We start from the raw sequence: 72,089 nt of genomic DNA, 5'->3' as shown, positions 1-72,089 counted from the left end.
GATGATTTGGGAACAGTTGTAGCAACTGGATGTATCGTGGAGTTCAAAAGAAACAGAAATGCCAACATAATGGATAATTGTAGCAACATCCAACTGTCCAGGGAAATACTTTCTGACAGGAGGCAGATGATGCTTGGAATGATATTATTCCATAGGAAAACAGAAATTCTTATTTCGAAAGGGATAAGAAGTAAGATTGTGTGGAAAATATGTGTTTTCACTACAGCATGGTTCAAAAGGCTCTGGAATAAGAATGAAGGAATTTATATATTATTTGGCAAATAGGACCATGCCTGTGCCATTTTGGTCAACTTTTAAATGTTTTAAAGAGTTAAATGTTGGGGTTTTTAAAAAGTAAATATTTTGTTTTTATCAAGCCTATGGAAATATTTTTGGATTCTGTTTAAATTAATCCAGATTTTAAAAATTCCCATTTCTACTTGATTTTCCCACTATTTTTTTTGTTGTTGTTGTTCAGACACTGGTATTTTCACAGCTGTAGTTAATTTATTTTGCTTTCATAACGAAGCTGTTTGCAATTATAGCTCTATATGTAGTGAATCTTAGGGAAAAAAAAGAGAAATCAAAAAAATAATAGAAGAAGTCTTCATCTCTCTGTAATGAGCACTGCAATACCACTCTACTTTTGGCTTATTTAGGTATTATAGTTGTAATACTTATTACAAAAAGTGTAATTTCAATTTTAGGGTGATTTTTTGCTTCAGTGTCAAATAGGTTGGTTGTCAATTTTCCGTTCTGCTCTTCAACACCTCCTATCACAGGTCTTTTTCATTATGTGTATGAATATGCAAATATTTACCCTAAAAAAAAAAAAAAAGAAAAAAGATTAAAAAGATGGAAAGTAATGCTTGTGCTTTGGCCTTTAATTTTTACTAATTTTTCATTACCTAATATTTTCCCTAATGCTTCTGACTAAAGTACAATAGAAAATTCTAACAGAAAAAAAGAATCCAAGCATTTCTGATCTGAAAGCTTTTCAAATTTCTTTCTGTTTTCAATATATATTTTTGCTGTTGGTAAGAAATAGCTGGTTTTTGACTAAATCTCAGTTAGAAACAAGTGTCACCAAGCAATCACTCTGCACGTGGTGCAAGAGTACTTGGATTTTGCTTTCTTCCAGCACAAAAACTATCCATACACTTTCAGTTTAAAATTGCATTTATTTTAGAATAAATAAACTCTGTCACTCCTGGAACTTTTTTTTTTTCTATTAAAATGTGCATCAGCTTTACTGAAATCTCCAGTTCTACACTTAATAATTTGTATGTACAGAGTAAATGAGAAGGATGCAGCTTCACAATTTAAATATGAACAAAAGTGAAATCTTATAAAAGTTTAATGAACAGGTGGGTTTGCACCATCTGTATTTGAAACACTGAAAACCAAACCTAACCAAACCAAACCTCTAAATATCTTTGCAATGAGAATGATATTGCAAATTAGAATTAATGCTTCTAATGCTTTAAGGGTTATCTCCACCTGATGTATGTTGATGTCACTCAACAGGTGATTTTTAATCGTAAAGGAAACATGTTGGATGATTGTTGTTGCTATTTAAAAGCTACACTAAAAAAAACCTCAAAACATTAAATAAATGCTATGGAATTCCATTTAAGCTCCTGCCAGATTTTATGAGTTCTGCAAGTTAAACATTGGCTTTCCAGGCAGGTTTTCCAAGTTCTCATGATTCTAATTCGTATTTGCTTTAATGTTTTGGTTTGTGGTTTACCAGACTCATTGCTGCCAACTCCTTACAACTGTTTTCCAAACTCTTGGTTTCTTGTGGGGACAGGAAATGTTTCAATTCTCCAATTTCTAGGAAAATATACTAAAAATGAAACAAGAGTGATAAACGCAGTTACCCCTACAAAATATGTATAACATCAAAATGATTCTGAGGAAAGATACAGAAAGATAAATCTCAGAGAAGATATCAAGAAATACAGAAAACATGACTGAATTTAAAAATATTCCTCATGATCTCCTCTGTAACTGATCTCTTCAACTGGGACTGTATATCAGAAAATTACAGCGATTCTACTGAGTAAAATCACTTTTTTAAAGATGCTGTGGGCTAAGTTCATAATTTCACACAACCTCTGTGTATTTACTGAAGTCAAGATACTTTTATTCCAAATTAAATGAAAAAAAAAGTTTTATTTGCCCAATTTTAGGCTCAATTAGGCTTTCTGGTATTCCGTGGGATGTCTGGGAAAGGAGAAACTCATTTAGCAGAAATGGAAGGGATAACCTAGAAGAGGATATTTTAAAAAATGTATTCTGGAATGACTATAAAGCTGCTCTTATCCTAAATCTTGTCCTAAGGCATGCTGGCTACAACAATATAAAAGTTAATGCAGAGATGATTTTGCTTCCTGTCTCTGTCCTTTAAGAGTTCCTGTAAAACATTTCCATACATTCTGGTATTTTGGTGCCAATGTCCAGAAGTTAATTTGTTCAGATATCTGTCATGTTTGGATCTGGGTTTTCTTCTCTGACTCAATGCCTGGTTGTACTTCTCAAAGATATTCTGCTCTATTTGAAATCACTCTTTGAGGTCAGTGAGAAATCTAAGTAAGAATAGAATAAAGGGGTAATTTTCCTTTTCCCAGCTGATGACTGACCCTTAGTGATGCCATAGAATTTGGCTTCATTCTGACATTAGTTTTGCACATGAAGATCAGATTTGCTTTGAAAAGAAATATTATCAGCCCCAGAAAAAAAAGTTTAGAAGTCAGTATTCTGAACAAATTAATATAATCATAGAAAAACAAATATTTCAAATGGAGCTTGTGAAAAATGTCATATTTTGTGAGGAAAACAGTTTACGTGGGAGATTCTTTCTCATGATCTTAGTTTTACAATCTAATAAAAAATGAGTTGGAAGAATATAGTTAATATAATTCCTGATGTGAACAACATTTTTATTCTTTTAGAAAGGGGGCAAAGGCAGACACTTCCAATATATTTACAGGTTTTTTTCTCACAGCTATCTTTGTGAGTCAAGCCTAATACTTTCACACTGCTCAAGAAAGTGCTGGTCAGCATACTCTGTATTGTAAATAACTTAAAATGAGAAGTGAATCAAATGGGATTATTTTTCACTTACTTCTATAAGCATTCAATTGGTCGTGAATACCAGAAATCAGAGAGACCAAATATATGTTTTCTGGTTCAGTGATTTCCCTTTGCAGAATTACTTTCATATCAAAAGGGGAAATGGTCAAGTTGACTCCGAAAATATTGTGGGAAATAAAGTTGAAAAGAAGCAACCCTGGGCTTCTGAACAGTAGAAAAGACAGTTCATCTTTATTTTATGTTTGTGTGCTAATCTTTATAAGACCTTGACCATTCTTCCTGCAGAAGAAGGAGCAGCTCAGAGGCAGCAGTGACTTCTTCACTGTCAGATTTTCAATCACTTAGTGGTGGCTCAGGGCTGGACTGAGCCTTTCATCCCAACCCCAAAGCACAGGGACAGCACCACAGGAGACACAGTTCCAGGGAAAGTTCTGGGCATGAATTGTGTGGATCTGCTTCCCAATTCTGGTAAGCAGTGATCTGTACCTGGGTTATACTGCCAATAAATTCCTGGGTTTTTTCACTTTTCCTTCTCTAGGTTGGGTGGTGTGGTCAGCAAGCAGGAAGAGTGGAACCATACATCTGTTCCCTCACCCTCATCTTCCTTCCTCTCCCAACCAATGTTTAATGACTGTACTCCAAGAAGTTGTCACAGAAACAGAAAGGAAATTCTTCCATCTTATGATACCCTTTAAAGTAGATGCTTAATTAAATTCCCAGCCTGGCCTCTGTGAGGCCTCTTTCAACTGCAACATTGGCAAGGAGGTGAAATGATATCTTTGTTCCACGTGTTTTAACCTTCTGTTCCTTCCCAGTGCCAAAATGCAAAGTTTAAACTGGTGTGCAGTGGCATGCAGCTGTGAAAACAGAATGATTTTTGAACATGATTACATTGAAAACCAAATTTGCTATCTACTCTCAAAGGCAAATATTCAGTGCATTTTTTTTTTCCCTTACCCACTTAACCTCTGAAATGTAATACATTTTGCAGAAAAAAATTCCAATCTTGGCATCCACTGCCTGTATTCCTTTGTGGGCTTTTCAACATCCCCAGTGATCAGTGCTAAAGTATTTTATCAGATTCAAGAACTGTAATAAACAGTGGAAATAGAGTGGGTTCATCTTATCTTGTCCCAGTCTCATTTAGGTTGAGCAGGATAAATTAATCTGTGCCTGATGCAATGAAACTGCCCTCATCAAAATATTTAGACTTTAATTTTTGGGTCATTACAGGGGCATTCTCTGCAGTTCTGAAACAAAAATAATTTGTCAGGAGGTTTTTTCATCATGATTTTGTTTCATGGTGTCTCTAGGTGGGAAATACAATATTCACCTGAACAATTTGGTACAGCCTTATTCTGTAATTTTGTTTACTGTGTTTGTAGATATATTTTCATCAAAACACCCTGAAGAAGGATGTTCATTTTTGTCTTTTTTTTTTTTTGTGGTTTAGCAGAACCAGAAAAAATGCCAGCCACATACCTGAGAAAGATCTTCAAACATCCATGAAATAAACAAGTCCAATTTTCAAATTGCAATTCACCGTTCAAACCAGATGATGACTAAACACTTTTACTAATTGCATAACTATGTATCATTTAAATAATCATATAAATAGAGTTGATTAAGAATGACTGATCTTTGAGAAAGCAATCAAAGCCACACAACCAAAACAACACGGGAAGAAAGGTGGCAAAATGTTACATTGCCACGAGGAGTTTCCAAATGTGCTTCCATGGGTGGATTTAAGCCCCACAAATCTAAAGGTGATAATCAGCACATCACTAATTCCTGCTGATGGCAGCAGAAATGCCCAGCTGGGGAAGGCAAATGGATTTTGCCTCGTGTCAGCTTTGCTTATGCCAGGTCCACTAATAAACCAACTTTACACCGAGTTCAGCCCCCAGGAATTCCCTCCCAACCACACAGTGGAAAATTCTGTGTCTCCTTCGTGTCCAAGCAAGTCCCCTGATGTCTTACAGAGGGAAAAATTCAAATGTGCCCAAATAATTGGATTTATTTTGAATGGAAAGTCAAGGCAGCACAAGGAAGACAGGCCTGCTCAGTGCTTCCCTCAGTCTGCTGTGGTCTCCCTTTTATTGAGATAGTCAGAGGGTGACAGATGTACAGACACAAGACCTGAGTCTACAAGAAATAATATTTCATGAAGGTATTTCAGGTGCCAGAAATTTGAAACTTTTCTACATGATTTTTTAAGGTTTTTCCAGTTGCATTATTATATTATTATATATTATAATAATATATAATATATACAATATATTATATAATATATATTATATAATATGAAATAATAATATATAATAATAGAATAATAGAATAATAGAATAATAGAATAATAGAATATTGCAGCTGGAAAAACCTTAAAAGTCATATATATAAATATTATATTATACAATTATGCAATATATAATAATATAGTATTTATTTTATTTTATATTGTATTATATTGCATTGTATTATATAATATATTATATGTTAATATAATATAATAATTATATATTATAAATATCATTGTATATTATATGTAATATAATATATTATATTTATAAATTTAATTATATAATAATTAATTATATTTTATAATATATTATATTTATGTAATTAATCATATATTAATTAGTTATATAATTATAGACTATATAATTATATGTATTCTATATTATATTATATGTAATACAATAAAAAACATTATAGATGTTCTACCAGAGGCATGTATGCATACCCTTCTTAAACAATGGCTTTTTAAAATATCTTTTGCTGTTTGCACTTCACATGAAAGGATGATAAGTATCTAAGTAGACAAAGTGAATATTAAACAGAAACTGCATTAGTTTTTATTTTACCTTGAACGTTGCTTCAACACTAATGACAAAGGAATAGGGGAGAGAAGGGAATAAATATTTTCCATCTTCCAGAAGTTGCTTAATTTCTTGGATTGCAAACTGGGGACTCATATTTTTATAACATACAAAATAAATATATAATAAATAGAGAACTTGAGCATCTTCTCAAACTTGAGTCAAATTCTAGCACCATTAAAAAATCCATCCGTTTTCTTTCCCTGCCTTAAGAGGTCCAGGGTTTAGCCCAAGTGTTTTAGGTTTAAAGCACCTGAAGATATTGATTTTTTTTTTAAAACCCGATGTTGTAAAAATAGCAATGTGTCATAAAATCTGACTAATTGCAGATGACTTTGCTTTTCCTAAGGACCTATGAGTGAATTTTCAAAAACATGTGTATGAGGAAGGACCTTGGGAAGTTGTTTAAGAAATTGTGCCAATGTTCAGCAGCAAACTCCTGCTGCTAAAATTAGGAATCCTGTGTGTGTGTCAATGCTTTTCAGAGCCTCTTTTGGGTTCTCCATATACCTGCTGCCATGAACACTGTGCTGGAACCTTCTCTCAGCTGCTTTTTCAGGAGCTGAATTTTGGGACTGTGATTTTTCCCTAGAGTGAAACTATATATTTATTGTGAAAACTTGAATTTGATATTTTTAGAAGCCTTCTTTCTTAATGATATGTTATCATTTCAAAAGGAAATGGTGCCATTACTCTACAGAAGAGAATTAAAAAATAATCCTGGCAAAAGTGAGATAGTACATGAGTAAATACAGTAAATAAAACAAATACTTTCTTTTTGTATGGAATATACTCAGAGAAACTACTGATTTGGTTCTCAGAAACACATCTCTTCCAAATAATTTCTTTATCTAAATTCTTCATAATTACATTTAATGACTCCATTCTTTTATCCTAGTGCAAGATTTAAATAATAAAAGAACCCTAATAGACCGTAATTATTGTAATCTATCTGTAGACATTAAAAATATTTTCGAGAGGAAAGCATGTTTTAGTTCCTGGCAATGCAGTGTTGCTGCTGAGCTGCATTCATATTCCTCCTCCCTAATTAGGATTATGGTGTTCCAGAGGCTCTGCCTGATCCTGGGCTCTGTTTAGTTAACTTGGAGCTTTCGAGGGACAGAACTAAAGAACAAAAGATTTAAAACACTCCAGAAAGCAAATCCTTTACTTGGCTCGTCAAACCACACCTCCTTGTTTTACAATTTGTCACAGCTGGGATTCCTGACCTGACTTCAGGCAGCAGAAATCAGGAGCAAAAATATCCCAAAATAATAAGAAGCATCAATGTGCCCTGTTTTTTTTTTTTTTTCCTTAACATTTTAAATACTGAATGGTTTTATTTTTTTTCCATCTCAGGTAATTCGCTTTTCTGTCCAAACTAATTCCGTCCCCTGAACTCCAGTGTTTTTAAATAAAATAAATGAGCATAAATACAAATTGTATGTTGCTGTCTATGCTATTTTTCAATTTATATCAACGTTGACCTACACAAAACGTGTGACAGCATGTTTCAAATCAAATTTTTATAAGACAAAGCCTCAATAACTTTTGAAAGATTTTAAGCCTCTTGAATAGTTCCTTCTGTTGGTTGAGGGTTGAAAAGCCCCCAAGTGATAACTTGAACTGTGTCAGGGGTGAGATGATTACTTTTATTTTACTTAAGTGTGTCTGTGGGAAAATTAACTGCCAGAGTAGCAAAAGGAGCTGGGAGCAATGAATGGTGCTAAAATTTTAAAAAAAGCAATTTTTCGCTGTATCTCCTTTTTTAAGGGACAGAAATCAAAACATATACGTTGCACTCAGTAATCAAAAGAAAATAATTTAGCCTACTTGTTCATTTGTTTTTCCTGAGTTGATAGCAGCACAATTTTTCCTGCCTTTTTTTTTTTTTGGTTTTGGTTTTTTTGGTTTTTTTTTTTTTTTGTTGTTGTTGTTGTTTGTTTGTTTGTTTTTGGTTTTCCCCTTGTCACCTGGTATGAGTATTACCTGTTGGGTCAAGCAGAGCATTTCTTAAACCTCTGCTCCATCTCAGATGACTGTGGATTACAGCATCCTTTTGCTTTTTCAAGCATTTCAAGCATTTCAAAGAACCCCAAAGATCTGAGTTAGTGTTGAAAGGTATTCACAAAAAATATGTATATTCTCACTGCCTTTTCTACCTGCTTGTAGGTGATAATTGTGCTCTGCTCTTTTCCCACTTTCTCGAGGCTGATGTATTGAATCTGGAAGGCAGATGACAGGCTCTTGAGCTGCAGCAATCTGACAGAACGACAGAAAAAAAAAAAAGAGATCAAAAAATTATTGGTTTCCTTATTTCACTGTGCATCGTGAACACAGAGCCTGCACCTTCGCCCCGTTTTGTGCAGACAGGGATTTTTAAGTGATCTTTTCAAAAATGGTATCCTCTTGGCAAAGGCATTAAGATTTTGGGCAAAGTTTTATGCTAATATTGCACTCATGGAGGTGGTAAAGCAGATAATCACCAAACAAGGTCTCTGTTCCAAGCATGAGAAAGACAAAAACCCCAATAAATAGATGAAAGATATAGGATGCAAACAGCACAATCTACTCATGTTTCAATCTGTCTGGTTCTTTTTTCTCGTTATATGTATGAATATGATCAAATCTTGATTACTTTCTCACCTGCAGTTCCATATAGAAACTCCAGATAATTTAATAAGATCTTACGTTGGTGCATCTTCTGACCTGGAAGAAACACTTTCCCAGCCAGAACCATAAGGACTGTTGACAGTTCCTTACAAACCCTACCAAAAAGTGGGTTTGGCAAAAGCACAATGATAAAATCTGCTTGTAAGCACTAAAATTTGGGGTAGAAATATCACAAAAAAAAATGTATCATAACAGAAATCAGAAATGACAACGGCAAATGCTGTTACCAAAATTCATTGATAAACTATTGACTTCAGGATCAACCTATATTGGTTATTTTCCTGTTCTAGTTTACTCTTCATAATGCCCTGATTACTGTCAATTATAACAGCCTTCCATTGGAACATGAGATGATCTGACCACCAATTAGAAATCAACTAAGATATCCAGTAAAGAGAAACACTGAATTGTGTATTTTTACAAACTTCTTCATGGTAACAATTAATTTCTTTGGGGTCACAGGTGAAGACTGGAGATACCCCAAAAATACTGACACTTTCTCTCCCCAAACAAACTTCACCATGAGGCCTGAATCTATAATTTAAACATTCTGATATAATCACTAAAAACATATTGTATATGTATTTAAATACATATATATATGATGTATATAAAATTATATATATGACGTATATAAAATTATATATAAATGATGTATAAAATATGGAGAGAAGATATAGAATATATCATAATGTCATTATAAATATAATATAAGTATTTTTGACTCTAAATTTGTTAGACATACACTATTCATAACTGTTTAAACCAACAAGCAAGATTTGGAGTCTTCTTCACCGGGGTAGATCTTTGCTGTTATTCAGTGACACAAATCAATGGGGCTTAAATTTAGATTTGCATGTAGAATTGTGATCTGGAATGTTAATTTTCAAGGAGTTTACTGCATATGGGCTAACCAAAAAAATAAAGGGGCCGTAGTATTCTTACTAGTTAGAAGTTCTTGGGAATAACAAAACGTGGGGTTTTATCATTTCTGCACTTGATCACTTTTATGAAAATTATGAGGTGGAAAGGCCTGATCTGAAGTTTATGAAGTTTACCAAAAGTCTGAGTCAATGCAAAATGGATTTTGGATCTGATTCTTGTACTTTAATACAAGATTTACTGGTTTACAAACTGGCTATGAAATTCTAACTACTATTACCCTTTGAAAACTTTCTCATAAAACTTCTGATTGAAATGATATTGGTAACACAGAGGTCCTGCTGATTTTAAAGTTCTAAGAGCCCCTGAAAATTAGGGATTTAAGTATATGCTAAATAAATCCTTGTGGATATTAGTGATGCCATTAAAATGCTATGTTCATTATCTAAATGTCATGTTGGACATGGAGGCTGTTCTGATAATTCAGTAAAAGATAATTAAGGGATTTTTAATATAATTAATAAGTAGGAGGTTCTGACCCAGCTGTGGATAAATAAGAATTGTTTAAAGATAGCTGAAGATGTACTTTTAGCTCAGAGTATTGCAACAATTCTAAAATTACACTGTTCTTCTTTGTCATTGTCTCACCGTTTTACCATTTATCCTTTTCAGACAACATAAGTATCCATTTTCTAATATTCATTATTCATATAAGCAAGAAACTTTTGAAATCATTCACTGTGAATTTTGTTAGACATTTACTTCTCCTCAGTAAGTGAGGCACGTGAAGTTTAACATTCACCAACCATCTACTGTGGTCCCTTCCTTGAGTGCCATAGAAATGAACTCCTTAATTGCACTCAGAATATTAATGCTTAAGGGAAAAACATTATTTTATGTCATTATAGCAGGCAAGTCCATATTTGAGATTACTTAAATTATTTACAGATTATTTTGGGACTATTATTTTTTTAATAGAATGGCCACCATCTTGGTGAAAGGATTTAATCAATATATCCACAGCTGAATATTTACAAATACACAGAGCTACTGGTGCTTTCTGACTCAAGAGTTACACCCAGCTCCAGTTCAGCTGTGCAGCTCTTGTTAGTGAATTTTAAAGGATTTTAAGCAACTGAAGATCCAAATAGAAAAAAACAAAACCCCAAATCAGCAGGTTCTGTCCATATGTTCATTACTCTTATTGTCAGTTATCAGTAGTGGACCCACATCTACCCATGCACCCTGATCACCATCTGTTCTTGAAGATGTTCTCAGCAGCCAGAAAATGTTTGAAAATGGCAAGGAAAAATGTTAGCAATGGCTTTTGTAATAAATAAGATTTTTTTTTTTCATTTTCCTATGTTGAGGCTGTTATCAAAGCAAATATATTAAACATAAACCCACGGATATTAAAAATGTAAAGCATCAAAAAAACAATTTCATACATAAGGGTTCTACCTATTGGCTGACATTACACTGACCTCTCCTTTTAAAGCAGTAAAATAGCTTTTTTTTGTACCTAAAGTAATTTAAAGTCAGCTAACTGTAAAGTGTATGAAGATCAGCTCTGGCAGGCTTCATATGCAGCTGCTTGGCTCAAACACAGACTCATTACTGAGTAAGAAAAACAACTTTTATAACTGGAAATTTGAAGAACACTCCAATTGAAATGTTGAATTTATGCCACATTTGGTACGGTGCAGTTAAATTAAAAAGAAACACAGTTAGGCATTTTGGTTTGAAAATGGCAGGTTAAAAATATTTAGATTAAAACTACATTTAAATGTTATCATAGCAGGGGGAGGTGATCGTGAAATTTGTGGAATTTAGAATAATGTTTCATCTGAATGAAAAATATTATTTGGGTACAGACCATTCATATTTAATTGATTCTTTCAATGGCAACCAACACCCTCAGTTCTTTGGCTTTTGATGTGTTTTGATGGACTGTATATATTTTTATATCATTTTGTTGTTTTGGAAGTTGCCATAGGTTCTATTATTTGCGTGTGTTTTTCTCCAATCTTTGTGATTTTAACAACAAATATATCAAGCACATATTTTTTATGCTCCTTGATACACTGCTGGTCACTCTCAGATACTGCTCTGAAAATATTCTGTACAAACCAAAATAGAACAACAAAGAATTGAAGCAATCAGTAAGGTTCAAAAGAAAATAATTCAGTGAGACAGGAATTCATTGTGAGGATCAAGCTCATAAATTAAGGATTATCAATAAAGGGTTTATGGATACACAAACAGCATTGATAGAAATACAGAGAAAACAGAATATCAGCTGATGAAGTATGTCACTGCCTAAAATAAAAAAAAAATCTATATATAAATAATACATTTTACAGTATTCTATACATTTTTGTGCTGCACAACCCCTCTATTTTGTTAAGAAAGATATGATTTAAATAGGCTCAGTTTCCAGATTATTGAGCACACATTGCTGTAAATTCTTTTCAATGTACCTTTATTAAGCATGAAAAAATTAGGGTACAGAATCTTGATGATGTATCATAATTTCAAGAATATTAATTCCCTTTTAAAGGAGTTAATTGCTAGGGAAATTTGAAGTTAATACTCAAAATATAGAATCCTGAATGTTACAAATTTTTTAGATTCTATCTTAACTAACCTACCCCTGTAGGGATGCTACTTCTAAATTATATACCAATGTCATGATACATCAGTTCAGGAGGAAAGCAAGCAATAAATATTCTCCTACTAGAAGTTCCTACAGGGTTTGGGAGGGTTTTTTTTGTTTGCTTGTTTTGCTTTGGGTTTGGTATTTTTAGTTGTGTTGGTTTTTTTCTTTTCTTTCCTAATGGAAACATATGCATTTTCCTTTGAATTGAGAAAACTTTGGGAGATGTACACTCTAGTAGGCAAATCTGAATCAGTTTTTATGTTATATGCACAAAATCATATTTTTACTTGAGATTCTCAAAGGGTCTTCCTGGTAAGAATTCAGAATTTTAGGAGTTAACAGCGAAGAGCTTTATTCTGAGCACCAGTTGTTGATTATAAAATTCATCCTCTGTCATTTTTGGAAGAAAACACTTGATTGCCTTCTGTTGACATTAAAGCCAAAAGATAAAGTGGCACCTTTTAAAAGAACAAAAAATTAATTTACTCTGTGTGTGTGTGTGTCTGTGTGTATATTGTGGTAATGTCAGAAATGCTATTTTAAAAGAACAAAAAGTAATTTAATTTGTGTATGTATGTGTCTGTGTGTATACTGTGGTAATGTCAGAAATGCTATTTTGCCTGATGTAGTTTTCCTGATGTCAGATGTTCTTTAGGTGATTAGCAGTGAGGACTCAGCAGTTTTTGACAGCCAGAATGTGTCTTATCCTGCTAAAACTTGTTGTAAACCCTCAAACCTGGTTTCTATTATTGTTTCAAAAGAGCTCTTGCTGCCTGTGGTAGTTCTGGGGTTGGTGGTGACACATTTTAGGTGACAAATGGGGTAAGGAGGAGTTCAGAAGGCCAGGAAGATTTTACTGTCACAATAACAGAAGGACAATTTTGTGTCTGGAATCATGAATGCCCTCTGTGAGGGGAAACTTATTTTGTGGCACACACACAGCACTAAACTATCCTGTAATTGGCACCATTTACTCTATATTTATGGCATTACGAGTTTACTGTATTTGGGTTCGCTCAAATAATTTTACATATCTTGGAGAAATTGTATTTTATATGAAGATTTAATCTAACCACAGCTGCAGCAATATAAATTACACTTAAGACTATGCTGATTGATTATAATCAGTTGTAATCATGTCTTATAATTACATTGCATTCTGGAAGTAAAGGACTTTTAAGCCTACTCAGCACCCTGCTACATAAAGAAGATTAGCTGTTACTTCTGACAATCTCAGCCAACACTGAAATATGCATATAAACACCAAGTTTTATAGATTTATTGTTCAAGAACCAAATGAATTTCTTTTTGTGTCGATAAAAGGCAAAATAGAAATAAAAAAATCTAAAATTTATTGAAAGGCACACTTGTATAAAATATCCTCATTAAATTATTTATAGTCTATTTAGTTTCAGCATACTAATAAATATAAGGAAAAATCCATTTTCTTGATACCCATCTGATAATTATTTATTGGTATCCCACTGCTCAATCATCAACAGAGTAGTACAGGATGCTTTGAAGGTGTAACATGTAAAAGTGGCATCCAAGTGCTGGGGATAAATCAGTATTTCAATACGACAGTAAATTCAAAAGGCTTTATAGGTGTATGTAATATTCCAGTTTCATTCTGGCAGCTTCACAGATCTGCTTTTCAAAGAAGTCAGCTATCTTATTTCACCCAAGCAAAGGCAGTTTAAGCACTTGGCAAGTGCAGAGAGCAGCCAGGAGCCTGAGATCCAGTTGTTAGTTCCTCTAGGTCTGCCTGGGAAAACAGAATTCTTCTGTGTCTGCTTTAGAAGCTCAGGATGGAAAATGGACCTAATGGTTCTGGTTTTCTCTAAGTTTCCTGGTCCAATCCCATCATTTGTGTTGTTCCATTATCACCAGTCCTTCTGGTAGAGATAGCAAGGTTATTCCAGCCTTCTTCAGGGCCTGCCTTCTCCTGCCTTCCCAGAAATCCTGGGAACTGTTCCACTTTGTAACTGCAGGATGTCAGTGGCCAGGCCAGGAGAAAAAACATAAACACCTGAGTAGTATTTCACTCGTGTTCCAGAATAGTTTCATTGGGCACTATTTCATTTCCACTTTGCCTCCACTCATTGCACCTTTTCATAAATTGTGCTGTAGTTATCCAGTCCACAGGATTACAGTCAGTCACCTAATCTCTGCTCCTCTTACCCTTACAGTAATCTCAGTTCCAAGAAGGAAAAAAGTCAGGGCATATGATAAGAATATAGATTATTTTACCATTCTTTCAATTTTGTTTCTTTCAGGAAATACAAGAACGCTTATAGTCACCCACGGTAAAAGTTAAAAATTCTTTATTGCAAAGTCCCAAACTATTGCCACTGGTACAAAAATGATGTTTTAGCACAAATGCAGAAAGCTACTGTAAAGTCTGCATGATCCCATATGATATGTTCTGTCCTTTATATATAACTTTAATAAAATGCATTCTTTTAAAGTGATCACCACTATTTTCCCTGATCCACGTTGTGTGCAATCTAAGTTAAACAATTCAGGCAAAATCTGAATTATATCAGAACCTGTAAGTGATCTGTGCTCACACCTATGCAGGAGTTAAGAAGTTTCTTCCCTTTGTCTGGACACCTGTCATTTATGTCACATACAGGTTTACTTGAGGCATATTTTTACAGATTTAGTGTAAGTTGCTTCTTAGTAATGTAATAAATAATAGTAAATGTCTCTGCAAAGTTTGCTGCTGTACCTCTGTCCCTGATGTGAAACTCTCCTTGACATTTTAAAAAATGCCTTCATCTTTAATTTTTTGACAAGAAAAAATTCAGTCCACATTTCATATTTAATCAAATATCATTGTTATTCAAATTACTCATGCAAATGAGCTGTTTGACAGACTCTGTGATCTAAGTTGCTTAAATTGTAGGGCATGTGTGTGGTGGGTTAACAGTTTCAGGGGCTGCCAGTACACGCCTGGAAGTGCTGAGAACACCAGTAGTTACAGTCCCTGGTGCTTTGTTTTCTTAAATCACAGTTGTGCAGAATGCTCTTCAGTCAGGTCTGATGGGGGACAAGTCGTGATGATTGGAACAAGAGTCAAGAATTAGAAAACACTACTTACAGGACACAGCCTAGAAAAGAGAAAGCCCTGGAGGAAGAGAGAAAATGTGCATGAATGAGAAATAATTGGGAATCAGATGACAGACCTGGGAACAACTAGGTTTTCAGAGCCAAGAAAGAGAATTAAGCACAGAGGGATAAATTTTCCATCAAGTCATACCTTCATGTAGAGTTTATATCTGTGTAGCTAAGAGAGAGAGATTTTTCAAAATTTATTTTATTTTTTTTTATTGATAAGGATCTGGTAGAAAGAAGGAGCCAAGGAGGATTCTGGTAGAAGAATTTCAGATTAAGCACCAATAAAGGCAAGGACAGTTTTACAGAGATCATCCTTTGCCCAGGTTTATGCAGCTGAATAAACTTTCAAAATACTGCAAAGCCCACTAGTCAAAATATGAATACTAAATGTGTGAATGTGCGTATGGGTAAATATACATTAGTGGTGTTTTGGGTTGCTGTATTTTTAAGAGGATGAATGATGGCACATTTAGAAGCCACTTCAGCATGTTAAATACCATGAATTATCATGTCTAAAGAAGAGGGGGCATTTTTAACAGCACAACCCATAAACTGCTATAAAACTAGTTGAGCAATGTGATGCCAGAATGGGCAAAAATCCAGCTGGATGAGACACAGCATTATGAAAACAAACTGACTGAGCAGTAAGAAGTAAGTTCCAAAGGAAATGAAATGAGACTATGTTCCTCATTAAGCTAATAACAACAACAACAAAAAAGTCTGTCTGCCTGGAAGAAATGTGGATTCCAGTCGGAGCAATCCATAAATTATGTTCTGTAATTCTTTTTGTGGCTTCAATCCTCATTGTTCTCCCTAATACAGAAATAAATAGCATCTAATAAGGCCATCTTGCAAACATCAGTACTATCTGGCTCCAAGTTAGAATGATTCACTCGCAGAAGATGATTTAAATTAATGTCTTTGTTATAGAGATTTTGTGTCACCAGTAGTCTGAGTGACTGAGCTCTGTACACACCGTGGTGCTGTGTGCTGAGAGTGCTGGAGCCTGTGCAGGGGCAGGAAGGTGACCCTCCACAATGTGTCCTGGTCCCTGGCTGTCCCAGCAATGACCACACACCCCAGCATCCTTCCAAGAATTAAGGGGGAAGGTGCAGACAAACAGGATCCCAGTGTGGGCACCCCGTGCACAGCAGATGTGCTGAGCTGGAAGTTCCACTTGAAAGCCACCACACCAGCACACATATCAAGCACCTCTGCTCTTTTCCTGTGTTTACCATCCCCTGAGTGTCTCCCTTGGCTTGAAAACATGGCTAGCTGACAGCCAGGTTTCTATTAAGTCTAGTTAAGATTTGCATTTTATCTGGTGCTTGAAGTTTAAACTAATTTTTCTGCAAACTTCAGATCTCAGCACTGTGAGAAACCTCCACCTGCCACATTCTGACTGAGCACATCACCTGTGTGTGCTTGATTCTCCACAGACCCAAAGTATCCAAACTAGTCTTGCTGCACAAGCCCTGTTTCACTTTTAGACCGAATGCCTTTTCACCTCATGCTGCTTCATTATTCAGCTGTTTAGCCCAATATCACAAAATGAAGTCATTTGTCCTCCTCACAGCAAAGGGAGAGGAAAGGTCAGCAGCAGCAGTCCTGGTGTAGTGAGCAGGAGTCTCCTCTGCAAGGCATGGCCTGTGGCAGATAATTACATTAACATACTATATACTTAGCACTCTGTGATTATTGCAATCATTACTGCAATATTTCTTATAACATCCCTAACACTAGAGACAGAGAAGTTTAGAAAACTCAGGGGAGGCCTTATCAAAGGCTTCCTTGGTTATAAGTTTTCAGTAAATAACGACATAAAAAGAATAAAATGAATGAAAGTTATGCATCAGTATTGCAAATATTTCCAGTGAATTATATCTAAGTACAAATGATTTCATGTGAAAAGGAATAAAGGTACTTGTTTGTAAACAGATGGTATCTGGTCTGATCAGAGGGGGATTATAATGTTCCTTCACCAAGAAATCTCACCTGGAAACTTGGACTGATGATCACAGAGTAAGTAGTCACATGAGAATAGATGCAATACAGACTTTAACAGCTGGGAGAGTGAACTAATGCATATATGGGAGAAAGGGAAAAAGGTAACAACAAGAATAACTAAATGGTTGAGTAAATAAAGTACCAGTGTTCTGGTTGCTGCTGAATGATCATGGTTGCATTCATCAGCACTGGAAATAAAGATATTGCAGCAGTAAAACATTAAACAGTGACAGGCTGGGTGGGGGTTTTTTGTGTGATAGTTTGTTTGTTTTTTAAGGGTAGGGAACACCACATTTTAACAATGCAGTGCATTATCCACCGGGTTATGAACCTCCTATGAACTCACATTATGAAGTGGTTGAGAAATGGATTGTAGCAGGGAAGTGTATCAAAGAAAACAAGAGAGGAGACTCAGAAGCACAGAAAAAGAAAAGAGAAATAACCCACTCTCCCTCTGCACCCCCTCTCCCATATATTCTTTCAAGTGAGATGCTCAAGTCATGAATATTGTTACGAACCACTGAGCAAATAATATACAGTGTTTTACTAATATGTAATGACTGCTTTCTGCTCAATGTTCATTTATTCTCCTGCTGATGCATTTGCCATTTCACTACATATTATGAGAGGTAAATTTACATCCTGCTCCTTGTACTGTGTTCAAGGCTTGAATTTTGAATGAGATTGATACCCTTGCTTTTGCTTCTGAACTTGATATATGATGGTGCTTCCACTGAAAGTGATAAATAAGTTATTGAAATTATAATGATGCACTAAAAATATCTATACATTTCCAACTCTGTCTAACTCCTTCTGTATATACATTACAATGTCTCCAAAACTGGATAAAATGCTGTTTGAGAAAGTGAAGGTCTCAATAAAAATTTCATGGCTTTAATTTAATTATTCTTATATGGACCTATCATCCTGCTAACCACATATATTATCTGAGAAGCAGAGCCACATTATTACATTTTGAAACTAAAAAAATAAAAAAAAATGAAAAGGAGGTTCTTCTGCAAAAATTGTGCAAGTGTATCTATTTAAAAATGCTCTTGGGAAACACATTCTTGGAGTGCAAATACCTTAGAGAGACAGGCAACATGAAATATCATAATAAAGTAATATGGCAATTTAGGCCAAGATAAGAAGGAAATAATGTTGTTTTTTTTTTTTTTAAAGTATCTTCATGCAATTCTCCTCCTCTCTTTTCTTTACGCTTGTAAATAAAATTGTGGTCTTCCCTTTTAGAGAAAGGAGAAGAAAATTGCACAATAAATACCACAGCACAACAATGACACTGTCCCTGGTCTCACACAGTTGTCCTGATGTGCTAGAAAGTGAGTCCTCTGTTACACATCTAGAGTATTATCTGATATAATATTTAATTATTTGAATTAATACTTAATCCCTTTTTAAATCATAGTGAACCATCAACCTCAAAACAGCACCTCCCTCACAAGCAATTCCAAGGCACTTAAAAAATGTCTTTTATATAAATTCTTATATACATCTCTAGATTAAAAATCATGTCAGGAAAGTTGCTGGTCAGTGCAACTTAAAAAACTACAGGAATGAGAAAGGTGTTTGATTATTAAAATAAGTGCTTTATTTTAACTGATCAAACTTGAAGACATCAGCCTTCACTAATACCTCACTTTCCTCTTCTGTGAAATAAATTAATTCCTTACTGTCTAGGAAGTGGGATACTTCAAATGGTTTATGTTGCCAAGAGTTTGAGATGTTCATAAAGATGGTGCTGGATGAGTAAAGTATCCAAATTTTTTATTGCACACATAGGACGAAAGATATCTTTTTCAAATATGTTTGTATTGTAATTGTTGAATAAATCCTTTGAGTAAAAAGCCAGATCATATTATTTTGCTTTACAGTGGCTACTGTGCTTTTATGCCTTTACTAGGACAACATAATGGCACCATTAATATTGTTGTATGCTACAAAATAAACCTGTTCATCACCTTAAAATTCTCTTGGAACAACTGTTCAGTCCTATTTCCTGTTCTTACCTCCATACCTTTGATTTGTTCTGACCCTGTAACAGGTCGAAGTGTTTGCTACTGGAGATAAATCCACTGAGAATTGCTGTAATATCTCAGCTGAATTCTCTATATTACTTAAGCAGTTTTCAAAATGTGTGTATGTATATATATATTTGCATATATATATATATTTGTATATATATATATGTGTGTATATATACAGGCATACACTGGCAGTGGTGAATTTCAATCCTTGTTCTCATGCACGAGACATAAATGTGTATAAGATAATACAGCAAATAGTATAATTAGGGGAAGTTCTCTATATCCTACAACTCATAAAACGTTTCCTTTGTAAGAACACCACGATGTTAAGCATCATGTTCACAGCTGAACGTTTGTACTATTACATTTAAAGGCCAGACTGGTGGCAGAACAGGATGCTGTTATTCAGGTTTTCAGTTCTTGGCTAGTGAATCACCTCCTACCAATTTGTGCATGAACAAGTAGAAATGGTGCTTTCAGCTGGGGTCTGGTTAGAGGAATTTTAATTCCATAACTTCTTTCAGAAAACTTATTGTCTTTCCAGTTGAAAACTAATACTGTTACTCACCAAGATTCAAAATCAGGAAACTATTGGCATGAGTTTTCCAGCTAACATAACATTGAATGGTGTCCATCATCTGGTGAGGCTGGAATGGAGTAAGAGCTTCTAGTTTTGGCTTTTGAGAAGAGTTTTCCCCTTCAGGCACCACATACTGTGGTACAAGTGAAAAGCTGAAGTGTCTATCTTCATCCCAGGGCACTACAGTGTTGCAGGTGGAACTGCTCCTGTTAGAACATGAATATTAAACTGATATATTGTGGCTCAAGGAGCAGGTCTATACTCCAGGCAGCAGGAGAAGAAAGGTTGTGTAACCAGGGCTACACAATTAGGGAAAGTTCTGGTAGCTGCATACTCAGCTCACAAAGGTCATGTTGTCATTGCTTTAAGGGGAGGAAAATTTCTCATATCTTAGTACATAAAATTAAAAACTGTCCACAGCCCCAAAGATTCTGTTTCCAGCTTTTTCTTAAAACATTTCCTGTGAACTCCTCCTTTAAAATGATGCATTGCTTCTGGGACAAGGCTTTTGAAGGGATATCCTAGTGTATATGCTCTGAGGTCAGTTTTCCTATTCAGATTCATTTCAGATTAAATGTATAGCACGGAAGGGTTCTAAGCTTTACAGCTAAAACAAAGAATACAATATTTCAGTAGTTAAGTCCTTGACTAGGATTAATTTCCTTCCAGCCATAACTATGGGCAGAAGAGGAATATTGTTGCTGTGTTGGGTCTGTGAGGTTGATGCAGGGTCTGCTCATCAGCTGATCACACACACAGAGCACAACTTGTTGGGTGGCTCCAAAGTCAGCTCTGTGTCACCTTCACACTTCCAGTCCTGCTCCAGAAACACAGGCCCAGATCCCTGGCATCAGCTGGAGAAGTCTGAATGCTTCTCTAAATTACTCTGGCTACCAATTGTGCCAAACAGTCATTCTGGTATCCAGTAGTCTCAAGGCAGAGTGCAGATTTGGCCACATTTCCTATGCAAGTCCCAGGCAAGCAGATGGTTGGAGAATTATGCTGGCATTTGCCCCTTTTGTAAGTCTATATGCTCTGGGTGATGCTTCCACGGGTAAATGCAGGCATTAGTGACATTTGGCACTGAGAGCAGAAGACAAAGCAGCCTGGAAAAGAGACTCATTCTGCACCTAATAGACAAAATGAGTGAGAGTTATGTTACATGTACCAGGTACAGCCTGAAAGGTTTTTACTATTTTGGACTACTACTAAACTACATTTTCCATTTCAATCAACTTATTTAAAACTATAGCTAAGATTAAATGACACGTTTTCATGTTTATAATTGTATTTCTTTCACCAAGTTCCCCAGTGAGGTGACAGCAGCTGTGACCTTGCAGTGGATACCTGACGACTTCCACTGGCTACAGAAGACAAGTTTTTATTTCCTGCAAGGGTCCTGTAACTTAAACTTTATTTTAGGTATGCTCTTGAACTGCATTGACCAGTTGCCATTGCTCTGGCATGATAAAATAAACATCCCCAAGAGGAACTCTTACAGGTGCATGAACTTTTTGTGCTGGAAGATAAGGCAGGCTGATATTAGTGAATGTCACAGAATGCCTTGATTTTGCAAAGACAAAACTGCAATTTTCATGTTAATGAACAAACCCCCGTTGTCATTAAATCCTTTCAGAGGTTATAAAAGGATGTATTCAGTTAGCAGGCAGATCAAATGTATCAAACCAGGCTCAGGTAACCCCAGCCTGCAATTAAATGTCATTTCCTCTTGGGAACAATTCTTCAACAAGAGAGCAGCAATAGTGCCAAGAACGTGTCAGCAGCTGCAACTGCAACTGGGAAACAGCAGGTTGTGTTTCAGTGACTTAATTTGTTGTCTTAAACACAACCCTGAGAAGTTCAGGTCTAAAAAGGTGACAACATGAGGTTGGATATGTTGGTGATCTGAGGCCAACATCAGAGAACTGGAAGCTGTTCTCTGTCAGTGCAGCCACAAAATCTGCTCCTTAACTCACTGCCTCACCTTTGACAGAAAATAAACCTATTTAAAGTCCAATATCTGTCAAATAGAAATCAAATGTCAGTCTTCCACTCTCAGATGCAAAATTCGGAAGGCAGAAGAAATTGCTCTCTTACAATCTGATTTTAAGAGAAGTCGAGATCAATGTTATCGATTTAACAAGAAACTTAATTATTCATTTTATATCTAGTTTATTACAAAAGTTTGCCACATGTTGACTAATTATTTTGCTAGGAAATTGTAACTGTCTGAATTAATAATGGAAGAGCACAGAGTTTACCCTGAGGCTGCAAAGATTGGGAACAAACAGGAAGAAAATCTGGTTTAAGGAAGCTGGAAATGTACATGTGATTACAAGCTCCAGCCTTGCACCAAGGTAAAGCACAAGGAAAGCTGCAGTTATTATTTCCCACAGGAGGATAATTAAATACAAATAATAAAGGCTGCATGATCTGTGAGGTTATAATCTCTCTTTGTCAGGAGATGTATCTCTGACTGACAGCTGTCACAGGCCCTGGCTACGGGTGACAAAGACTGTTTGAAGCTCTAATTGTGCAGAGAAAAGTACAATTCTCAGAAGACATGTCAGTGCAGACTGTGAGAGGAGTCCTCTGGCTCTGGCTGGAAGATCATGTGAACACAGCACAGCTCACTGCAAAGGGGAGGGTGGGAAAAGAGAGTTAAACAAATATGTCCTTAACACGAAGGTCAAAATCAGAACAAACCCACTTTTCATAAAGGGGAAATCTAAGAAAGCGACTTTCAGCACCACTGGGGCAAACTCAGCCAAAGACCAAAACACATCCTTTGAAAATTAGCTGAGGGGTGGCATGTCACATAATGAGAATCAGTCAGAAAATTCTGTGACAGGAACCTTCATCAGTTAAATATTTTATAATATGTCACCGACACTTAAGAAAGTAAAAGAAAACCTTCCTTCAGAGCTATTAGGCAAGGCCTCTTCCTCTCCATTTGGAGTCAAAAAGTTGGAGATAATTTAGAACACGTGCAAAAGCAACAGAAAAGTGATTATTTCTGAAGTACAACCAACATTAAAATTGCACACCTTAGGTTTTCTTTTGAAAAACCAGCAGCACTTTGAGAGCACTTTTGCCCGAGAGAAAACTAAATCACATCTTTTTCTTACAAGGAGACTAAGCTGAGTCATTTTAGCTTGAAAATTAGAAATGGGAGGATAAGCCACACTAAATCTGAAGCACAGGTAAAACTTTTAGAGCCTTCACATGACCTTACACACACACATTAAGTGAAAGACACTGGGAAATTTGTACAGCCCCAAATTCCTGTAAATCATGGAGTGTGTTTATTTGAGTGAAGAGAATGGATCTTAAAAGCCTTTGTAAAAATTAACTTGGAAACTGGGCTATATTTTGTTTCATTTTAATTGAGTATATAACAATTAATCTTATGGGACAGATGTTCTTGTGGTAGCTTTTTTGTTTGGTTGTTTAACAAGGAATACTGTAAATACCATCAAGATGACACTGAGAATGGTGAAGACACATAGACCAGAAAAAAAAAATCTTCTGAGAAGTGCTAGTAACCTCTTTTTTTTCCATTCCTGTATCATTTCAGGGTGTTTAGAATGTAGTTAATATAGTGTTCACACTCAGGAATGCTATAGGCATTTTTTACTGATGCATATAAATGAGTTTATATTAATGCTTGTAAAACCTTTGCCCAAGAAAATGTTGGGTCAAACAAGGAAACCTCTGTAATTCCAGAACTTCTTTCAAATCCAAGGAATATAACTAAAGATTTTTTTTTCCCCTATGTTCATCTGTGTGCATTTAAAACATTTTTGCCTGTTGGTCTAATGTAAATGCTTTGATTTAAGGGCTTCAAGAAAAGATACTAAAGCTTTTTTTGTAAGAAATCCAACTTTTCCCAAGACTATGTTCCCATTATTCATTTATTTTTGTTTTACTAGGTTTTTGTTCATAAGAATAGAAACTTCACAGCTTGATAAATTACGTGTCAGAACCTGTTCCTGTTTATTGTTTGGGGGCTTAAGGGATTATCCAAAAGGTTTTGGCTTTCTGTTCTCAGGTTTTTTACAGCCACTTGAGTTGTAGGGGTAGACACACAAATGTACACAGAGTACTTTAGACAGCTGATGGCTGTATTTTTTATTATTATTGCTATTTGTAATACAGTCAGCCATTTCTCCATGATTTTCTAAGGATGCTTTAGGCACATCTGTTTATCTTACCTTTTTCAAAAAGCACAGTTTTACCTGCAGAAATAATTGTTCCTTTGTATTATAAATCACAGAGATGCAGGCCCCTAAAGCTCTATTGTGTGTGATTCAAAAACTGAAATAAGCTAAAAGGCTCAACAGAGGATGAATACAAAACCTGAAATCGCTTTGACAGTAAGGATGCAATAATTTATTCCTACTCACTATTAGAAACTCATGGAATATTTCTGTAAATGCACGAAATATTCCAATATGCTTATGTACTAATTGAACCATCTTTTCAAAATATGTTTTGAAAGTATATTTGTATTGGACATTTTCCAGAAATTTTAAAAAAATTAAAGTTTTTGTTGGGGAGGGGGATGGTTTTGATTTCTGAACCATTATACAAGTTACATCTTTGTGACAGATGCAATCATCTAGAAGGGTCACTATGTTAATGACTGTAAGTGAAGAAAATCACTGCATTATTAAGAAGATCATCCTTGCTAAGCTGGTGAACATTTAATGGCATTTTGATAGCTTGATATGGAATCATATTTCAGCAATAAAAATATGAGTGTGCTTGTTGATGTTATTGATAAACACACCAGAGCTCTGACCAAACAAAAACTTCTCCCACCGTTTTAAACACTGCCCTGGTGGATCTTGGGGCTGTTCCTGTTCTCTTCATGCCTGTTAGCAGAGTCTCCTGCAAAGAGATGACATGGAGCAGCTCGTAGGTTCTAGATCACTGATGATGCTCGTAGGTTCTAGACCATTGATGGTGCTCATAGGTTCTGGATCACTGATGGTGCTCATGGGTTCTAGGCCATTGATGGTGTGTTGCTCACTTTCTGCTTTGAGGGTTCCATGGGGTTTGTTGACCCCTCAGTGTCCCACAGGAGTAAGGCAGAGATCTCCTCAGGCAGTTGCTCCACACAGAGGTTCAGTCAGCAGCCAGTGCAGTTTTACACATTGCAGCTCAGACCTCAGCCCAAAGTCCTACCCAATGTTCAATCTGCAATTCCAAATGTTTCAGGACCTTCCCATTCCGATTTCCATCCCACCAATTGTCAGATAGGACTTTAACACTTGTTTTAATTATCCTGCAGTTGAACTATGCTGCTGTGCAGTGAAATTATTATCCTTTGGCTCTCAGAGAGCTGCCTTCAGGCCTGTTCCACAAGTCCTGTGACAAAGAAAACTCTCAGTGGCTCTGTTTAAACAGACTAATTGCTGTGAAATCTTTGCCAGGGGTAAGACTGGAGGCCCTTCAAGACAACGGCCTTGATTGAGGCTGCTGAAATGCAATATCTCTGTTGTACAATGAGCTTCACAGAGTTTAGCAGAAAAAATATTTTCCCTGTCATGAAATCTTGTTTTTCTTGCAAGAAATGTTATCTCTGCTTTGGCTACCGGTTCATACCTATGAGACAGAATTAGGTGCCAGCAGCCTGCTTTTGCAGCATCCCTCTCTCTAAGATCTGTGTAACTAAGATATTGTGTTATTTTCATCCCAGACATATCTCTCTATATCCATATTTCCAAATACCATTTTCTTACAGTAACATTATAATAAATCAGCTCTACTGACCCAGGACTTGGAGCAGCTAAACAGGAACAAAACAGCACCTGTGCCTGAGGGACAAGTGGGGAACAGGTAGGAGGACAAAAACAACATTGAAGAACGTTCCAATGGGTAAGATAATGTCTTGTTGAGCAGGTGCTTATTAAATTACTCTGGAAACCTAACGTTATCACGCACAAAAGATAAAATCAAAACCTGGAAATTTAACTGGTAAAAAGTGAAAGAAAACAAAGGACTCGAGGCTGTGCCGGTCGATATTCTACTATTAAAAGCAAAAATTGACTGAACTCTGCAAAAAATTGCATCTGAAATTTTTGAGTTAAGGAAAGGTTTTGCAAACCCAAGTTGATTTCAAAACCTTTCAGCTATGAAAGGAGTTTAAAATGCAAGAAGTACCAAAGTGTTTTTTATAGTTTCTACTTGAGATATTTCATTTTTCAATTCCGTTATTGAAAAAGTACTTTAATTGTGTCTATTTTAATGTTTATTTTCAAATTAAATATTCATACAGTTTTTTAAACTCGCTTCACTGAAAATGAAAAGGAAGAGATATTTTGGTTTAAAAGAAGCAACATATATATTAATGTAAATAATATATTATATTATAATATAATATATAAAAATATATATAACATATTATTAATATAATATATTATTGTAAATAATATATTGTTATATATAATATAAAATATATATTATATATTATTAATATAATCAATTAATGTAAATAATATATTATATTATATATAACATATAAAATATATATTATTAATATAATATATTAATAACTTTATTGTTTCTGTAGCATAATAGCGAATATCTGTGAAAGTAAAGTCTGATATTTATTATAGGCCTAAAGGGTCTATAATGCAATAATTTCACTGATTGAATGGGTAAATAAAACAGGCATTCCTGTTCCTCAGCTCTTTTTTTTTTTGTTTGTTTGACTCTATGGGTACAGTTGAAATTTCAATCTGGAGTTTTGAGCAAATTAATAGGAAAAAAAAAATCATCACCTTTCCAAAACGCAAGACTCCTGAAATCTTCTCTCTTTTTTTTCAAGCTAGCGAGGGTGAGACCTAAAAATACAGAGGCATTTAAACCCAGGCAGGAGAAGCCAAGCCTGCAGCCCTCTGTGCAGGTTTGGAGATCTGCATTAAAGTTGCTGCAGCTGTTGGAGCCGCAGGCACAGCCGTGCAACCCATGTGGGGCATCCTGCCCGTGCCTGGCCCTCGCCTCCAGATTATCCTGCTGCAATATTAATAAGGGAGAAAACATGGAAGTGGCCAGGGCTGGTAAATCACCTAAAATTTGTGCAGCTCCCAAAGCCCAGCAGCTGTTCCTGTGAGGACACACCGTGCCAGGGAGCCGGGATGCCCCGGGATGCCCCGGGATGCCCCGGGATGCCCCGGGATGCTGCTGTGCCTGCGGGAGCTGCATCCCTACAGGACTCCAGCAGCAAAGCCCCAGAGCTGGGGGAGCAGCAGCAGGTCTGGTGCAGCTGCAGAAAATGTCTGACACTGCAGATCAGCTGGAAACTGTGCAAAAAAAAATGATTCTGTCAGATTTGCCAGGCCGTGGTTCCAGACCTTCCCCACTCTGCTCCCGCCCTAGGCAGTGGGAAGGGCCCACGCTCATAATATACCAACAGTGCACTGTTCCATTTCTACCTGAAAAGATTATGCTCATTTCAAATTATTGCATGCAGTGCCAGTCAATCAACATTTTTTCATTCTTCAGATCACACTGTGCTGGTTTCAAAGGGGGCTCAGGTCGTCTTTTATTGCGGTGGGAAGAAAGAGATAAAAGAGCTTAGCTGATTTCAGTTAATGAAAGCAAAACCTTGCCTTTGTTTTTGATTTTGAAACTAGTTTCACCGGCACGCATTTTTTATTTTTGGCTTTTTAAATATTAAAATATAGGGGTTTGATGATTAAATAGTGCAATTAACCATGACAACGTTCTCTAAATTTAAAATATAATTATAAGGTAATGATCAAGGCAAGTGGGCATTTTTGCCTGACAAAAGTGGCAGCACTGCTGCCCTGATACATGCCAACCTCCATTAGCTTTGTTGGTATCCAACCCCCAGGTATTGCATTAATCTGAAGCTATTATTACAATTGCTATATATATTTCAGTGCAGACGTCATTGTTATAGATGGTATTATAAATTCTTTATCTTTGTGAGAAATACGAAGTTTTTGAAGACACTCATAATCCAGTCATTTGGGGAAGTATCCACAGTAAATGGCACCAATTTAAGTTTGCTTTAATCAATCTATTGTCGATTCTTAATGAAGAACTGTGCTAATATAGCAGGTTTTGGTGTTTAGATTTAGGTTTGTAGAACCTTATATTATTTTCAGGATCATACACTGATTTCTAGTATCTCTATAATTGCATTCATGTGTAATAATTTGGTGTTTACCAGAACATGTAAAAACCCCAACTGATCACTTCTAAAGCTTTGCTGTCTTTGAGTAGTGTATTACTATGGGTTGAATTATATTTTAAATATTTCATTCTGTATTCATTGACATGAGAACAAATCACTGGCCTTCAAAGGCAGGCAAAGCAACAATTAAAAACAATATTAATTAAAATGAATTAGCCTTTCCCTCACCATTATTATCCCAAAAGAACCTATTCAAACACTTTGTTACTTTTTAAATTTTAGTGAGGCAAATACTGAGAAAGCTGTTTGACTGTTTAATGCCAACTCGTTTTGTTCAATGGAATCCATTCTGGTGAGTTGCAAATCTGAAAATGGATTTTACATATCAAAACCAGTGTCAAAAATACCTTTCAAAATCCTTGAAATGGCCCTTGTAGCTTTTGGAGGACTGGTTTTGGCCAGTTCTGGATGAAGTTGTGAAAGCACCATCCTGAATTCACATGGGCCATTCAGCCCATGGCCATTGTCCAGCACATTGTTCCTGGCTGCTGGGCAGGTGGTTTGCTGCTGGTCTTTCACCTCGTGGTTTGAATAACAAAGTCCTCCAGGCTGCTTAGATGTCAGTCCCACATCTTCTGGTCACCAGCCTGAGTGACAACTGAGGAAGGGAAACACAAGGAGTCCTCACAAAAGGTCCCTTAATGGCTTTGTCAGGTCTGAAAGAATCCCTTTGTTCTTCCCTCATCCTGACCTGCCCCTGCTATTTAGTTACGTGCAACTTGAGCATCCACAGAGCACTTAACCTTGTGTTTGGCAGCCAAGAAAAATCAGAAAGTAAGCAAAAAGAGTCGGGAATTACACAAAACAACACAGAACATGGGTATGTAATGGACTGGGTGCACTTCTAAGTGGGCTGAACACTGGGAGCAGTAAGAAGACAAGGAAAAGCAATAGTGTAGGGAATAATTCTGGATGCATGACAGGATGGAGATTGAAAATGATCCATAAATTTCAGGCAACAGGAGAATTGAGAAAAACAAATTTTAAGGATTATAACACTAATAGTGTTATAACTTTCAGACAATGTCATAATTTCAGACGATGGCATCACTGAATTCATATCAGGCTGAAGGGGCAAAGCCTCAGATGTTATCTCTTGTCGTTGTAGTGTTGATATCAGAAGAGCTGTGGCAATTTATGGGAGCTGAAGATCCATCCTCAGCAGCTCAAACATAGCTTCTGTGCTCTGCTGAGCCAGGACACCAGCAAGCTGTTCCTGACTCTCATTGCCACAGTATCTGTGCTCATCACCTCCTTTACCAAGTAAGCAAACAAACAGTGCTTTCCAAAAGAGGTTCTGCAATTAAAGAGCTTTAAAAAAACAAAACAAAAAAAACCAAACAAACAAAAAAACCCCAAAACAAACAAAAAAACCCCAAACAAACCAAAAAAAAACCCTCACCACCACATGAAAATCAATGAAATTAATAAAAAGAGTCTGCTTACAGCACAAAACACACCAAAATTGTAGGGTTTATATATCTTTTTTTTTTAAAAAGACCAAAGATAATATCCACAGAACACGGTGGATATGTTATCACCATCATGAAAAAATATTGATTTGTGTGTCTCAAAACTGAACTATGGGCAAGACATGCTCTGCATCTTCTTGCCTGTTGTATTATAACATCTGAGCAACCTGGTCTGGTGGAAGGTGTCCCTGTCCACAGCAGAGGGTTGGAACCAGATGATCTTTAAGATCCCTTTGAAGCCCAGCCATCCTGTGATTTTTGACAGACTCAAGAGCTTTCTTTCACGTTTGTAAATTGAAGAATGTTTCAAAGAGTTGGTCCCTTCAGCATTCTGAGCCACAGTGGACCACAAGTTGTTTGCTTGCTTCATACTTTAGTATCTTTTGACAACAGTGTATGCAAGTTATAAACTAACATTACCTATTTTAAAAGGAGGCTCAACAGGACCAAGACAGTGAAGTAAGTGAATTACTATGATTAGCAGTATTGAATTACCACATCTGATTTTGAATGATCTTTTATTTCCCTCATTAGCTCTAAACAGCCTTCAGAAACTACCAACAAATACATATATTCTTACATCAGCTCTTCAGAACAGAAATGTGTCTGCACCTGGGCCTTTCTTCTATTGAATATTTATTAATGAGAAACAAAAGTTGGGGACATAGCTATCAGCTGCAGCTGGCTGAGAAAAATCACCAGAAATCAGTGTTTAGAACTTTGTTTTTTGTTCTTGCAAGTAGTCAAGCATCACCAGTGTGCTTCTCCATTTCTTAGTGCTCAGCCTATGGGTAAATATACTCCATTTTCTCTTTTAAAGCAAACTTTACTTTAAAGGAGTTAGAGCTTTACAGATTTCTTTTATTTTTTTCCAATTGATTAGAGAAGAATATGTCCCTTCAGGAACACAAGGGTGCATTTTAATTTTACTTCACACCTTTAGGCACCAGTGAAAATCTCAGATTTATAAAGAAACAGAAAATAGTTGCAGGTGAGCTGTAGGTTTCAAAGTGTAATTCCAATAGAGTCTGTCCTTTGGGCAGGCAGCTATATGTTGGATATTGCCTCTAAATCCTGACCAGACAGAGAACTTAAATCATTACACTTATTTAATCCTTTCCCTATTTAGCAAAGCTTTCAAGCACATGCTTTGCTCAAGAAAGGCTCAGGCTTTGATAGAAATCCAGCAGAAAACATATCATAAATGAAAATACATTAAAATATAATAACTTGAAAGAATTAGAGCGTTACATTTGAAAGACATCCATTCAGATAGGATTAATGCAAGAAATACAAACTCAAAAAAGAAGTTTGCAAAGGTTTTTCAAAGATACAATCTCTGGAATTTTAAAAAAAAGTTCCATAATTCTGGGCCTATGTTCTCTTATCCCCAGCTGTAAATAAACTTTAATAAAAAAAGTAAGTGTCAATAATCTGAAAGGCATTTTTTAACCTGTCTCCTGCACAACCCTGACGTGTTCAGGACTGATCTGCCTCAGATGGAACTCAGCTGATCAGGGTCATTCACAGATAAACATATTGCAGAGGATTTTTTTCCCCCCTCTATCTCAGTTTGAAATTCTTATCCTATAATGGTGTGTCCTTGCAGAAAATGCTTTTGAGTCCCAATTTTTTATTTCTGGTAGTACAGTTTCACTGGAAACTTTCCATTCGAAACATATATGACTATCTTCTTTCACTTACATGCACAGGTATTGGTGTACAAATTAGGATTTATTTAGGACGAAGAAGACTTTAAAGATCACTTCATAAATAATTTTAAAGGGGTTTGAAACTTAATTTGCCTCAAAGTTGCTTTTATCCCGTTTCATTTTAGTGATAGAAATTATGTTCTACAAGTATTGCCATCTTTCCCAAAAGAAATGAGCCATCTATGATCATGATATGCCTTCTTCTCATTTGTTCCAGGAGGGAATTTTGTGTTTGACTGGTCATTTCTTCAGGTAAGTCTTTATAAAGATGAAAAGAAATTGAAAGCTGCCATTGCCTCTCCGAGTTGATTTTGCAGACTAACGACCTGCACCAAAGGAACAGGAGAATGCTGTCGCCCTGTGAAAATTCCCAGAACAATCTGGATGATCTCAGAAGCTGCTCAGTTGAGAAATTATGAAAGTTTCTGATTTCTAAAGACTTCAAGTGTTTTAATGACTACCCAGGAATCCCAAGAACTTGCAAATCCAACGTTCACAGGGTTCCTTTTCCTTTAGTTATTCACAAATAATGTTTAAGACAGAAAGAGCGAATAAAAATTCAAAAATCTGGCAACATTCATCTAGTTCTCTCCAGAAAGCAGACACAGGTGTAAGATCTGAAAGGTTTTGTCTGCACCTCTGCCCACTTCTGCCATTGTGGGGTCCCTGTCAGCTCTTCACCCAGCTCTGGGCACAGACATTGCTCAGTCAGTGCCATGGTAAGAATATCTCAAGCTGGAACACAGAGTTCTTCCTTTTTCCACTTGTTTTCTATGTTCAGCTTTACTACAATTTTATTATTTTTTTTTTCCTTTCTCTTAAAAAACTTCAGTGATCTGGTTGGAATAAACTTCTCCCAAACAAAATAGACTTTTTTATTTTTTATTTTGTCACGGTAAGGACTTTGACTTTTCAAAGTTCCAGCGATCCTCTAGAAAGCCATGGCCAACCTTTCCCAAAGTGTTGTGATGTAGCAAGAGAAGCTCTGAATGTTGCAGTTTCCCATAAGACTGCCAGGAAGACAGGAGTTGTCACAGACCACATCTTGGATTCCCTGCAACCACATTTTAAAGCTTTTAAAGTTTCATTTTCTCTTTAAAATGCTTCTCTGAACATTACTTATGCCCAGAGGAACAGTTTAAAAATGAAAAACAGGTTTTTAGAGCTTCAATTGCAGTCACAGGGGACTGTATATTCTTCCATTGTTGCTTTGCTCTGGTATTATGCCTCTATTAGCTCAAAATATAAAGACCTGATAATGCAGCCCCCTTTGGAATGCCTGAGATTAACAATGAGAGTTGCAGCTTGGAGGACTTGCAGTATTATTTATTTGACATCAGCTACATCAGTTGTACAGAATTTCTCTTTTCCTGCAGGGGGAAAAAAAAATCCCCATCAAAACTATTAATATTGTTTTTATTGTATTTAGGCAATTAGAAAAAGTCAGATAAAGTTCTTAAGCATTTACTTGTAATTGGGGATGCAGGTTATTGTTATCACCCATCTCTGTCTTAGTTGAATCTCATCCTGTTTTCACTTCTGCCTCTTTTGAGCTTTACAACAGATGAGAGGCCCTCAGCAACTATTTCCAGATCAGTCCCTCGTCAAATAATTCAGGTTACATAGACTTTATCACTACCTGTGCAATCTCCAAAAGGAAATCCTGGACATTTAGTAGCTCTTCTCTATATGTCGAAAATACTGAGATAACTTATTACAATACTATTCATGTTAGTATGGAGTGCTGGATAATATTCTACCATTACAGGTTAATGACTTAGTGCTTAAAGTACACTACCATGTCTGTGCAATGTCTCTCAAAAGCAAGTCAACTTTCAAAAGGTGTATAGGTGATAATTCACACTCCTTATTACAGGCAGATAATGGTCAGCAAAAAGACAGTTAGTACATCAAAAAGAATTCCAGCATACCAATCCATATATTGAATTCTATATTCTCTAAGAAAATTCATAAACTTAGTTCAAGAGCTGGGGAATGCCTGTTAAGCACTGAAAATATTCTGGTCCTTCAGCCCAAATATCAGTGCTCAAATACTCAACAGACTTTGGTGCAGAATTGTATTTAGATTTTCAAAAGAGGTCTGTCACTCTCTGTTTTCCAACAGAAATATGTTCACTGCTTCTGCTACATTTTTTTGGGCTGGATGTTTCATTCATCATCCAAAGTATTCTCAAGGTCTCAAGGGGAAAGAAAAAAAAAGCTAATTTAGGATACCCCTAAAGCTTGAGTACTTTTTGGTAGAAATACAGGCTTGTCATTGTGGATGCATAATAACCTTGCTGGTAATTATAGCTGACTATGCCAGTGGCTCAGAGTTAGGGAGAATATCCTAATGGCAGCTCCCAGAAAGTCTCTGACCTCAGATTTACCCATTTGATAAGTTATTTTCCTTTAGATTAAAAGATAAAGTAGACAGCTCCCATTCAGACATGTTCAAAAGCTTTCTTTGTCTTTATCTTTGTCCTGAGATAATCCAGAGGGGACCCCTTTGAAAAAGTGAGTGCTCAGTTGGAACATGTGTGTCATGTACATTATGATGTTCAAGAAGGACTTGGGGATCACAGATTCATTTTCTCTAAAGCCAGAAGGAACCCCTGTGATCACCTAATCTGACCTCTTGTTTAAAGGAAAACATAGAATTTCGCTGAATTAATTCCCATTTGAACAACAGGTTATCTTTAGGAAAAAAATCTAATATTTATTTAAAGATTTATATTAATGAATTTCTTCACCGTAACTTTTTTTCTAGATGTTAATTATCTGTGCTATTAAAAAGGTGTCTGTTGTATCTAGACCAAATATCTACCTCAAGCTTCCAGAATCTGGCACTGTCTTCAGATCCAGTGTCTTCAATTGTCAATGTTTGGTTTCTTCCACAAATATTTATAAATTGTGACAAATGTGAGACAAGGAGCTTATTAGAGTCAGTTTTTAAAAAACTATAACGTCTGTTTCCCAGTCCTGGAATAGTTTCACAGCATAACCTAAGATGCAAATGATCCCTGGGAATCATTTGGTCTGATCTCAGAGTGAAGGAAATCTGGATCCAATCATCGCAGGTGAGATATGGAGATCTCGGGGGGTGGAGATTCCACACCCACCCAGAACTCCCCTTTCAGGTTTTGACAGCCTCCTTCCAAATATTTTTCCTGACATCCTCTCAGCATTTCTCCTGCTGTGATTTGTGTCCATGTGCACTCCTGAGAAGAATCTGGCTTCATCTTCTCCATGGCCTTCCACGGAGCTGAAGACAGTGATAAAATCCTCCTTTAACCCTCTCTACACTATTCCTGGTGCAGGACTTTGCATTTACCTTTCCAAGGCTCTTCTCAGCCTGTTTCTTCAGCCTGTTGAGGTCCCTCTTCACAGCAGCCTTGCCCTCCAAGCATCTCAGTCACAGTCTCTGCTCGCTGAGGGTGCATTTTGTGTCATCTTTATCAAAGACACTAAATAGTATCTACCTCATCTATTTACCACAGTAAACCAGCATTTACATGTGTTTTCTCTGCACTGTTTGTGAACTACATGATTCTTCTATAATGGAGGATGCTGACAATAAAAAGAGGTAAGATTAGTGCAAAATAACTGTCTATGCTGAATGCTGATCAAGAATATCACTTATATATGTACTATATTTGCCTTTTGTTGTGTGAAATATACTTATTTCTCATAATGCCAATCCTTTTTCATGGTTAATAGTTCTTGGATAGTTACTCTTTCTGTAAAATATACTTTTTTGTTATATATGCCATTATTAAAATGTGCATTATCTTTTTTACACTCGGTTTCAAAAGCTGAGAGAATCACATAGTATCAGCAACCTCTTTTTTTCATCATTTAAAATGTCTCTTGGCCTCTGGATCGTTCGTATGAGGTTTTTATATATTTTTTTCCATTTCATTGATCAAATGTTTCAATGGCAGTGCTATGGATCTTACTAGAAGTATTTGATGATGCTCGTGGTCTCACAGAAACATCTAAATGTATTTGTGCTGTACCTCTTAATCAAAGTGACAGATAGAACCAAGGCTTATAAATGACCACATGCATTACATCATCAGTACCTTCTTTCAGACATTTCTCATTTCATCAGAGCCTTCTGCCTTTCTTCACTCTCAAGAGTGTATCTTAGAATACTTTCCAATTATATTATTAATTGGCTTTGGAAGACAGGAAAAGGAAGTTATCTATTAGGTTAGGAAAATAAAATTAGCCAGTTTACAGATCCATCCAGTCATGTATCATGGAGAGAGCACACAGTGACTAAGCACTTGTGACACTGGAAAACACCAGAACTGCCATCCCTTTCCTTGTGATTCCCTCAGTCAGCACATTCCACACCTTCACTGGGTTATTGGGAACAGTCAGGTGACAACAACGGGGGGAAAAGCTCAGCTCAGTTTCTAATGAACTGTCAGACTTTTGTGACAATATAATTTTGATTATCACTGTGTATTGTCCCACAATCTGGGTGTTTTTTTGAAAAGCGAGGACTTGACCCCTATGCAGGATTTTATATGGATGCAGCCAAACATTTGTGCTGAATCAGAACACTCCTTTTTGTGACCAGGATGCTACAAAACCTTGTTATGCTGAAGCGTCTCTGGCCACCATGAATTCTCAACACACATGAAATGCAGCTGAGAACTGCAGAGCACATTTTACACGTGATGGGAACGTTGCCCTTTGGAGGACATTCCTGAAGGCAACTCTACTTTTTTATTATTAAGGAGCACTCTTTAAACACACAGAGCATTCAGCAAATGTCACAGCAGCAGGCAGGATGTGGCTGTTTACCAACTATTGCTTAGGCTGATTTCCAATGTGCTACATATCAGGCTTTTATGCTTTAGCATAAAGTGTGCTCAATGCCAGCAGGAATGATTTTTTTAATTCATCATAGCAAATACCTGCCCAACCACATAAATATTCTCCTCCTGGAGGCAAATCACCCTGCTCCAATGAAAAAGAAATCTTCTTTAATTTCAGCAGTGTTAATAATAGAACAATTCTGAAAGAAAATTCAGAATATTTTTTCACAGACTACCCATTTCAACAGCATACATCACATATATATATATATATATATATATATAAAATTAAGAACAATCTAAGAATAGAACTGGCAATCAGGAATAAAGAATTTTGTAGCTGTTTCTTTATTGACATTTCTTCTGCAGTTGCTGCATCTACTGTGGCTCTCAAACAATGATACAATTTGTTCACTGAGGCATGTTTAATTCTGTGTAGAGCACTGAGCAAATATAAATACGGGTATTTGTGTAATGTTTTGATGATTAAAAAACCTTCTTGTTCTTGATGTGCAAAAATCATATAAGGTGTTCTAAAATAGTTTTAATTGGAGAATGCTTTTACAGATTCAGAGGGTATTGCCATATTTCAGTTTCATAATTAACTTGTATAGAGGAGTCCATATGGCAAATGAGCAATATTTAATAAAAATAGCTGGTTTGACAGAGAAAGGAGTGATGTTATTGTGGAGAGATTTGTGCATTTCATAATTCATGATTTTTATAGAAGACATAGAGTTATGCCTAGAAACTGGTTTTTTGTTTAGATTCTAACCAAGGTATGCCAGAGTTACAGTAATGAATAATGCAGATAACATGGTGCCCTCGGTGAACTATAGAGCAGAAAAAGCAACTGACTATCAGAAAGAGCTCATTAGAAAAAAAAAAACAAAAAAAAAAGATAAATGTGAGCAAAGCACATTACCTTGATGGAGAAACAGAAAAGACAGATTCGACTTCACGACTAATTTGTAAAAACAAGCTTGCAAAATTTCCAGTTCCTAAAGCCTTTAGGCAAACTCAGACCTAATTAAATAAAAAATGATCCCTGTTCCGTACTTTTCAGATGAAATGGGAAGATATTTCATCATGAAAGTTTATGTAATGCAAATGTGGGCCATCAGCAGTATGGAACTTCTAAAAATGAAACCATGTCTGAGAAAGACACAATGAGTCTGACTCATTATAGCATCCCTGTTTGCAACTCCAGGATGTAGTTAAGATGGTGTCAGCACTTTTATTATATAACCTATTTTTGGTTGTTTATTACTTAGCTATGAATATTTACTTCAGGCTAAATCTGAGTGCACAAGGTTTCAGGTATTGTATTTTTTTTTTAATAAGTTCGACTATTTTAAACTTTGATTAATGTATTTACAATTGGACAAATCTCTTTTCTGTGAAAGGTGCTGAATTTACAATCTTCTCTTAATATCCAGAACGTTTAAAGCATTATTGATAAACTCATTCTGCACCATCAAATGTTTTCAGCTCGTAGCTCTCCAAATTTTTTAAAAATCAATCACAAGATCTGTTCAAGCCTTGTCAAAAACAGTGTTGGCTGAAATTAATATGCAAATAATGAAACCAAAAACCTTACTTGAAAACTAAAAGTATGCATAGAGCTACAACCTCTACTTGAAAACTAAAAGTATGCATAGAGCTACAACATAAAATTAATTGGGTCATGCTCTAAGTAAACTCACACCTTAATATATCCTGTGGCAACTAGTTTTGAGTCTGTTTCCTAATTTTTCTCTAGCTGGTACTGCACAGTCTTAATTTTTCTGTATGTCTACAAACTATGAAAATCTATAAAATATTTCACCAATGAGTCATCTGAGTAAACCCCAAAAGGCTGTAAAAATGTCAGTAATTTAGAAATAGTCTGTCATCTTCCATCTAGCCCAATGACAGGGAAAATCTTCATGTTAGACACCAAAAAAGATTTGCATTGGAGGCACATCTTCAATGTTTTCAGTGTTTTAACCCCTCCCAGGCCCTTTGTCTTGTTTTCAGATAACTTCTGGGGACCACTCGAAACACTTGTAGTAATTTTAAAGTGGTGTCCCAGGCATGGTGCTAAAAACACCAAAGGCTTTCTTGCCAATCCAACCCACATCACTTAAGTGTGTATCATCTGACAGATATTTATCTTATGCTTGCTTTCCACTTAGCTCTGCAAAAAATTGATTTAAAGGTTGATTCCCAATCTGCAGAGAACAGAAATGATAGCCATTATATATGCAGTAATAGGTCACTTATGCAGCCCTCAGCACTACAATCTGTTTTGCCAGGTGAATGAGTGATGAGCAAGATGTCACATCCTTCTCAAAAAAGTATATTTAGGTCATTAACTTGTCTGACAGAGCATTAGTGGCTTTGAAGCCCTATTTATAATGGTAAGCACATAGAAATCACTGGGTTTTTATACTGGTGGAAGACAGTCTAAACTTTAGATTTTGCTCCCAATTAATAATACTATTAATACAGATTTTTCTAAACCAGCTACTGTCTTTCCCAACCTATACAATTACGAGTCAATGCAAATATTACCCAATTCATACATACTGTAAGTCCAAGCTAAAGGAAATGCAATACTGTATTTTCTGTTCTAAGGCAGGTTCATTAATTTCACGTTTATTTATAAATCCTCAGGTAACATTTTCTCCTTTCTCTTTCTTTGTGGTTGCAAAGGGGAAGAAATCAAACAGAACCTCCCACCAAACAGTTTTTGCCAGGATCCAGCATTCCTGTGACTCCCTTCCCTTCCTTAGCTGACTCCTTTGAGTAGTTTGGACACCTGACTGGAAGACTGATGCTTCCCAGGCACGTTGCTTGCAGTAGATCCCTATCTTTGAGGAGTGATTTCAGTCTCATTTTCAGGAAAATAAAGGTTTTGAAGGACTCCTTTATGGCATTAGAATCTAAATTTCTGCTCCCATTTTTATTGACATGGTGACAACTACACTGAGGATCATCCCACCCACGATATAATTTAATTTTTTTTTAAATTTTTACTTCTGCAAAATTTTAATTGAACATGTTTATGTCATGATTTTTATTTTAGCTGTAATAAAAGCTTAGCTCTTAGACTGAGATCTGCACATTTGGCAAAAAAATTTAACTGCACCCTAGAACAGCCTGTTAACAGGTTAAAAATAGAATTGTCCTCGAGGAGAACCAGCCTCCCTCATAATGGTTTGATGCCACTGTAATAACAGGGAGTTCACAGAATTAGATGACTAAGAATTCTGAGAGTTTTTTTGCAAAAGAAGACCCATAATTGGAATTTAATCCTAAGACTTTGATGTCTGTATCTTGGCTGCATCTTGCCTGTGCTGCATCTTTGAATTTTCTGGCTTCTGTCACTGTTACACTTTGCATCACAATGTAATAGAGAAGGTTTCTTCTTTTTGTTCTTTTTGTTGTTCATATTATGTAATTGACCTATTTCCATGTAATTTACTCGGGAAAACTCAAAGTACCTTTCTTTCTGCATTATAAATGTTTCTGATTTGCAATTCATTAAACATTTCCCTTAGCAGATACGTCCCTAAAGGGTGGGCAAATTCCAGGGAAGGCTGAGCAAAAAGCCTCAAATGCAGGATGTTTAAAAACTGTGTAAAATGGGTTGAGGAAGGATTAGCTGGTGTTATTAATCCATATGTTATGTGACACTGAAAATGTTACAAAATTCTTGAAAGATACAAACAATGGGACAAAACGTAAGGGCAAATTTATACATGTAAAATCAAGCTTGAAATACCTCTGTTTCTCTCATTCTGAACACTCTCTTATAAACAAAGTTTGCAGCCCTTTTGAGCCTTGAAAGAATACTGAGATATACCTTTGGCTAATTCTAAAATGTTAAAGAAGTATTCCTGATTATGTTATTTTCCTGTTCTTATTATTAACTCCCCAAGTTTTATAATAAATACAGAAGTGCGCTCTAACATACCTGTATAAATAAAAATAGACAGAAATTATCTCTATTTCTTCATCCCTGAAGGTGTTTAAAAAGCTGTGCAGGACACTTTGGAACATGGTTTAGTGATGGATTAAAGGGTTGGACTTTATGATCTCAAAGGTCTTTTCCAACCTAATCAATTCTATGAAAGAATTCTATCTATCAATTCTATGTATTCATTATTTTGTAAGATAATGAATACAAAGGTTTATGTAGGAAAAATATCTGCAGGCAGGGGTGTAACTGTTCTTTTATAAATGGCCAAAGCAAGGGAGTGGAATCATGTGAGATTTAGTATCAAATTTATCATTCCTGAATGACTGCATTCTACAGGGGCTGTGCATAGGGTTGAAATTTTCACCCTTGCCTTTCCCTAAAGCCACACAAGGAATGTGCTAAGTGTGGAAGTGTTTAGATGTGCTATTATTCTCTGGAAGTTTTTTCAAAGAACAATCTTTATTATCATAATGCCATCCTTAAGTAAATTTTGTTCCAATAGAACTGCATGTTTAAATCACATTAATTAATTGTTTTCACAACTGTAGTTGTTGTACTCACTCCAGATTTTAAGAGATGGAGATAAGGCTGATTTCCCAAGAAAATTACTGACTGTAACCACAATCCAACACCTGAGCTTTTTCAGCAAATAACAACATTTTTCTCATGCTGATGGTCACAAAAATAGCAGGGAATAAAAAAGCTGTTCAAACCTTTTCCCCATCCTTAGGTAACTCTGGAAGTCGCCTATAGGCTAAGATTCATAAGGTTTTTTCATCCTTAGCAGGCAAGGAGTAAGATAATTGGTTTGTCTGGCTGTGTATCCGTTTCAAAAGCATCAAAACAATATATGCAATAGAATCTGAGGGGGGGAAAATCACATTGTAAAATGATAGATGATAATATGCCCACCAGGTAAACTTTTTATATGACAGGGTTAGGGATCAAGGTTATAGCTAATAATGTATTGCAGAAGACTGTAATTGTCTGGGATATTTTCTGATTATGTTCTTATTTCTAAAATAGTATTTTGATGTACTGCAGCTCGTCTTGGGCTCTGCTAGGTATTAATAGAAACATGTCCTTTAGTATAAGTATTCTGCTCCACACAGGAAGAGTATATTGTTCAAAATAAGAAGATATGTTTCATTTTATAATTGGTGGAAAACTCTTGAGAAATAGTTGTTCATTCTGGAAGGTGCTGTAGAGAATAAATTGCCTCTCCTGCTTCAAAAATCTACCAAGTCTTATCTTTTTGATTCAAGGTTTTCCTCAAAAAGTAAATTTAGAGACTAGAAGTCAAGAAATTTCTTTTCCTATCTTTTATGTAGTAAGTAAAATATTAAAGGAAATGACATCAAAGATCTAATACTGTGGATTTTGTTTTGGTTTAGTTTGGCAGTGAACCTATTAATGCCCATTCTCTTAGACTCACACTTTTTTTCTTTCTTTTTTGTTTTTGTAAAGTTGAGTAAAAATAAATTCCCTCTGAACTAAATCCCAGCAAATCTAATCAAAGGCAGTCACTTCACTGAGGGGAAGCAGGGGGTGGGGAGGAACTAAATTACAACTTTCTAAGAGATCCTAAAAAGCAAAATGGAAAAAAAGCCATAGTCAATATAATAAATCATAACATCATAGAGAGCTTATTTGGAGGGAGTTAAGGAGTGTTGATTAAGGAGGTGTTGGTGTTAAGGTTGTAATCAGGCAGCCATTTCAAGCCTCACTTTCACAGCCTGCTAACGTGCAGGAATAACATTTATTTTGTGAACAGTTATGTGACTCATGTCAGAGACAGATGAGAAAGGGATTTTCCCCCCCTCCTCTTATTTCAGCTGTAGAACAAGTAGAGCAAAGGCTTTATGAGTTATAAAATGAGATGCATTTTATGAGTTTTCTCCAGAATGAAAGCTACCTTTTCCAAATATGCAAATTAACATCTGTATAAGCAGAACCTGGAAAAAGTAAAATGGACTCTTTACATGCTCATATCAATATCTATGTGTGTACATATTCATGTGAATATGAGAGCTTAATCTACTGCTGGATGGGAAGGCCTTGTTCTTCCCTCACACTGTGTAAGTTGAGAATAATTCTGCTGAATTCATAGATTTATTGTCAAAGTGGTATCTCAGAGAATACAATCAAAAGGCACTGCTACATGTTGCATGCCTAGTATTTACACTGTTAAAAAAATCTATCTGATTTTCATCTGATTTTACTCTTTTACGTAGTTTGAATATTGTGTATTAATATGTAGAATGACACTGGCCCATACACCTGTATAAGAATTGAATGGTGGGAAAAAAAATCTTGTTTTTCCTCTAGCAAACTTGTGTGTATATGGGCAAATCCAAGTTCAATGTGTTGCAATTCACTGCTTGAATTAAGTATATGCCAAACAGGGTCTGCCAATGGAGCTCCCAGTACCCACAGTCAATGTTCTTTTTTTACAACTCTGATTTAGGATCTCTTTTGGAAGATGGAAATGGAGGGATGAAGATGGAATAATAGAAAAAAAAAAGAAAATTCTCTTTCTAGTCTAATCATTCTGACTAAGCCTGCTATAGATTTTTGCCTAACAAAATAAGAGATCAAAAAGAGTAAAGCTTCAATTGCATACATCCAGTCCAAATTAGGCAAATAAAAATGAAAAGAATCGTCAACACTGATCCAGAAAGAGGAAATGTAAGCAAATACTTAATGAGAAATCAGATACTCTTCAACTTTATGACTGAAAGACACAGTGAATGAAGAGGCAAGCCCAGCATATGTAAAAGTTTTGATTAAAAAAACATGGTTTCAAAAACCACTCAAAAAATGCATTACTGCACTTCCTAAGAATAAGAAGAATCAGAGTAAGAGAAATGCTCAAAAATGGTGTAATTGAACAGTAACTGGCCCTTGGACATATACAGCTGTGACTGTGGCACAGTCTAATGAAGATTTGGTATCATTAACTAAAGGAAAAAGTTCCAAGTGTCCATGCACTCACACACAAGGATAACAGAGTATTTTTTACTGGTTTTTTTTTTTTTATTTAGTACATGGGTGGCAGCAGATTAAAGAAGCCCAAGAATACAAAGAGAAATTTGCTGTCATTTCTGAAAATACTTTTAAATTCATGGGAACCCATAAATTGGCAATATAAATCTAATACAATTTAAAAAAATAAAAAAAGAAAAAAAGAGAAAGGAAATCTTTATATGTCCTTTATCTATTCCATCCTTTCATTTTCCCTAAATGGGAAAGAAACAGGTTTTTTAGCCCAAAGCAATGCCACCAAAGCTATAACTTCTAGCTGAAGTTGCCTGATAGCTGGCCAGTGTGAAGCAGGAGTCAGTTTGGGTCTCTCTGTGCCTTCTCATGTGAGCAGGGTTTAAATTATGGTTGGGAGTCTTAGATAGCACTGGAAATTATTCTGTAAATATACAAAATTAAATGCCCCTTTAAAAGTGCTCCAGTTGAAAGCAGTGAGTACAATTGTATGTATGAAACTTAAATGATGATGTTTACAAATTCAAGAAGATCACATATGTTTGAAAAAAAAGAACAGGTGTTATCTTCTAAACCCTCCCAAACTTATTTGAAAATTTATGGAAAAGACCATTTAAAAAGTAATTCCCAGAAAATAGAATTACTGCAAAGTTCAGAAAAGGCTTTTTATTCAGGGATACCTTCCAGCTGGGCCCAGAACAGCCAGACAGTTGACATAGTGTGATGAGAACAGAAGACAAGCTCACACTGCCAGTGACTCCCCAAATCAAGGGCACTTCTTAGCAAATTACTTTGCACGTAACCCTACAATGATTTCACATTTCCCCACCCAGCAATGTTTACCTGACATACATTAACGATTTTTGACGTCTTTATATATAGTCCATTTAGGAAAAAAAGCCCTTTGGTCTCCTCAGGGGAAGTTCATGCCTGTGTGGAAACCTACTTGAGGACTTCATAGAGCACACTGGCTTTTAGGGGCCTGTCATGCAAAAGTGTAAAGTGACCTCAGCTCATGGAAATGAGAGTGCAGCTTGTGCAGTTGCACTGCTGAATGCATAATTATTTGGCCTAAAAACATTCAGAACTTAGCTCCACAGGATCTGCACCGAGAGGATAATTGAATTATAAAGACTAACATGGTGATGAAATAATGTGTATTAAAATTGGATTACACGTTCGCTGCCTTTTTGCACAGAAGAGGATAAAACATACTGACAGTTCTGAAAGTATGAAGACTATAGTGGAGCTGATCAGAATAACACAACTTTCCATCTCTTAAACTTATCATACAGAGTAGGAGAATAGAGACCAGAACTTCTGGGCTCCAGAACCTTTGGAGTTGCTTACTGTTGCTGTATTGAGCAGCAGAGTAATGAGGGAGTGTTAACTGCAATGACTTGATTGAAGATCTATTAGCTATTACTTTTCTGAGTATTAAAAAGCACGAGTTCTTACCTACATAATTCCTGGAGCTGGGTAATCGATAACAAATTTAACAGCATTTAATTTATTTTCGTCCCTTTTCCGTTCAGCATTCAAATTTTCAACTTTCACTCTGCAGAATGATAAAGGTTAGAATTTTTTTCCCTTAATATAATTGAAGACACTACAATCAAAGTGCTGATAATTGTACATAATTAGGTGTTGGAGGCAAACTGCGAGGAGAAGGTTAAGCACTTCGAGAGGAGGCGACGGAATGTGAGCCTGGCAATTCCTCTCCAAGCGCCCTGGAGAAGGGTCATCCCAATCTTTGCACTCTTGCATGGCCAGAAAACGCCCTTTTGGTGTCTTCCAAAAAGGGAAGGGAACACTGTTCTGAAAGGCTGAACACAAAGATTCCAAATTGTTGCCTTCTCCTTTCTTCCAATTGTTTTGTGCAGACAGAATCATAGAATCACAGAATCAGCTGGGTTGGAAGGGACCTCTGAGATCATCAAGTCCAACCCTTGATCCAACCCCGCTGTGGTTCCCAGCCCATGGCACTGATGCCACATCCAGTCTGTCCTTAAACACCTCCAGCAACAGAGAATCCACCACTTCCCTGGGCAGCCCATTCCAGTGTCTGATCACCCTCTCTGCAAAGAAATTCTTTCTAATCTCCAACCTAAACCTCCCCTGGCACAGCTGAAGACCCAGCCCTCTTGTCTTGCTGATGGTTGCCTGGGAAAAGAGACCAACCCCCCCTGGCTCCCCCCTCCTGTCAGGGAGTTGCAGAGAGTGAGGAGGTCTCCCCTGAGCCTCCTCCTCTCCAGGCTGAGCCCCCCCAGCTCCCTCAGCCTCTCCTCACAGCACTTGTGCTCCAGTCCCTTCCCCAGCCTCGTTGCTCTTCTCTGGACCTGCTCCAGCCCCTCCATGTCCTTCCTGAGCTGAGGGGCCAGAACTGCACACAGCACTCCAGGGGTGGCCTCACCAGCGCTGAGTCCAGGGGCAGAATCACTTCCCTGGACCTGTTGGCCACACTGTTCCTGAGCCAGGCCAGGATCCATTGGCCTTCTTGGCCACCTGGGCACACTCTGGATCATGTTCAGCTTCTTGTCAATCCAAACTCCCAGCTCCCTTTCTGCCTGGCTGCTCTCCAGCCACTCTGTCCCAGCCTGTAGCGCTGCAGGGGGTTGTTGTGGCCAAAGGGCAGGGAACAGAACTCTGCCCGGGAAGCCTCCAGTGTGAGGCAGAGATTTTGTGGTCCTGTTTAAATCAGAGTATTTAATATGTGGACATGTGTTTGGCACTGCTCAATTACAGGAGCTCCACATATTTTCATGGTTTGATGCCTCAGAATAGAGTATCTCTTAAAGGACTTCCTGAGCGTGGCTAATTCCTTGCTGAATCAGCCAGACTGGTGGAGACTCAATTTTTACAGCTGTCTCAGCCTTTCATTCTAGAAAAGCTTCAAAATACTTAGCAGTGAATCAAACTCTATGGGAACTTATTGGTAGGATTTTGCTGAAACGATAGAGTGGCTACAGCAGTAATTCCCATTTCCATAGCAAAATTGTGTTCTACTTATCCAGCTATTTCAAAAACGGTATCGGAGGAGATTCATTTTGTCAATTCACATTTTCATCTCTAAGGCCTTCTATTTTTTAAAACCTGGAGTATTTTAAAAGACAATTACAATCTTAAAATATGTAATTTTTATTTATCAGCAATACCAAACCGAAAAATAATAATTTTCCATTTATTCAGATTGAAACTGTAATCCTGTTGGGGGTTTATTTTTTTCCTTACTTCGGCCCTTAGCACAAGGTAAAAATTCTATCATTTTGAAGGTGGAGAGCCTTACAATTAAAAACCCAAACAAAAGAAAAACCCAAGCAAACAAATAAACAAACCAAGAGTGTCATGGGAAGTTCAGATTTGTGCTTTCATTTAACATGCTTCTCAGTAGAAAAGCCAATTTCTCAGCCAGTCATGTAGTACAGCTCTTATTCACAGAACATCCTAACGAGAATAATTCCATCAATAAGTAAATATGGTATTTATACCTTCCATCTAGAGAAACCATTGCGGAAGCAGAAGCAAAGCAATTGCTCCTCTCTGAATTCCTTTTCTGGGAATTACTTTTTAAATATAATCCTCTATATGGGAGGATTCCACCACCTAAATTCTCAGCTGCATCTTTCGGGTCATTTTTTAAAAAAAATAATTATCTAATCAGAACCATAAACCCAAACAATAATGGACTGCTGAAGTTATTTGAAATCTGAACTTTGTATCCATGGATTTTCATCATAAACCTCTAGGAAGAGGTGGAGGAGTTGACTACTACAAAAGTGCAATGCGAATCTTCTGTTTGCCATTTTTATTGGTATCTTGTCACTGCCTGGTGGATTTGTATGGAATCTCTGCAGGACATGAATCTCAGTTGTGTCTTGGGAAGTAAAAAGGTACTAAACTTGGCTTGGTGCAGGAATTCAACACCAGTCTGGACAGGCTGTCTCTTTTAGGGTGCAGGAAATAAAAGCTACCTTCACGAACATTGTTGTTATTTATTATTTTGGGCCAATTTTGTTAATAGGTGAACTTGATAATTTCATTTGATTTTTTGATCACCTGTCTAGATCTTATAATATATCTTCTTTATCATAATAGCTGCTTCTATTTGTACCCTGGTAATATTAATTAGATATACAGCAAAATGAGATATTATCTCACAACTGCTTGATTTATCTTTATCTGTGTGTTGCAATCTCAAAGCATTTTCTCAGAAAAACACCAAATTAGACTTAAAACTCTCAGTCTTTTAAGCTTCAGAAGGATGGCAATTGGATGTCTTTCTGTCCTGTGAATTTACTCTGTCATCAGGATGAATTGTGAACATGCAATACCACTCAGGAATTGAGCTGAGCATGTGAGGATTTGGGTTAGTACAATAAAGTACAATAAAGAATTTCCTGAATTTAAAAATTTTTGTAACGTATCCTTTTAGGAACAATATTTTAAAACCCAAGCTTCCATTTCTATTCTTATAATTTTGAAACTTTTATGGTATCACTTCTAATTATCAGGGAACTCCCGTTAGTCCTGCACTTGGATATCAGAGTGACTCCAGGGGCAGCAGCTCAAACCCAATTAGCAACTCAACTAAAAGTGCTACAGTGGTTTTTTTAGATGAAATTCAAAGGAGAACAACACCCAAAATTCTTATAAACAGCAATCTTAAATCCCTGTGCACGTTGCTGTTAACTTCCTGAAATATAATATTTGAAAGTGAGGATATGTGTATATTATTAAGGCAACGGGTTTGTAACTTCTATTACCCTTCCCTTGCTTTCCCAGGACTCTGTAAACGTGTGCCTGGCTCTGAACAACTCACACTTTGATATTCATACTCCAGCTTCACCTCCTCCAACTGTTTCTAGAAAGTGCACTCGATAATTTTTGTTGCCAGAACCGTAATGACCCTCAGTTCTTTCCAGACCCTTTCAGGGTGTTAATATTTCATTTGCAATCACACTCTGCGAGCTGTAAAAATTTTTATGAACGTGTAGAGAGCAGGAGAATATGTTTCACATTTGGGTTGAGCCATTACACTGGTAGCTCTAAACACAAAACATCCAATGTGAACGAATCTTTCTTTTACCTTACAGATGCTCGATGCAGACCCCAAAAGCTTAAATGAGGAGAGTCTTCCATTATCTAAGTGCTCTCATGTCCAGGCACTTCAGGTGCTCATGCAGCAGCTCTATTGTTTTGTTGTTGTTAGTTCCCTAACTTGATGACCACTTATGTGATTATGTATTTTATTGAACTGGGACTGCTGAGATCAAAGTCAGGAATAAATGAGTGCTGCTGAATAGGGGTAAGTGCACCCATCTATGGGTTTGCTGAAATAATTCAGATTAATCTTTCAAAAAGCAGGACTCACGTCTGAGACAGACACCTGTGGATTTGAGAAATCAGGTCTGGTGGCTGATTATAGTGTTTTAAAGAACAGCTTCTTCAACAGCTTTCTGCCTATAAGGTGTGCAAAGCAGCATATTATTTCTCCTGAATGGGCAGCAAGAGCTTTATGCCATGGAAGTTAAACACCTCTCAGAAATGAAAGTGTTCACAACTTCTATTTTAGCTTGCTGGGGAACAGCTCAGGAAACCGAATGATCAGCAAGAACTTGGAGATAATTTTGTCTGTTTTTATTTGCTTGCTTGTATGCGAGACAGCTAAAATATTCTTTTATCTGAAGTATAATTAGGAGGCAACTGCACCACGAACAGCGAAAGCATTTAACTGCTTCAGCAAAAAAAAAAAGCCAATCTTCAACTTCATTCAGAAAGCTTTTGAATGAAGAAATTGAGGGTTGTAATTTTATTCTTAAAAGAAAGCTTTTCTTTCTAGGATAAGCTACAGAAAACTTTAGTTTGACTCCCACGATTGTGTTGCACACAAAATGTATTCAATAAAGAAGGAGATCAATATTTTACATAGACATTTTCACATTTAAATTCTCTTTTTTTCCCTCTGAACACTTGAGAGCCAGCTTTCTTCCTTTCATAATTGTTTTCTCTGATACCTTTAAGTCTCAATTAGTGATATATTTTAGTGTTTCTGCATCTGGCTGACGAAATAGATGCTTTCCTACAAAGCATTCCACTTATTATTTCACAAAGAAACTCTGATAATTCTACATTATTAAGACTCAAAAGACTCATAAGTAGATCAGTAAAGAGAAATTAATAAATTCAAATGCATTATGTCATAAGAAAAACACATTATGCTTCTGACAACTGCTGCCTTATGGAGGTGGAAAAAATGAAAAGAACTGGTATTAAGTTAAAAATAAATCTGATCAAATCCACTCATTTTACTGAAAAATCAATTTAGTAACAAGGTCATTTTGATAATCAGAATAAGATGATCTGAATGTTATCTTTCCTGTTTAATTCCTAATACTACTTCTATGATCTTAATTGATAATTTTATTTATTCTGAGGATTAAATTTAAAAAAGAGTGGGATGTACTCAGGTTCATAAGGTACCTGTTTTACTATCATATAGATAGGCATAGCATTTAAGAAATATCAAAGGTGAAAACTTATTTCGTTCAAAAGCATATGAAACAAATAAGATGATTCTTAATTGTTTGCTCTTGTTTAATACCATGTCACTGGACAGCTCCACTGTCCCAGTTCTCAACACACTAAAAATACAGCAGTGGCTAAATCTGAGCTATGAGGACTAACTATAAAAAAATAATCTTCTTCCTGTTCCCCTTCAAATCTAAGACTATTTCTGTTTATTGATTTTTTTTGTCTCTAATCCTTAGAAATATGTCTGTTCTCTGGACTTTCTGGGGACATGGAGAAGTTGGCAATCATTCCTTTTTTTCCTTTTTTTCTTTATGAGACATTAAGAACTGTGTTTGAGTTTTATAAGTGTTTAATAAGTACATATTAAACTTATTCTGCTTTATGGTATTTGTGACAGGAATAAGTTTCTGAGACATCCATAATCAGCAGGTGAATCAGTTTCTTCTCCCTGTAGGTGATGAGCTCAGGGCAATCACAACTGGGATAAGATTCAGGCAACCCAAATTTTAGTGATTTGGTTATATCCTCCTAGCCAAAATATGTCACACGAACTTAGATGTTCTGCATCAAAATATAGGTGGTTTAAAGTAAATATGCATGGTTTAAAGTAAAAAGTGTTACCATATTTTGGACTAATAATTTTCTTTTTAAATTTAAAACCACAACACGAGTATTAACTGTGTTGTAATTACATGGGGATTACATATGATTGAGGGATGCTCTGTGTGCCCTCTGAGTAATTCAAGGACAATTTTGGCTCATTTGGCCATCACCCTGCTGGAATATCCCCCTCCTTCCAGAAGAATATTTGTAACTGAGTAAATAAGCTGCCATTGCATGCTGGACTACATGGCACTGACTTTAATGTGCATGGGAAGCATTTATGTTGTATCAGCACAAATCAATGTTAGTGGTTTGTTCTGTGACACGAATAGAACCTTAAAAAATTACTTAAAAGCCACTATAAAGCCCGGTGGCAGTTTTGAGTAAACTAATAATATGAGGTGTGGTTCCTTGTCACCTTCTCTTCTTCACCTCTCTTTGGAAAAGGGGTTTTGTTGCTTTTTTCGTTTTCAAACTTGGTCATACAAGCAACATTTTGTCCTTGTAGAACAAGGACTTTTCTACTGAGATTTTTAATTTATCCTTTTTTTTTTTCAGATATGATCTGGAGATGACAAAGAAACAGTACCCCTATTTTTCATACCCCTATCCCTCCTGTACACAATATATCTTCTCTCAATAAAGACAGAGAAACAAAACAAACAAATAAGAAAATAATCCTCCATTTTTCCCGTCTTACCAAGAGCATGTAGCCATCCTTGCCTCAGAAAGTAGAGATAAATTCCAAGATTTTTTTCTTAATTCCAAAGAACAGTTCTCCTTGATGTTTGGATGGTAACCACCATCAGATGTGACAGAAACATCCACTGTTTCTTCGTGTACTCCATCCAAGAAAACTCTAATTAGCTGAATATTTACTAACCACATACTGTTATCCATACACATATTTAAATTTTGCCTACATCTCTTGAATCTCACATCTTCTAGAAATGCATTTGATTAATCTGAAACTCTGTATAGCTGATATTCTTTTTAAATCCTCAGGTACTGAGACAATCCAGTCTTACTTGTATTTGAAATATTGCCATTAAAATTCTGCTAGATACGTGATTCTGCCAGCAACAAATGTTGGTATGAGAATAGAAAAGTATTGCATATTACCATTTACATGTGTTTTTGAATTTACTTATGAATTCGACCCATACATTTGTATAAGAACAATCCTATCACGGCAGAATTTGGGCTGAGGTAAATTAGTCTAGAAAATATTTGTTGTTTTATACCCCCAACCGGTTTCCACTAAGTAAATAAAAACTCACATCCTCTCATAAAAATTTAATTGAATTTTTGAGCCTGAATCTGGTATTTAAAAAATATATATAGATACCATCGAGATTAATAACGTCCTCAAAGGGAGGAATTTTCTCCAGAAATGGGGATATAGTTTAGTTTACCTTTGTCTTTTTTTTTTTTTTTTTTCCTAATTTTTACTGCAGATCTATAAAGTTCTGTTTGGAATTCTGTTGTAAACTCTTAAACAAAGATGTGTAATTATAGCAAACCTGTAGACACTGCTATAGAATTACTAGAAAGCATTTGATAACAAAGCCAGGGTCTGTGTCTCATTCCAGATACTATATAAAAGACTGATGGGTTTTAGTTTTTATTGGGGGAGGGGGTGTTTGTTTTGTTTGTTTTAGCTTTTGGGGGGTTGGTTTTTTTTTTTTTTTTTTGTGGTTTTTTTTTAATAATTTCAGCACTGTGGAGAACTATGAAATATCCCCCCTGCTACACTGCAAAATGTAATTAATCTCTGCTGCTCACTGTTTTAAAAGTTTGGAATACTTTTGAGCACTGAAGCTCTCAGAATCTGTAGAAAATGCTGCTTGCCAAAAAAGCCCATTCAAGAAAAACCTTGACAAAATAAAGTCTCTGTCTTCTACAAAGGTTTTCATCAGCTGTGTCTTATATTTTAACAGGAACATGTCACCTGAAGATGCTTTCCTGGCTGGAACTTTTTCTGCCACGTTTCTAACAGGGATTAAACTCCATTCTCGGGAAAACATCAGTCCTGTGCTATGATATAGTTCCACATAAACTGATTTTTTATGAATCCCTGAATATTCCTTAAAGTACACCCAAAGTTCAATCTAATCTAGATGGCATCATCAAATTTTTATACCATTACTATAATTACATTTGCACACACAACTCAATTACCAAAGATATGGATCGTTACCTGCACAATTTGATTATGAAATTTAAATCAATATATTTGATATAATTACAGTTAAGGTTACAGTACATTTTGTCACAAACCACATTATACATTACTGTCTTGTTTTATGCATTTTAATAATTCACTTTAATCCGGTATACTTCAATAAAAAGGGATATTTTTCTTCTGGAGTAATTTCACTAAATGGGAGGAGATGGGAAAATATATTGTACATTAGCATCTAAAGCTAAGCAAATTATCTCTCCTGCATTTTGTTTTAATAATCTACAGGCACATTGTTGTATTTTGGCAAGAGAGAAATATCATTGTATTATTGTGCGTTCACGGAAGCTGATCCATAGGAGAAAATTGGTAGAAGGAAATATATGCAAAAATTAAAGCCAAATTGGGTGCTAACACAGAACATGTGCTTTAATGTGCTTGTCCAGGTTCCAATGAGGGTTAGATTCGATTCAAAACTTGAATTTGGACAGTTCTGAACCAGCAAATGTTTGAGAGTGAGTGACCCTCCCGTGCACACTAATCCAAGCATGCACACACTCTGGGAAATACAAACATTGCTAAAATAGATTAGAACCAGAAGCAATTTAAGAATATCCATATTTTATAACGATGGAAATTTTCAGTTGAGTTATTCCTACGCAATTTCATTTAAAATTAGGGTGTTATTTGTCACTAAGTGTTTCCTTCCCTATGCTGGGACAAAGCTGACTATACAGCACCACGAGACTTTTGTATTTTTACTTTTATTTTGTGACCTGGCATAGTTTCACTCAGGGTGAAATGGTTATTCACTTGCTTCAAAAGAAAATATTAAACGTGATTCATCTTAAAATTCATTTTAAGCACCAAGGTGGTTTTTGTAGCAATGAGTTTTTTCTTTTCCATAGATCAAATTATTAGCAGTAATTTACTGTTAATAAACATTATTAACAAATACAATAGTAATGTATATGCTGTGTTATTAAATATAGTAATTCTCTCTAATATTAAAGATCACAACAAATGTTTTGTTGCAACCTCTTGATAGTCTCAGAAAACTGTCCTTTAAATATTCTTTATTTTTTTAGATGGCCCCTGCTTTGTTGTCTTAATTAAGGTAACAGATAAGTGGCAGATTGATCAATGAAAGGCCAGATTTAAAAAAAAAAAACATGTAGCAAAGCCTGCTTGAAAGGCTTCCTTAGTTATTTTAACACAGCAAGGTTAATATGATCCCTGCTTCGGTTGAAGAGCCATAATATCTTAGAAACACTGTTAAACCCTATAATAATATAAAGGACACATGAGTTATAAGTCCTAACTATTTAATTTTTTCCCATTGATAATTGGATCCAAATAAGAATTCTGTTCAAGGTGAAGTGCATTGAAAAATTTGCTTTAATTTAGAATTAATGTTATGTCTGTTCATCCAATCAATAAGTTTGATTTCTTTATTTGATTCTTGACCAAGTCTAGGATTTCTCCCTTCTCCAGGAATTTGTTTTCACTTCCATATGAGTGTTAAATCACTACAATTTTCAAATCTGGACATTAAAAATATGATATGATCCCTGTTAAAAAAAAAAAAAAAGATGAATTTAAACAGTTTTCCAATATTGATTAAAAAAGTTTTAGATATCAACTCTTCAATCACTCTGAACCCAGGATTACCCCTTATTTTGATGTTCTGATTTTCCCTAACAGTTTTGGGATTTGAAATTAAATAAAGGAAGTGAATATGTGTGTACATGCCAGAGATGTTTATCATGCTGTATCCTAGTAAAAAGAGAGAGAATTGGTATCTTTTAGGTTTTTATCTCAGGCAGATACTGAGCTCCACAATTTATTATTTAAACAACATTTCAGATTTCACAGTGCAAGTTAATGAGCTACTCTACAGGAGGAAAAACTATATTTTTCCTCAGATTTATTAACAGGCTTTCAAATTGAGATCTGCAGAAATGTTCTTTACATTTGTGACTGTAATATCTGATATCTAAGGAAGGACAAAACACAGTCTCATTTCAGGGAATGGATTTTCTTTTCTTTATTGGAAGATGATTTCACAACAGAAATTAATTGAATTTTAAAAGACTTGTCCTAATTCTATTTTTTTTATATGTTTAGTAAACATGAAATAAAAAGAATGACTGAAACCTATTTAAAATCTCTTTAAGTGAGAATGTTGGCGAAAAAAAAAAATCCAGTTTATCAGCTCACACCCATGTATTAATTCTTCTTATTCTTTTTTCTATGATCTATTCCACATTAGCATCAGAGATCATAGTGCACCAAAGCATGTTTCTGTCTTTATCTCAGTTTGTATCTCAGTGAATCTTAAGCTGTTCAGTCATGACTTTATGGACCTGAGCAAGCAAGTGTGGTCAAGCCTATGGTGAAATAGCAATCAAATTCAAAATCTTTGGAAATGATAGAATGATTGAATGCTGGAGAAAACAGGAGTTCTTAAATGAAATGTTTATCTCTGTGATATAGATAGGACAGTTTCCAAGGGACTAAAACATCTGCATGGTCCATCCTGTTGCCTTAGTGAAAACCCCATCCAAAAGAATTTCTCATATAATATATTAATGGGAGCCAGATCCCACCATTTCCCCTTTGAATTTGACAGGAGGAGACTTTTATCTTTAATGTACTCAGCATCCTCTAAAACCAGATAATAGAACCTTTCTGCTCCTCAAGGGTGACTAACCTTACAATGTCTACAGATGGGACATGTCTGGCTGGATATTTCTAAAACTACCTCTACAACTTTATTAAAAATACTTGCCTGACATCCAAGTGCACTTTGTCTACAAGATGAGGAGAGCCTTCTACACAATCTTTGCTGTGTGACATAGAGAAAATTCCACTTCATCCCCCATTTCTGTTTTAACAGAGAGGAAAATGGGGTTTTAATGTCTAGAAGTACAAGTGAACTTTAGACTGAAAATCGTTTTTTTGTAAAAAAACTAGTGGATGGTCTGAGTTAATAAGATTGGTTTTCCTGAGAGTGTTCAGAAGAACAACTCCATCACCACATACCTTAGTTTTATTGTCTGATTTTTAGTGACTTCACTGGTATTTCAGAAATTAGCAAAGGTAAAACCGGGATTTTTTTGGTTTGGTTTGGTTTCTTTTTAAGAGAAATAAAAAGGGGAAGTCTCAAGATATCTGCTTCAGCTTAAGTTAAATGCTATGACTCTTTTTCCTAATTACTGGAAGGATTTTACAATCGTTTTAGTAAAAGGAATTTCTCTAATCTGAACACCCTTAGTCACACAAATAAGACCCTCAACTTTGCTGAACACTTCCTATTTCCATAAATTTGTTTTTACAAATTTACAAAAAAACATTGAGACTGTCAAGAAAAAAACAAAAAACATTAAGATTTTCATGAAACTAGTTGTGTAAATTTTATTCAGACTACGACAATTAAGACAAAGAATTAAATTACATTCAAGCAGAAGGTTGTTGTGTTTTGTTTGCTTGTGTGTTTGTTTTAATGTAAGTTCCCCTGACATGATCAGTGAAACTTCTGTTCATTCCAACATGGTTTTCTGGTATCTTAGTTTCTTTTCTTACAGTATAAATAGATTTTAAACCTGTGGGACACATTCCTTCAGCAAAAAATACGATATATGACACTTCTACGGAGGCCCTTCTATTCTGTGATTTGTTTTTACAAATTTATAGAAATCTTTCCATGATTAATATTATTGTTATTGCTATTACTGTCCCTGTTAGTTTTCCTATTGCTATTGCTATTTAGTAACAGAAAAACCAGATTTCTAAAAATCTAGACTGAGAATGCAGAATCCATCAATTGATTGCAGTGATCCTCACAGCAATATAATTTTTCTTTAATTCTACATTCAATAAGTTTAAAATGGTTTTGCTGTTAGAGAAGGCTGTTTTCAGGTTCCCTTATTCTTTAGACCTGTTGCTCATTTTGTGCCAATGAATGTATATAATTTGCAGTCCAAAATGCAAAGTTACTTGGACTGTGATGTGTTGTAGTGCACAAGTGATGACTGAAGCTGCTTTTAATAATTATCGTGAAATGTCTTTATATTGCCTTTATTCCATATTTTTCAGCTTCAAAAAGTTCACAGTATAATATATGCCTCTGCTCAAAAATACCTTCCTTTGGGAGGAAACAAGCATTTTATTTTACTGCTTTTTAAGCTTTTTCTAGTCCATTTTGGGAAAGAAAAGATTTAGTGTATGAATCACATATCTGGCTTTAAAAGCAGCAACTATTTATAAACTGTAACACAAACCAGATCTCTCTTATCTGATATTTTGACTGACTCACTTGCAACAAATGCTACAAAAGGGATCAAACTACTTCCTTATGTCCTCTAAGATTATTATCTTAAATACAATAACCAAAATATGCTTTAAAAAAAAATCACATCTAGAAGTGGATAATGTTACCATTATGAGTACTCTCACATGACTATTCTCTTAGAGTTCTAACACATTTACAGTTTCCCTCCTTGTTTTAAATATTTAGGGGAAAAAAAATCATTAAAACTGTCATGAAACTGGTTGCATAAGTTTTATTCTGACTACGACAATTAAGACAAAGAATTAAATTACATTCAAGCAGAAGGTTGTTGTGTTTTCTTTGCTTGTGTGTTTGTTTTAATATAAGTTCCCCTGACATGATCAGTGAAACTTCTGTTCATTCCAACATGGTTTTCTGGTATCTTAGTTTCTTTTCTTACAGTATAAATAGAATTTAAATGTGTGGGACACATTCCTTCATATGTTTGGGCTTCTTATCTCACCTAATTCCATGTTAGGGGAGAGAAAGGAGGATTTAACTCCTTACCTGTAGCATCAACATCCTGGGAAGATGGTGTGAACTACATCATCCATGGCTGACCCTTAAAGAAAAACACAGTTGAAAAACTTGTCCCCTTTAAAAGAAGAAACCACTTGAGTGCTTGAGACTGCAGCTGACAGAAGACTTCAGAAAGCTTTCCATAAATATATATTCGTTCCATAAATATTTATAATTTCTATGCCAACCTCAGTGTAAGGTTTAACAAACTAGAGAACTCTTTTAAAAAGTGACACAAAAATTGTAAATATCTTTTCAGAGTAAATTTTAGAAGTATTTTTTCCAGCAATTTGCAGGGAAATGTAACTAAAATTTGCATTATTTCTGCTAGGGGCATAATAAGACAAAAAGAAAGCAAAGTACTATTTAAAGAGCAAATCTATACTAGTTGAAACATAAACTTCAAAAATATATATCAGGGATAAAGTTTCACTGGACCTTCTTCCGGGGATCAAATCAAGCAATTCTGGGAAAGCAAAAAATCCAATATATGACACTTCTACATAGACCCTCTGTTCTGTGATTGTTAGCAAGATGAGTATTCTATTTGGGACACAATTATTTCAAGACCTTGTCTGAAAGCAAATATTATAGGGTTCCTATAATATGTTCAGAAACATCCCTGGTTATGCTCTATACCAGTATAAGTAAAAGAGTGATTTACTTGGAAACACCTGATTAAATGCTTTAAATTTTTCTCTTTCTTTGCCAGTCAACAAATTATTTTTGAACTAATCCTCATTTTTTGTTTTTGACCAGCTCTTTTATATTCTGGTTACCCTTCACTGAACAAACTCAACTGCCTGCTTTTCTGTTCTAGTAGAGCTTTGCAGATAACTGGAACATCTTAAGCCCTTCCAGAGTAATAAAAATTCCCCAAAAATTTCAGTTTTATTCAATCATCTTTTATGGGATCACAGGCACTTCTTTAAGATCTGTTGATATTTTGTCCTGCTTTGACTACAGCTTTAATGTCCCTTCTTAGCTCCCAAAAGTGAGGAGGGAAACAGTAGGGAATTCAGCTCCTCATTCTTTCATAACTTGCAGCTCCAACAAAAAAATGGGAAACAAATATGACCAGGAATGTCTTCTTGGTTCTCCTTCCCCTTAAAGCTCTTTTCATTTATTTTTTTTCTCCTCTCAGCGTCTGCCTGAATTCAAGCTTCTTCTGAAGCCCTCACTGACAATTTTTCATGGATCTTTTGAGTGGAGAAAAACAGTCCTTTTTACTTTTCTGAACCATTTTTAGCAGAGAGCCTCCAGGTAATCTCTCTCACTGAAGAAAACAGGTCTCCTCGTATCATTTTCCACACGAGGCACTTAGAGAAGCAAAGACAAACACAAAATGGATGGAATCATTTGCAGAAGAGCACATTAAATTGCTGCTAGGCAGTGGTGGTTACTTTGGAAAGGGGTGACCGTGGCATTTTTGCAGTTTGTTATGGTTGTCCCAGATTTTGTATAGTTGTTTTTTGTTGTTTGTTTTTTTTTTTTTTTTACTGTCCAGGCCTTCATAATGCATCAGAACTCATTAGGGCAATTTGTTGGTGTCAGTTCCTGTTACAAAAATGGGAGGCACAGGGATGGAGCACTGTAATAGCAGCCTGTCTCCAAGACTGTGCTGAACTGCTCTGTGATGTGCCTTGGATTTTATAAATAATTGAAAACAGTAAGTGGCAGGAGAGCTAGCAGCAGGAAGCACACAACTCACTGCAGTCTCTGTGTGAGCAGCTCCCCTGGACTAAATAAAATCAATAATCACCAACCAGCCTTTCTTGGGTACTATAAAAGCTAAAGATCCCATATTGCCTTTTATAAATGAAAACCAAGTAATTGACAGCAGTGACAGCTGCTGAGAGCACAGCACTCACTGCCTGGGCTCAGGGCCTCTTTCCTCTCCCTCCACCAGCAGAAAAAACACATATATTGCAAAGCCCAATGACTGGCATTGCTGTGGTAACACAAAGAAAGAACTCACTTGTTGCCTTATAATTGGAAATGAAAAAAAATGGAAGCACTGCTGGCAAAATGTTGTTAATGAGGCGCTCTACGGGCTCTGATTTCAAAAGCTAAAATTTGCTTAAATCAAAATAATAAGGAAGAATTCCCTGGGATACTACTGAGAATTCAGACAGCTCTTGATGTGTCCCCTCCATCTCCAGCTAGTTCTATGCATTCCCCACCACCACCAACTGGAGATAATAACAGGAAGGAAATGTGCTACCTGACTCAGTGTATCGCTGTGGGATTATTAATCAGTCAATGTTTGTGAAGTACAAGGAAAACGAAATGCTACACACAAGTGTTAAATATTATCTTCTCCCAGACTCATTCTCCCCCTCCAGCCCTTCAGCTACTCTTCCTCCCTTCTCCTGTAGATTACATACTTTGGTGTATTTGCAGCACACCTAACCAGCACCGCAGGGTTCCAGGCTGCAGAGTGGCCTTGCTTTCAGGAGGCAAGGGCTGTTCTGTAAAATGTGTCTGAAAAACTTTTCGCAGTCATTTGCTGTAGAGAACCCTGAATAAGCTATTCCCTCACCAAGTTTTCTTTCCCACTAGCCTAAAATTACTCTAAATATCTGAGACAGCAGCTAACCCACTTTATACTGAAGTACTGACCCAGGAGTACCTAAGTGCTTTGTACCTGCATGCACCCCGTGATGATGGACTGCTTTTCTGCTGCTGAATAAGCAAGACGAAAAAACTACATTCGATCTGGAACCTTCCCAAGGCTTCCTGGTGCCCTAGGGCACACCCAGGAAATCTTTGCTTTTTACAGGCCATTCACACCCCTTTTCATGACGAGGAGAGTGGACAACCCCTTCCCTCGAAAAGAGAAAAATCTCTAAGCAGAAGCCTATTTCTCTGATAGCAGGAGGAGCTTGAAATCCCTATTTTAAAAGAGATTCTGGGACACTCAGTGCCTTCCTACTCCAACCTATCAACCCCATTTTCCCGTTCAGGTCCTTCTGTGAGTGGAAGCTGAAGAGAACTGAGAGCAGCATCCTCAGCCACTTCCCAGATATTATCCCAGGACAATTCTGCTGAGTGCTGGGGGCAGTGTGAGCCACAGCAGGGGAGAGCACCAGGCAGGGCAGAGGTGAAACAAAGCACAGGTGACTAAGGGCACTTTGCAGAGAGGCAGCAAGAAGGGCTCAGGTCTCCTGCAGCCTCCAGCCCGCAAATTCCAGGGTCAGGGTGAGTCCAGGTAAAACAGCACGGATATAAATCATGCATGCTGATAGTTCTGAGTTACAGGGGCTGGCTGGTGTTAAAAATATATCATAAATATCCAAGTAAATTTGGGAGCAGTTCATTTCTCCCAAAAGTCAGCTTCAATTAAAAGTACAAAATGTTTTCTCCCCGAAGGTTTCGCAAAGAGCTGGTTCATTGCAGCCAGAGAAGTGAAATGAGGAGGCCTCTAAGAGCACCCCCAAAATACAATCCTTTCAGACAGTCTAATTTTTATTTTGAAACAGGATAAAATTTAAAAATTGTCAGCTGTTGGAAAATATGTTGATTTTATCTATCAATGTATTTTCCATCTAATATTAGATGGTTCAACTATTTAATTCTAAAGGTACCCCATCCCACCTCCTTTTCGAATTACACATCCCAAACAGTAGATTCTGCTAATCTGCAATGTACCTTCTTCACTGGGTATTTTCAACAGCCAAACAAAATATTTCTGGGAAAGTGTAGTTTAATATGTAGCAAATGTAGCTTCTTTTGCCATCTTCTGAAGTATTGTTATGGGGATTTGTTTTTGCCTTAAATGAATAGACTTCACATTTTCCCAGCCAGCTGCGCCGTGAGTGACACAGGGTCCATGTTAGTCCCCTATTAGAAAAATCAAATTTCCTATGTAATTGGGGATAGATTAAAAGGACTTCATCAGTCATCATCCAATTTCTCTTTTCTCATTTCTCTAAGGCATTATATTCTAAAGTATATAGGATGGGTGGAGGTTTTTTGTTTTCCTTTTTTTCTTTTTCTTTTCCTTTTGTTTTTTCTTTTTTTTCCTTAAGTAAGTCCTCAAATTCAGCCCACACTCACATTTTACTTGATGGATTTCCTATACCTTGGGAAGAGCAGGATATCAGGGCTGTTATACCCTGTGTGCTGGACAATGCCAAGATCTGAAAATCTCTCAGTGATTGACAAGGGTTGAACTTTTAAAGTTCTCAGCCCTTGACTGAATGATGACCTTTTTTGTCAGACTTTTATCTCAGGATGGCAATTTTGGTGGGTGAGGCATTCAATAGTGAGGGAACAGCTCTGGTAAAAGAGCTGAGGTAGTGCCCTTTCAAATACACCATGTCTAAAAACTGAGCACACTGATGCCACTTTAGCCAAACCTTCTGAATTTATTCCATGTTCAGGGACTTCACATCCAAATAAATATCCACACATATTTACAGGAGTATAGGAAACAGCCATGAAGCACACACATGCCTAGGAAAAGTTAATCAGTAGCAGTTGAACATTTATTTCTTCTCTTAGGACTTTTTTTCCCATGTAATACATGCAGCCCGAGGCAGGACCTCATAATCATCATTGTAGTCTTATCCTGCCTTTTCCAAAACTTAGTAGATATTACTGGGATAAAGTATTAATTCTTTTACTCCAGCTAAAGGAGGGTATTACGAATTTCCTAATAGACAAATTTATTGCCCATATATTATAATTAGATGCAAATTAAAGATTCTATGATTAGTTATTATCCAATATAAAAGAAAGCAGTGTCATTTCACATCCTTGTGAGAAGAATTTTGGTTTTTCATTACAGTGTAAACAATATGGTTCACAGAGAAAGTGTATTTGATTGTTTACATGTTTCATTTTTTTCCCCATTCAAACTCTGAATAGCCATTAACATGAGATCAATCTTGGAATGCAAAGAGCTTGGGTGGGAGTTTCCCTCAGATGGCACAAGCAGTTTCCTTTGTTTGATAAAATCTGCATACAGGTGAGGAGGAAGTGGTAGTTAAGATTAAAATCTTTATTATATCACAAAGCATTTTCCAGGATCTGTAAGGCAGAATCAGGCTGTTTGATGGTGCATCTGCCCAATGGATGGACAATTTCAATGAGTATCATAGAAATTACTCAGATACCTGAGAAATATATGTCATAATTTCGAGAGGTTTGCAAACTTTTGAGAGTGCTGAGGGTGTGCAAATTCATTGAGAACTGAATAATTCTTGCTGCATACATTTGTTGGTTACCAGCCTGGGCAATAATTTAGGAAAATTACCAGTGGCAGTTTTCAATGGACTTCCAGCTCAGGAAGCTGGGAAAGCTGAGAGAACTAACAGAGAAGGGATTAAACCTTCTCTACTCATCAATTTTCTATATTCCTCCCTCAGCATCTGCTATTTGTTGCTGCTTAGGACAGAATATTCAGCGAGGTAGAACCTTTGCTCTGACACAGTGTGGTTCTTCCCACATTTTTATGTGCTTGATAACAGCACTGCCTGTCACCGTGGAGCTACATAAAACTCCTCTGTGGATTTATGTTCATCTAAAAGAGAACTGGGAGGGGGGGGGGGGAAATTGAGGAAAAAGCTTTTTCCCTCTCGCTCGCTGTCTGTTCGGAACAGAAGCTCCTGCTATGACACAGCCAGCCAGCTTCTCTCTCAGCAGAGTTGTGTGCAGCCTCACTGCAGCACAGCATCCAGCACCTGCAGGATTCCTGCTTCCAGAAGTCAGCTCGGAGCCAGGGAAGTGGTGGCAGGGCTGCAGCCCCGGGTGACAGAGATAAATTAACACAAGCAGTGGCCACGCCAGGTATTTATCCATTAATGTGGAATAATGTGCAAGTGTGGTCACCATATCATGGCTGGGCTTAGGGAATGAAGATTTGGGAAGGGCTCTACCCACGTTTGTTACAAACACGCTGGTGGCTAAAAAGGCCAATACGAGACAGGCACGTCCGGTTGCAGAAGGCACAGCAGAAAGACTCCTTAGGTGGGAAATTCTGCAGGACATGATTCTTTCTGCCTTGTCTTTTCTCCTCAAGGGTGACCCTGCTGCGTTCTCAAAGGCATCAGCAGCGTTACAGATGTTGTGTCTCCAGGACTCCCGATTGGAGGCCAGAGTAGACCAGTGCTGTTGATCAATATGGCCAAGGCTGAGATGTTGTTTCAGGCAGTCCTTGTATCTCCTCTTTGGGGCTCCTCTCTTGCAGCAGCCAGTGGCAAGTTCACCATAAAGCAGGATCTTAGGGAGGGGGTGGTTGGTCCTTCATCCTGGAGACGTGCCCTGCCCAGCACAGCTGTGTTCTCAGCAACATGGCCTCAATGCTTGTGACTGCTGCTTGTTCTAGAACAGATGTGTTGGTCACATCATCTGACCAGGGGATGTTTAGGATTGTTCGGAGGCAGCGTTGATGGAAGCGTTCCAGGAGTTGCAGGTGGTGGCTGTAGATGACCCATGATTGGATCCATATAAGAGAGCAGACAGCACTATGGCTCTGTAAACACTGATCTTGGTACTTTTCTTCAGGTGTTTATTTCACCAAACTCTTTTATGAAGCTTTCCAAAAGCTCTCTATGCCTTTGCTAACCTGTTGTCTGTCTCCCCGTCAATCTCACCATCCGAGGAGATGAGGCTGCCTAGGGAATTAAACTGCTGGGCTGATTTGAGCTCTGATTGGCCAATGGTGATTTGGGGATGATGGGGGACTTCCTGAGGTGCAGGTTGATGGAGAACTTCTGTTTTCTTTAAGCTGACTTCCAGCCCAAAAAGCTCAGCAGCCTCTGCAAAGCAGGATGTTAAATGCTGCAGAGCTGCTTCTGTGTGGGCGACAAGGGCGGCGTCATCAGCATAAAGCAGCTCCTGGACAAGATGGTTTAAGGTCTTAGTGTGGGCCTTCAGATCACCAAGGATCTCATTGTCCTAAGATCACCAAGAGTGGTCACCATAACAGCTCATTAAAACCTTCATCAACAACCTAGTTTAGTTAAGCTTAGCTGCATCATCTTACTGATCCCACGTGTCTTCTGCCTTACAATCTAACAGCAGAAGGCTGAATTTTGAACATTTTCAGGCACCTCCCCACTCCATAGTTACAGGCAGCCATTACTATGTGCAGCTTCTACTTTAAAGTAACACTGATTGTGAGAAAGAGTTAGCTGAGCTTTAAAATAACACAATAATTCTTTAATAATTAAACAAAAAATTAAAAACTGATTTAGAAAATAGTTATCTGAATACCTCTAATTTAATCTTTAGACAATTGCTTTATCGCTCAGTTTAAAGAACATCCTGGGAAAATTTTTGCAAAAAGCAAAGGACCAGTTCTGTAAATTAAAATACTCTGTTCTAGAATTACCAACAGAGAGCAGGAAAACACCATAAAGACCATGTGTCCATTCTAATGAGCTCAGATTTCAAATGTGGGAATACTGACAATGAACTGCTTGCAAACAAGCTAAAGAATTATTTGCAGACATTATTTGGCAAATTCACTGAATAAATTATTCACCATGAATTATTCACCCAACTCTATTACTTACCCTCATCAGGCACTAAAGCCATCGAAACTTGAGCTTTATTGTTAACCATTATAATTATGAATTATAATTAATTCTCAACAATGTTGTCAAGAGACTGCAACATGACTGAAAAGTGTGCAACATTCCAAAGGTATCAATGACACGAATAATTCCCTCAATGCAAAACATGGCATTAAAATAGGCCGAGAATAAATCACCACCAATGAGTAAGCAATATAATAATTTGCTGCTAAAACAATTAACATTTCAAATGTTAATTCTCCTATTCTCTGCAGCCACATAACAATGAGTCACCGAGCTGGAGAAAGCTGCAAACAAATCTAACTGGGCAACACAAGGGAAAAAAGAAAGTTCTCTTGGAGAATTACCTCCTATCTCTTTGTAGCAGTTGGTGGGCATCTTTTAAAGCATTGTTTGCCTCATAGTTTAGTGCTACTGAGAATCAAGCCACATAAATATTTCTCTGGTTTTTTTTAAATAAAAATAAGAATAATGCAGAAAATGAAAGGTGATAGCCCCTGCAGCTGTTCACTGTGTTCACCCTACCTATGAGAAAGACATGAATGAAATGTTCATTTGAAAGGCATTCCACCCTCTTCATAAGGAAAACTGAATGTCTGTATGCTCTCAGTCTTTGCCACATATTCCTGCAGTAGTTATACTCAAATTATACTTTGCTTTCTCTTTCTTTCTTCCTTCCTTCCTTCCTTCTTCCTTTCTTCCTTCCTTCCTTTCTTTTTCTTTCTTTCTTTCTCTCCTTTTTCTTTCTTTCCTGCTTTCCTTCTTTCTTTCTTTCCTTCCTTCTTTCTTTCTTTCTCTGTCCTTCTTTCTTTCTCTTTCCTTCTTTCTTTCTTCCTTTCTCCCTTTCTTTCTTTCCTTCTTTCTTTCTTCCTTTCTTTCCTTCTTTCTTCCTTTCTTTCCTTCCTTCTTTCTTTCCTTCTTTCTTTCTTCCTTCCTTTCTTTCCTTCTTTCTTCCTTTCTTTCCTTCTTTCTTTCTTTCCTTCCTTCTTTCTTTCTTTCTTTGTCTTTCTTTCTTTCTCTGTCTTTCTTTCTTTCTCTTTCCTTCTTTCTGTCTTCCTTTCTCCCTTTCTTTCTTTCCTTCTTCCTTTCTTTCCTTCTTTTTCTTTTTCTTTCTTTCTTTCTTTCTTTCTTCCTTTCTTTCTTTCTTTCTTTCTTTCTTTCTTTCTTTCTTTCTTTCTTTCTTTCTTTCTTTCTTTCTTTCTTTCTTTCTTTCTTTCTTTCTTTCTTTCTTTCTTTCTTTCTTTCTTTCTTTCTTTCTTTCTTTCTTTCTTTCTTTCTTTCTTTCTTTCTTTCTTTCTTTCTTTCTTTCTTTCTTTCTTTCTTTCTTTCTTTCTCTCTTTCTCTCTTCTCTCTCTTTCTCTCTTTCTCTCTTTCTCTCTTTCTCTCTTTCTCTCTTTCTTTCTTCCTCTCTTTCTTTCTTCCTCTCTTTCTTTCTTCTTTATTGTCATATTAACAAATACTGCCTTTTCCTTCCTGTTAGGTTGCTTGATCCAGACTTTGGAGCCCATTAAAAACTTTTCTCTACAGTGTGACGTCCTCCCTACTCCACTTTCAGTTGAGATAATCTTGTCATAGTAATTGCTGCTGTCATCACCAATATTAAGGTTCATTTTGATTTCTTTTCGAGCCTACATGTTTGCTCAGCTCTTCCAGCCAGCATGACTGATCAGGGTGTGTGAGACAGGAGCTTCAAGATTTCTGGTATTTGTGTGGTCACCTGGAATGTGGAGGCCAGCAGACACTTCATTCAGGGTCACTCATGTCATCATAATTGTCACTGCATTTAATATGACAATGAACTCCTGGTTCTGGTTACAGCCATCCAAGCTTTGCTGCACGTTACCAGACATTTTGGGATAAATGTACATTTGATTCTGGTTGTTTGAAGAGTTGTGACACACAGCTTCTGCAAGATCAAGAAAACCTCATGAAACATTCCATTTAAGGGGGTATTTTTAACTTTTATTCCTGCTAGTGTAGCAAGACAAATTCACGAAGGCAGTACTGTATTTGGACTTAATTACCTTAAAAAAACCCCACTACATATCCAAATATTCTCAAATAATTGGAATAGTACTACTCCAGGTAGCTAAGGCATGGAGATCTAAAAATATCAAAGTGGTTTTGAAGCTTTCTTATTTTTAATAGACAAGAAGGTATCAATAAGTATTACAGCTTCCATGAATACATAGCAAGATATTAATAAAATATCAGTCATGAAAATCTGACTTGTTCATAATTAATTAGAATACATCTGATACTCTTCTTAGCTAGGAACCATATTTAAAATAAATGACCTGTCAAGTAGCATTTTGAATACAAACTGAAGGTTAAAATAATTCTAATATGGGTAAAACTTTTTTATTCCTGTGAACTAGTATGGCAGTATAAATGTGAAAGATATCATCTGTCACTATAATAATATTTAGGTTTTTTTGGGGGGAGGGAGGAAGGACTATGTTAAGTAGATAACTGCATCTTAAAAGTTCATGGCTATGCATGTGGCTTGAATGCAGCAGCAAACTAATTTAGTTCCACTTGTGATCTTGCAATAATTTCTGTCAATCAGGATGGCATTAATAAAAAACCTCAATCTAAACAGAAGTGCTGTGCAGCGTGTATAATGTATACACTCATTGAAAGAGGCTGAAAAGATTGCAGTCACACAATTAGGGTAACATTTGACAGCTTTAATCACTTTGAATCTCTTCACATCACTTTTAAATGTCAAAACCACCTCCAGAGATCTCATCAGAACAAAGCATTACTTAAATTGCAAATGAAACTATCCAAATTCAGCACACTATTATTAAAAAATATTAAAAATGCCCCACATTATTTTATGAAAAACACTCATAAAACATTCTATGATGCAACATTGAAATGAGCAAAACAACAACTATGGCTCATTAAAAAAAGGTATTAATGCTAAATTTACTCTCCATTAGCATGTCATGAGACGTTATTTTTCACACTGTCTTCCCCAGGCAACCAGGATTTCTTCCTTTATGTAAAAAAAAAAAATTAGAATTATTTAAAGTATGAAATCCTTGTAATTTGGTGAGGAAAGATATATAGGTAGACAGATAGCTGTAAAAAGGGTTTTGTACTGGCATCATGCAGCAACAGGCTGCCTATCCTGTTCATTTATGGGTTTTCTAATCCTTTTTTCACAACAATTGTAGCTGCTACCTCCATGACATATTGCCATTTATTCTGTATTACTTATTTGTATACAAAGATTATGCAGTGATGTATCCTTATGTTTTAAATGTGTCCTATCCTTTAACTAATTGTTTTCTTTGTGTTCACTAGACCATACTTTTGAAGGTTTAAAAATGCAGCAACATGAAACCTGTTTCTAAAAATTCTTTTTCAGCCCACAATATTCCAGTTATGCAATTATTTTTACGATATTATTATTTTTAAGTTGTTAGGGTTTTTTCCCGTCTATAGCACCATCCAAACTGAAAGAAAAACAACCAGAAAAAAATCTCCCTGTGTCGATATTTAGCTATTACTCAGCAGATATTCCTGTAGTGAAGCTAAGAGCACTTTCCACACACCATTGTACTCTTTGATAGCCTTTTAGACCGGTAAGAAAACCAGCCACTAGAAAGTTGAGGTCCCACTAACAGATCTACAGGTGGATATTTCTTGTCATCCTTTGAAATCCTCTTGGATGATCTCAGGGTGTGTGCCCAAGTAAAGCACTAGGCCCCACTTTTTCTTTTTTTGTGCAGAGGTTCATGATTTCCTAGTTTTTGGATATGTTAAGAAAATATAGTCCTGCTGTGTCCAACCTCCTCTAAGAGGAAATTATATTTTCTCAACATTTTCAAAAATCGAGGCTTCTAAAGAGGTACAGAAGTACCTGTATGCAATACAGAACTATTGCATAGCTGACACACATTAGTGAGCAACATTTAAAAATAGTCTTAAGTATTATTATATGTGTTTTAGTTTTATTATTCATAGTATTGGATTTTTGTTGGAGTGCTGTATTTGATTTAATTAAGTCAATCTACATTCAGTGTGAAGGATAAGAAGAGACAACAGAGCAGGAAGAAAGTTGTTCCTGTCGACATGTGTAGGAGCCACTTGCTATGGAAAAACACTTAAAAACTGCTCCTCTGCCAGACTAAAACCCATTGCAACAATCAGTAAAAATCAGGCAGCATCTAGTTTGAAAAGGATACAGCTGATCCCTGATCCAGGGAGCTGGAGGCAGGAGAGCCCACACACAGCATGCCCAGTAACAGGTCACCGAGTTCCTTTCTCCTCTCAACCTACCCCAGCCAGTTTTCTCACTCAGCCACACACAGCATGTGCAAATTTGAACAATTCTGCACCGCGGGGAATATTCTGCAGGAGCTACACGATAAGATTGCCAAATGTTTTCCTCCTTGCTCCCTTTGTCCTTGAGTTTCCCGCCTCCCATCGCGGGGCAAATCCGGCGCGTGATCCGAAGGGAAGGTTCCTCGCCCAAGGGTCGCGTTCCCTGTGTCGTGCTCTGATATTTGCAGCCACCAGCCTCCATATTTTTAGGTTTAAGCACACTTTTTGCCTTTGTAGATGTCGTGCAACCGCATTACCTGATTTTTGTAACAGGCTTTACACCTTGAGGAGATCGCAAACGTTTTGTGACTTTGCCCTCCTGCCCTGCAACCACGACAAGGAAAATCTCGGTATTGTTGACTTCTGGGGAATTTCATCTATTATGTATGAGGTTAATTCTAGATAGCAACACAAGCCAAGTTGTGTTTCTTTTACTACTGTTTTCTTGTGTGACCTTGTATGAGTCATTTTACCTCAGAGGACCTCACTTTTTTCATGTGTAAAATGCTCGGAGAGCATTAATAATCCTCATTTTACTGTTCTGCAAAACACTTAAATCAAAAGACTTAAAGTGCAAGATACTTCTCCAATTATCAAATATACAGTGCTGACCAGACAGGTTCTTTATTCTATCTGGGCATTTGCAGATCTGAGCTGTGGCACCCACTCAAACTGCAATCTGGTTGTTTACTTGCTTTATCTCATAGTGTCACATACAGTAGCGTGTTTGAAAAAACACTGAGGTGACTGGAACGTCCTCCCACAGGGCCAAACACTCTAATGTGAGCATATATTATTCACTAGGTTATAAGCAAGGGAAGACAATTACAGCAGAAAGAAAGAAGTGCTGCAGCAGTGGCAGCATTCAGTGTGTTGTAGAGCAAAAACAGAGCATTGAAAGCCAGGAGTGGGATAAACTTATCATCTGTTCCTATCTCAGAACTGACCAAAGGCCAAACAAGTTTCAAGGCATTATTGAAGTTGATCTGTACACACAGTCAGTAGAAAGACAATACCTGACTTTAAGAGCTTGCAATCTAATCAAAGGCTTATTATGAGAAAGTCTTTCTGCGGGAGGATGAAAAACCACAAATGGACACGTAGGGGCCAACAGAGACAGCTTGTCTGCTCAATTAGATGTTGATTCAACATTCCCAACCCAGCCCTGAGTGAGACAAACAATGCTGGCGTGGGGCCACTCTTGCCTGTGGCCCAGAATCAGAGCAGAATGATGAAACACAGTTCCTGAAAATAAGGTCAAAAAGGGAATGGACTCGGCAAAGCTGTTGGTTTTGGCCAAATGTTTCACTGGTGAAATATCCTCGAGGATCCCATAAGCTGATTACTGGCTGGTACAGGGGTGGGAGAGCAAGGAATGATTTTCTCTGTCGAAGACATTGTGTCTTTGGGCAACAGATTTAGAATCTACTGTAAAAGAGACTTTGGCTTTCTTACATTGGTGCTGATATAGTTTTGCAAATGCAACTAATTTTGGCCTTGTCAGATTTATTTCATGATACCCATCTATGACCTGCTCTGTAGAAACTTCTGAGCAGCACCTGAAACAGTGGGAGCAATGCCGTGAAAATAAAAATATTGTAGATTTTTCTGCGCTGTGATGGAAACTGTAGCTCAATTAAGGTCAATATTCTTTCCAAAAATTCTTGGAAAATGTTCCCGGCAACTTTCTTTGGAGAACATTCCTTTCTTCTCTGCTTTACTTGAGAAACTAATGAAACTTCAATGAAAAAAAAAATGCTTTAAGCGAATTAGTTCCTATGCTAATTGTCAGGAGGTTGACATGATGTTGAAAGAAACCTGAAAATTCAATTGACTGCTCGGTGAAATAACAGGATTTTCTAATTTTGCTGTGTAAAATACATGTATTTTTGCAACTCACATTTTTAACAGGTAAAGCTTTTTGGAAGCATATACTTGCCTACTGACACATTTATCATAGTCACTCAAACATCTTTTTTCCACTCTTTTGTGTGTACTAAATGCCTAATGTGCTGCTGAATGCCAGTGGATGTTCTCTTCCTCTGTTAGCACAGTGTTTTAAGCATTTGTGTGTGTATATACAAAAATTAAGCTTTTTACTAGTCAATTATAATTCAGAACTCATCTAAGGACTGAAAAAGACAAAATTATTAGCAAAGGAACTGGGCATGCCCAAGGCTGATGTCCTGGTGAGGAGGGAATTATTTTAATAAGTGTGAGAAAGAGGTTTAAGAATTCAGCTTTCCCACTGGGAAAAGAACTGAGCACAGTATGAATCAAAGTTCTAAAGTAAACTAAGCAAGATAGACTGTTACACCATTTAGCAGGCCAGCTCTTTAAGTTATATTATCCAAGCTTACAGAATGTAAAGGACCTTTCTTCAGGGATGAATTATGGATATCATGTTAAATTTATAACCCACTTCCATTACAAAGGCCTATTTTAGCCTCTTGTCTAATTATGATTTAGAAAATTGGTTTGGCCTGAAAATTGTCTGATTTACTCTAAAGGCAAAGGAGAATGTTTCCACAGAGTGTAAAGATAATTTATGGCACAGTTTTTCACGCAGAGGTCATTCAATTATTATTTCCCTGATTTAAAATTTTGTCTTTTGCCCAACATTTCTTTGGCTCCACCCAGGTCAAGAATAGCTTATTGTTACCTCTTCAAGTATGCTTTTTTTCCGCCATTTCTTTTTCTTTTTTTTTTTCCTTTGTTTTGTTGTGTTTTAAGATAAGAAGCTATTGAAAACTTTTGAATTATAGTTGATAAAATGATAACACATATTCATCGTATTTTTTCTGTAATCTGTTGTTTTCTTTCACAATTCCATCAATCATGAGGAAAAAAAAAGCTCTTAAGGAGAAGGGTCAGACTGAGGCTTT

The sequence above is a fragment of the Pseudopipra pipra genome, chromosome 9 (genome assembly GCF_036250125.1).
Source record: "Pseudopipra pipra isolate bDixPip1 chromosome 9, bDixPip1.hap1, whole genome shotgun sequence".
Classification (NCBI taxonomy): domain Eukaryota; kingdom Metazoa; phylum Chordata; class Aves; order Passeriformes; family Pipridae; genus Pseudopipra; species Pseudopipra pipra.
The sequence above is the reverse complement of the archived record's forward strand: the minus strand, read 5'-3'. Positions refer to the sequence as shown.